The sequence below is a fragment of the Jaculus jaculus genome, chromosome 3 (assembly GCF_020740685.1).
Source record: "Jaculus jaculus isolate mJacJac1 chromosome 3, mJacJac1.mat.Y.cur, whole genome shotgun sequence".
Taxonomy (NCBI): domain Eukaryota; kingdom Metazoa; phylum Chordata; class Mammalia; order Rodentia; family Dipodidae; genus Jaculus; species Jaculus jaculus.
In genome coordinates, this window is record NC_059104.1 from 114,214,982 (window position 1) to 114,274,740 (window position 59,759).

The 59,759-nt window shown below is 39.1% G+C and overlaps 2 protein-coding genes across 2 annotated transcripts; both read left to right on the forward strand.

Moving 5' to 3' along the window:
- The first annotated feature begins 15,058 nt into the window (after positions 1 to 15,058).
- Positions 15,059 to 23,884, forward strand: Mmp1 (matrix metallopeptidase 1). Its single transcript, XM_004661903.2, has 10 exons — positions 15,059 to 15,166; positions 16,247 to 16,503; positions 16,597 to 16,745; positions 16,947 to 17,072; positions 17,788 to 17,946; positions 18,057 to 18,174; positions 20,590 to 20,723; positions 22,875 to 23,037; positions 23,523 to 23,626; positions 23,784 to 23,884. The coding sequence occupies exons 1-10, from the start codon at positions 15,059 to 15,061 to the stop codon at positions 23,882 to 23,884; spliced, it is 1,419 nt and encodes a 472-aa protein (XP_004661960.2).
- An 8,278-nt stretch (positions 23,885 to 32,162) lies between these two features.
- LOC101600650 (stromelysin-2) lies at positions 32,163 to 43,618 on the forward strand. The gene is made up of 10 exons (XM_004661904.2): positions 32,163 to 32,267; positions 32,933 to 33,177; positions 33,271 to 33,419; positions 33,900 to 34,025; positions 35,545 to 35,709; positions 35,898 to 36,018; positions 37,330 to 37,463; positions 40,176 to 40,335; positions 41,456 to 41,559; positions 43,518 to 43,618. Exons 1-10 carry the CDS (start codon positions 32,163 to 32,165, stop codon positions 43,616 to 43,618), a joined length of 1,410 nt encoding a protein of 469 aa, XP_004661961.2.
- The last annotated feature ends 16,141 nt before the right edge of the window (positions 43,619 to 59,759 follow it).

The window sequence follows — 59,759 nt, forward strand, 5'->3', positions numbered from 1 at the left end:
GCTATGTTTAGTATTCATCAGCACACAGCACACACAATTGTCCATTTAAATATGTCAACATGGACACAGTGGACAGTGCCCAACACTATGCATACAATTCAGTCAGTACTTCTTAAGATTACATGCTTTAAAAAGATGCAAGGGCTGGAGAGATGGCTTAGCGGTTAAGCACTTGCCTGTGAAGCCTAAGGATCCCGGTTCAAGGCTAGATTCCCCAGGACCCATGTTAGCACAAGAGGGTACACACATCTGGAATTCATCTGCAGTGGCTGGAGGCCCTGGAGTGCCCATTCTCTCTCTCTCTCTCTCTCTCTCTCTCTCTCTCTCCCTCTTTCTCTGTCTGTCTCTCTCAAATAAAATTAAATAAAAATAAACCAAAAAAAAAATTTTTTAAAGATGCAAAATCAGGTTGAAAGTCCAAAACAGCCACAAAAATTTGAATGCTTCCACACCAGAATGTTTATTCTATTTCTGAATTTCATTTCTTTATATAACTGGTAGTTCTATATTTTCCAGCAAGCTTCACAGAACATCAAACAATGGGAATACAGATTTTACTACTATGTGTGGTGTTTTGGTTAATATTCTAGGAAAAAATTTCTTGTGAGTTCAAGAAAATACTAACTATAGATTTACAAAATTGGTTGCATCTCTAGGAATCCCTATGTTGCAGTCAGCTTCACATTGCTGACAGAAAACACCTGACCAAGAGCAGCTTGTGGTAGAAAATGGTTATTTTGACCAAGAACTTGAGTGGAAGTGTCATGATGGCAGGGAAAAACAGTATCATGAGCAGAGGGTGGACATCACCTCCTGGTCAACATCAGGTAGATAGAAGGAGAGTGTGCCAAACACTGGCAAAGGGAAGCTGGCTATAACACCCATAAGCTTACCCCCAGCAATACACTGCCTCCAGAAGACTCCAATTTTGAAATTTCCAAAATATATAAATTTATGTGGTACACCTGAATCAAACCACCACACCCTGTGTGTTCCTTTAATTAACACATAGTCTATGATCATGATCATAGGAATATTCTTCAGTGTGAGAAAGAAATCATTACAATAGGTAGTGATTCAACTTACAAAGTGCTGGCCTCAATTGCATTGCAAATAACTGGACCAGAGTGTTATTTCCTTTTAACAGGTAACATTTAGTGTTGAAGTTATTCAGCTAGTGACTATATCTACATTTTCCTATGACAATCTAAATGATTTTAGTTTTTGAAGAGTAGAAGAAACAAAAAACAATCTTACTCTGAGAGGGACTAATCAGGTAACTTTGGCTGATAGGCAATTAGACAGGGGAAAGGCTCACAAGAAGGAAATCTTTCCTGTCACACTCTTGCTATGCCTACCTCAGATACAGGAGTCCGGTCATTTCATGCAATCATATATCTCTCTCTAGCAAGCAACCCACCTATGTGTGAGTAGACCCCTTCTCTAAGCCCAGGCCACTGGCTTTCATACCTGTGTCAACACTGGTGTGTCAACCTTTTCTGGAGCCCTGACTCCAAATACCTTACCTGGGCTCATGGAAGGGAATTTGCTTTCTGGATCTTTGGCTGTACACATCTCCATGCCTGGAACCCTGTGCCAGAAGAACTATGCCAGTAAGACTAGCTGTCAGAGTGGAAGGGTTATTTTTTTGTTTCTATTTTTATGGCCTTTTGATTTCCTTGAAAGCACATACCTTTATAAAAAATATGTCATGGGCTGGGCATGGTGGCACATGCTTTTAATACCAGCACTCAGGAGGCAGAGGTAGGAGGATCACCCTGAGACTACATAGTGAATTGCAGATCAGCCAGAGCTAGAGTGAGAAGCTACCTCAAAAAAAAAAATAAATAAATAAAATAAAATAAAATAAAATAAAATAAAATAAAATAAAATAAAAATATGTCATGGAACAAATGGACCTAACAGATCCATTGCTGGCCAGGGAAATTCCTGATCCCTTCAAAATATTAGAGGTTATTGCCAAGGCCCTTGGTTTCCCAAGAGTAACAGATGGTAAAAGCCTATTGCTGAAGACTTCTCATACCTGGGCAGTCAGGTCACTGAGAAATCAAGCTGATTCTGAGCTGAAAACCTTCTCCCTGAAGACCAAACAACTGAAAACTGGAAAAAGCTGCACTGTATGCATCCCTCTGGGAGACAGAAGCCATTATCAGTGAAAACAATGGACACTGGAAGCCTCAATTTTGGACAGACAAGCCAAATGATTGAACTGGTGCAATAGTGGCATGTCTTCTCTGGGGGAAACCAACTGCTCTCTGATTGGACTGAAGGCCCACTCTATGGGAGGGAATACATGCCTGGTACTGAAAACCTAATCAAGAGCCTATGGCAAGGGAGGTCATGAGCCTTAGGGGTATAAAGCCTCTTCTTTTCTCGATAAATGTATATATTATTCTCACCAAACTGCCTTGAAAGCACTACACTTAATGTTCATATTCATATATTAATACTACTCTCACTTCTCATTAGAGAAGCTTCTCTTTTCAGATGGTGATGACTCAGAAGTTAGCATAGTGCTGAGAAGAAGGGACCAAGGAGTGTCCAGCACTGAAACATCTTTATCACACCCTCCAAGACTCAGGGTCCATTGTGGAAGAGGAGGCAGAAAGAATGTAAGAGCCAAAGGAAGGGTACAACTCCTTACAATGCAACTTTCCAGAAAAAAATTGGCCTCTATATTCATGACCTTGCAGTGCCTAGCAATACCTACACAAGATCCTCATAATAGGAGAAAAAGGTGATGACATCAAATCAAAAGAGATACTAATGGAGAAAGGGAGGGAATATGATGGAGAGCAGAAAATACACCAACTCATGGATATTGAACAACTCACTATTAAAAATGCTCCACTGAAGAAATCAAAAAGGAGACAAAAAGTTTCTAGAACTGATTCACAATGAAAACACAACATACCAAAACTTATGGAACACAATGAAGACACTCCTAATAGGAAAGCTTATAATGCCAAATTCCTACATTACAAAAATAGAGAGATTGTAAATAAACTTAACGAGCCATGTGAAGGCTTTGGAAAAACAAGAAAAAAATCACAACACAAATGTACCAGATGGAAAGAAGTAATCAAGATCAAGGCAGAAATCAATGAATTTTATATGAAGAAATCAATCTAAAATATTAATAAGTGAAGAGCCAGCTCTTTGAGATGATAAGCAAGGTTGATAAACCCCTGGACATATTATCAAAAGAAAAAGTGAGATGACTCATATCAAAAGATTAGAGATGAAAGGGGGGATATTATAACAGATAGCAATGAAATTTGGAGAATCATCATGACATATTTTAAAAGCCTATATTCTACAAACCTAGAAAATCTGGAATAAATGTATGAATTCCTTTCTTATATTACCTACCAAAACTAAACACAAAAGAGACAACTTATATCTAATAAAATTGAAGAAGTAATTAAAATCCCCCTCACCAAAGAAAAAGTTCAGGCCCAAATAGATTCACTTCTGAATTCTATCAAGCTTTCATTGAAGAATTAAAACCACTGTTTGTCAAGGTATTTCTTTCAATTAAAAAGAGACAAATGCTCTCTGATTCCTCCTATGAAGCCAGCAGTATACTAATACTAATACCAAAACCAGACAGAAGCACAAGAAAACTATAGACCAATATACAAGATAATTTTTTCTACATGCAAAACTTCTCAATAAAATTCTTGCAAATAGGGGTTGGGGGATGGCTCAATGGTTAAAGGCAATTGCTTACAAAGTCTGATGGTATGCATTTCATTCTGCAGTACCCACAGAAACCTAAATGCACCAAGTGGCACATACATCTAGAGTTCTCTCTCTCTCTCTCTCTCTCTCTCTCTCTCTCTCTCTCTCTCTCTCTGTCTGCTTGCAAATAAATTAATAAAAATATTTTTTATTTATTGCAAATAGAATCCAAGAACACATCAATATTATCATCCACCTAGATCAAGTAGGTTTTCTACTAGGGATGGAAGGATGCCTCAACATACAGCAATCAATAAACTTATATATCACAAAGATAGACCTAAGAACACAAATCACATGATCATTTCAATAGATAAAGAACAGGTCTTCAATGAAATAAAATAGTCCTTCATCACTAGACACTGGAGAGAAAAGGGATGTAGGAATCATATCTCAACATAATAAGGGCTATAGTATACATACAGCCCATATTATACTAAATGACAAAAAACCCAATGCATTCTCATGGTCAGGAGCAAAACAGAGATGCCTACTCTCAGCACTGATTCTCAACATAGTGTTTCAAGTCTCACCTTAATAAATAAGACAAGAGAAAGAAATAAAAGGAATACAAACTGGAAAGAAATAATTTAAACTAGCCCTATTTGCAGATGACATGATTCTATACATAAGTGGCCCAATTATTTCTCCAAAGAACTCCTAGAGGTGATAAGTTCTTTCATCTAAGTGGTAGGATATAAAATCAATAGCCTTCATGCCATAATAATGGCAAAAATATTGAGAAAGAAATCAGGAAAGCAGTCCCATTTACAAAAGCCACAAGAATTAAATATCTTGGGCCATCCCTAAACAAGAAAGTAAAAATCTTATACAATGAAGACAAACAAACAAACAAACAAACAAACAAACAAAAAAACCCTGCTGGGCTAAAGTGAGGCCTACCTTAAAAAAAAAAAAACTGAAGAAACTGAGGAAGGCATATAACATGGAAAGATTTCTCATGAAAATAGATTAGGATAATTAATATTGTAAAACTTGCCATCCTACCAACAGCAATATACCAATCAGATTCAATGCAATTATAATCAAAATTCCAGCAACATTGTTCAGAGTTAGGAAGGTAATCTCAAAGTTCACATGGAAGCACAAAAAGTCTCAGATAGCTAAAAATATCCTCAGCAAAAATACTACTACTGATGGTATCTCTATACCTGACCTCAAGACATAGTTCAAAGATATGATAATAAAAACAGCATGGTACTGGCACAAAAACAGATACATAAATCAATGGAATAGAATAGAAGATTAGGTTTACATTATATTAGTTACAGCTACATGGCCTTTGACAAAGAGACAAAAGTTTCACACTGGAGAAAAGACATCATTTTCAAAACATGGCTCTGGAGAACTTTGACAACCATATCTGGAAGAATGAATCTAGACTTTCTTTTCTTACTCAACACCTCAATATAAAATCTGAAACTCTAAAATTACTAGAACAAATAATAGGGAGAATACTCCAAGATATAGTAATAGGGAATATTTCTGAAAAACATTCCAGTAGCTCAGGGAATTAGACAAACACTCAACCACTGGGATCTCATGAAACTAAAGAGCTATTGTCTTTACAATAAGCAAACTATCAACAGAGTCAATAGACAACCTACAGAATAGGATAAAATCCTCACCAGCTACATATCCAACAAAGGATTCATAACTAGACTATACAAAGAACTCAAAAACTAAGCAATAAAAGTTTAAGCATCCAACTCAAAAATGGGCAAAGAACTGAACAGAACTCTCAAAGAAAGAAATGCAAATAGCCAACAGTCACCTAAAAATATACTCTACACATTTAATCATCAGAGAAATGTAAACTAAAATGATTTTGAGATTCTATCTTACTCCAGTCAGAATGGCAATCATCAAAACAATAAAATGACAACAAATATTGGAGAGCGTTTGGGAAAATAGTAACACCCTCCCCACCAGCCTTCCACAGCTGGAAAGAGTGTAAACTTGTACAGCCGCTGTGGAAATCAATATGGAGTTTCCTCAAACATCTGACAATAGATTTACCATTTGATCCAGGTAGACAACTCCTGACCATATGCTCTCTTTTACTACAGAGATACTTGCTCAGCCCTGTTTGTGCTACTCTATTCACAATAGCTAGGAAATGGAATCAAACTTGATGCCTATCAACTGATGAATGGATTATGAAGATGTGGTACAGATACACAATAAACTTTACTCAGCAGTAAGAAAAAATGAAAATTGCAGGAAAATAGATGGATTTGGAAAAATTATGCTAACTGAGGTTCCTCAGGTTTAGGAAGACAATCACATATTCTCTCTCATATGTGGTTCCTAACATGGAGCAGCTTGATTTGTTTGTGTGCTGTAGCAAGCATCCCTAGTACTGGCAAGAAAACTAGAAGAATGGAGAGAATGGAAACAGGGAGGGATGAGGGGAGGAGACACTTGTCAGGCAAGTGGAGGGATAGCATACAAGGGTCAGAAGGATCATTGAGAAAATGAGAGAGAAGGAATACACATCAGTGTGATCACACAGGTAATAAAACCCATTAATGTGAAAAGGCCTTTAGCTGGAACTCAGGTCTCACTCAACATCAGAGAATCTACACCAGAGAAAAAGCCTACAGGTGTGTGACAAGAGCTTTAGCCAACAGCGCAGCCTTGTCAAGCATCAGAAGATCCATGCACAGGTAAAGATCCAAGAAGCTCATGAATGTGGCTCTTGTGGTAATGCCTTCAGTTGTTGAATCTCCCTAATTCAGCATCAGAAATTTCATACTGCATGAAGGCAGTCAATGTAGAACAGTCTATGCTCAGTCTTGAGACTACCTACCGAAGTGTAGTTTAGTGTGGCTCAGCTTGGGTCAAACTTAATGACAATGGAGATTCTGCTTGGCCTCTCACAAATAGTTTCTAGATAACCTATGAATGGTGGACAGTGCCTTGAGCAACTGACTTCCAATCACTCCTTGCTTTCGTACTCACAGAGGACAACTTAATTTCTCTAGAGCATGTGAGAGGTGGTCTTAGGACAAAGTTAAATTAGTACATGGGGACTGGGAGCAGCTAATGCTAGTAGTTCAGAGTCCTCTGTCCTCTGTTATCATCTTAGAGCTGCACTTTCCAGTACCATCATGTTTGGGTATACATGCCAAGACCCATGATTAGACATGTAAGCTGTGGTGTTTGAGTGGTTTTTAATCATGTACAACATGTCTGGTCATTGTTTCAGAGTGTTTAGCATGATAGTTCATGAAAGGCAGCTCCAGTGCCTCATGGTTCCCATATCAGTAAAATAAGTAAGTCATTAAGTTGACATGTAAAGATCTTGTGGGTAATTAACAGACTAAAATAAGTGTTACAGAGGAATCTTTGAGAGTGCCTTATTCTCTCAGGATGGGCCCAAAATAGTAGAAGATACTGTTTTTGTGCAATCCCATCTGTGAAAGAGATTTATAATACTATATAGATATAAGCTTATTCCTGCATATCCAGGAACACGTGAAAATGTACATGTTTTGGCCACCAAGAATTGGAAATAAAAAAACCTAGAATTTATGCTAGGAAGCTGGGGTATTTTGGTATTGTTTTGGGTTTTTCTGGTAACTACATTTTGCATGCAATTTAAAAATTCATATTTCTGGCTCTAGGGCTTCCTTTACTTAATAGTTGTTATAATCTTATTTATTCATCTATTTTAATTAGTACAACTTTTTTATTTTGTTTTGTTTTGAATTTGCTTTGTTAAAAAAATACCACTGTCAGAGGCTGGAGATATTGCTCAATGGTTAAGGTATTTGCCTACAAAGCCAGATGATCTGGGTTCAATTCCCCAGTATGAACATAAAAACAGATGCACAAAGAGGCACATGTGTCTGGAGTTGGTTTGCAGTGGCTGGAGGCCCTTGCAAGCCTATTCTCTCTCTCTCTCTTTTTCTCTTCCTGTATCTGTCTCTCTCCCCTCTCGCTCTGCCTGAAAATAAACTTAAAAAGAAAACCACAGTCATTTAAATATCACTGAAGTATATATATTCATTGATTTATTCATACATTAATTCACTCAATAAACATTTGCAAACATACAGTAATTTGACTTAATAATTACAAACAGCAGTTGAAGAAATTTTGGTAAGACAATATGAGAGATTAAATCATAGTTTGAGGGGAAGTGGCAGCAATCCTTCAGGCTCAAGGTACAAATGGTGACATGGAGTCATTACTATAGATATGAGGAAGTTAGTGTAATAGTACTAGTGGCTCAGGACACCATCTCTTCAATAGGGAATAAATTTCTGCATGTATGTCAGTCCTGTGGTCACATAGACCCATGTTCAGCAGATAGCTCTATCTACCACATACCTGCTGTCATCTAAGACTTGGTTTATGGGTGATTTTACCTGAAGGGCAACCCTGGGGACTTAGGTAACCATGTGTGACTAGTTTCTGAGACATAGTATTAAGTCACAAAATCGCCACATATCCATATATGGGGAGTACATAGAGTGGTACCAATTATTACTATTTACTCCAAAAACAAAGAGGCATGGTTTCTGGCTAAGACCACCTTAAAACTTACTGGCCAAAAAAAAAGGAGAGAAGAGAAAGCAGAAATTCAAATGACTAATAAGCTTAGTAAGGCTAAAGCATAAAAAACCACAATATTGAAATCCCAAAATTAACTAATGAAAATACAAAGATACCTGAGGCTTTTCACAGAGCTCCTAGCATCAAGCAACCAAGAAATTCATAAAACTATTTGTGTGAAAAAAAAAAAGCCGGAAGTCAGTAGACATAGCCACACTTAGGAAGAGTCCTTTTAAGCCTGGTATTCTCTTAGGAAACAAAGGGCAGGAGGATAAGCTTTACAAAGTTGTATCCTAAAGAGAATTATGGGGGTGGGGAGATGCTCCCAGAGGGAGGGAAAACCATCTAGATAAAGAATTTTAATATGTTTTCATTATAGGCCATTGCTGAAGCCCTTGGTTTCCCACCAGAAATAGATGGTAAGACCCTATTGCTGAAGACTCCACATACTTGGGCTGCAAGGCTGAGAAATCCTGCTGGAACTAAGCTGATAACCTCCTCCATGTAGACCAGCTGACAGAAAGCTGGAAGAAACCATTCTACATGTAATTCAATGAGAGAAAGAGATACCACCAGTGAAGATAGGGACACTTCAAGCCTTATAATTGGTCAACCAGCCCAAATGAGCCAATGGGTGCAATAGTGGCACATCTGTCATGGTGGAAACCAACTGCCCTCCAATTGGAGTTGAGGCCCGTTCCATGGGGGGAACACATCCCTGATACTGAAAACTTAAAACAGGGGTAGTCATGAGCCCTAGGGGTGTAACATCTGTTGATGTTTGGTTAAATGTATATACTATGCTTATCAAACTGCCCAGTAAGCACTTCTCTTAATATTTATACCCTTATATTAACACTACTCTCACTTTGGGTAGAGAATCTTCTCTTTTCAGATGGCAGTGACTTTGGGATGACTCAGAAGATATCATAGAGCTGTAAAGAAGTGACTGGAGTACTGAGTAACATCTCGATCACACCTTCTAAGGCTCAGGGTCTAATGTGGAAGAAGTGGTGGAAAGAATATAAGAGCCAAAGGAACGGTAGGACTCCTTACAATGTTCTCCCTCCAGACATAAAATGGTCTGGATATCCATGACCTCACCGTGCCTGACACTACCTACACAAGACCATCATAAGAGGAGGAAAAGATCATGACATCAAAATAAAAGAGAGACTGATTGAGATGGGGAGGGGATATGATGGAGAATGGAATTTCAAAGGGGAAAGTGGGGGGGGGGGAGGGTATTACCATGGGATACTTTTTATAATCATGGAAAATGTTAATAAAAATTGAGAAAAAATAGATAAATAAAAATTAAGAACAAAAAAAGAATTTTAACATATTTTCAACTTCCTGGAAAATATGCTAAGCCTAGGCACAGCTGAGATTCAGTTGGAATAAATCCTTGGTTTTTCTAGATTTTTCATCTTTCTTTTTTTAATCACTCTCAAATAAACACACTTTACTACTAGCCCAGAATTTAACTGCATATATTAGATATCCTTCCATGAACAGTTATCTGGATACTTCATATTGGGGACCATATAACATAACTCTATGAGGCTGATTACCTAACCAAAACTTAATTGGGGGGACTTTTTTATGAAGGAGAGAGAGAGAGAGAATTAATTGGCCAGGGCCCCAGTCATTGAAATCAAACTCCATATGCTTGTGCCACCTAATGGGCATGTGTGTGACCTTGTGCTTACCTCACCTTTGTGCATCTGGCTTACATGGGATCTGGAGAGTCAAACATGGGTCCCTAGGCTTTGCAGGCTAAGCCATCTCTCCAGCCCCCAAAACTTAGTTTTAAAATATTGTAGGAAAAATTTTTAAAAACCTTCTTTTAGTATGTGCATGTGTGTGTATTTGCCTCTGGGTATACATGCCATTTAAATATGTATCCACTCATTAATTTACTCATACATCAATTCACTCAACAATTATTTGTAATCACATAGTGAGTTGAGTTGTTGAATACAAATTTCAGTTAAAGAGACTTTGGTAAGAAAATAGGAGAAATTGAATCACAGCTTGAGGGGAAGTGGTGAAGATCCTTCAGGCTCAAGGGACAGGTGGTGACATGGAGCCAATATTATAGATTTGAGGGAGTTAATTAATAGTATTAATGTCTCAGAACACCAGTTTATCTGCCCAGAGTGTGAACATGTCAGCACTGTGATCACACCGAACCATATTCAACAGGTAACTATCACTTATCTTTTATCATCTAAGACTTTGGTTTGTGGGTGATTTCACCTGCAGGATAATCCTGGAGACTTAAGTAACCATGTGTGACTAATGTCTGAGACATAGTATTAAGCCACAAAGTCACCATGTATCCATATATGGGGAAGATATAGAGTGGGACCAATTGTTACTACTTATTCCAAAAAAAACATATAACTTTATGAAGCTGATTACTTGACTAAAACTTAATTTTAAAATTCTTTATTTTAGGAATAAACTGAACAAAAAGTTATTTTTTAATATTTTATTTATTTACATGAGAGAAAGAGAGGTGGGCAGACAGAGTATGGGTGTACCAGGGCCTACCACTGCAAATGAACTCCAGACACATGCAGCTGGCTTTATGTAGGTAATGGGGACTCAAACCCAGGCTGTCAATCTTTGAAAACAAGCCCCTTTAGCTGCTAAAGCTATATTTGACATGTGCATTGGTGTGCATTTGCCTCTGGGTATACATGTGTGAGTATGCATGTGAAAACCAGGACCAACTACATAGAGAAAATAACTGTTTTATGAGACAGAGTCTCCATTGCCTTGGAGCTGTCCAGTTAGGCTACACAAGCTGTTCAGTGAGTTTCTCTATTCTCCACCTGCCCAGCACTGGAATTACAGGCCTGTGCCACAATGCCTGGCATATTTATGAAGGTCTTGGGATAGAACTCAGATCATCATGCCTGCAAGCTAAACACTTTACCAACGAGCTATCTCCCAGCCCCACAGAAAGCTATTTTAAACAACCAGTTTCTACCTATTTCTACAACTTAGACTTATAAAACATTTTGAGCATTCATGTTAAGGATTCTGGAGTTGGATCTTCAGGAGAAAATGGTGACTTTTGTTACAGGAGGGGCAATGTATGCACAGGGCAAAGCCACTCTCAGCTTCCATCAGAAAATTTCTGCTTTAAAAATACAATTGTAATCATGCCAGAATATTCTTTCCAGATCTGAATTTTGTTTCTATGTAAAACTGCTAATTCTATATTTTGAAGCAAGCAGCATGAACCATCAAACAATGGGAGTATACAATTTTAATATATGTGTAGTATTTTGGTAACACTTCTTGGAACAAATCTCTTGTAAATGCATACTATTGATTTTAAAAATCAGTTGCATGCATAGCAATCCCTGTGTGTTCCATCATACATATATAGTCCCTGATCATAGGGACTACAAATTGACTTTCAGGATTTTGTTTGAGTAGATGAGACACTAGTTTTTAAAAAAATGTAAGTTTCTAGACTACCTGCTCTGTTGTGGTGCGGCATTATAGAAACTAGCCTTTGGAGTTACCCATGAGTGGGCTTGCTGCCTCTATCAGCAAGCCCAAGGAAAAGGGGAACTAACCCTTGGGGCTATTTAAACCAAGGGTGAGCAGCAATATCTGCCTTTGCTGCGGCTTTGATGTTTCTGCATCTGTAGTGTTTTGCATACAGGTACTCATTGGCATTTTTAGTGAACAGTCAAAAAACAGTAATATGTGAAGAATTACTATTACATGGGCAGAGGGGAAGGAACTTTTGACTTTAGATAACCCTTAAACATTTGTTAAAGGAAGGGATTTAGAGGTGGGTCCTGTTGGACCACGTTAATCTCACACACACCCTATTCATGAGTGTAGTCAAGCTAATCTACTTGTTGTCTTCAACAGCCCTGTGGCAGTTCTGTGTGCAATGTGTGAGTGATCTTGTCTTCAATGCAATGGCCAGCACATCTTGTGCATGCACACTTGTTCTGGGTCAATAGACTAATGAGGCCACTGAGGAAATTGGGCAGAGAGCATAGCTTAAGATCAGTCAGCATCTGTTTTTTTTTTTTTAACATTTTTTTTAACATTCATGATAAATTTTATTTAACTTACACATCTAAAAAATTATGATTTTTTTAAAATGTGAGCATAATTAATTATTTAAGATGAATTACATTACATATTCTCTCCTTTCTTAGATATCCAATGTGTATTTTGTTTGCATGGCCATAGTATTGGGCAGCACAGTTTGACAATTGGCCTAGTCCTTTTTTATTTTGGTGATCTTTACTGAATTATATTTTAGGAGAACTTCAAATAATTTAATCTCGGAAAATATATTTCTCAATACAAATTGAAAAATCTAAACATTCTTTGTCAATATTGGTCATCTATGCTGTTCAGGCCAAAGGTACACCAAGGCAGAGCAAACTTAGTCACATTGCTTTTAGCATGTGAGTTACATGGCTTTAAGAATGACTTTAGGGCAAGTTACAAGTAAGGAATTTAACTGAAAAGCATCTCACAGCAATATTCTCAGAAAAGTTATTTGTAAGGAATATAATAAATATTCCCTTAGTATTTTCCCATAGTTCATTCACATATTTCATTCATGCTGATGATTCTCACAGTTTGTTCTTATAGTTCATTTCCACACATAATATGTAGATTCCTACCAGAATCAGACATTTTATAAGCCTCTTAGAGGGTAGTGTTGTATGCAATTTCTTGTTTCATCCCTGATGGTCACATGCTTCTCTCTTGAGTTAACTGAGTAATCCTTGCTTTCCAGGCTCCAAGGAATAGAACAGGAGGGAGGGAGGGATGGGGTTACCTCTCTAAAATACTAGTCAGCCACCCCTTAACTTTCAAAACACAGCCTATGCCCAGCATCTGATATGAACATTTCATTGTTTTCATGGTCTATGCTGTTATTACTCCACTCAGTGTTCTCTGGCAGCCACCCCACTTTCCAGCCGATGCCTGTGAAGAGAGTGTTTCATCTTCATGACAGTTTGTTCCAATTCCTCTCCATCTCATATATGACTCCTCCTAAATATGGAAGTTGTGGTTAAGTGATTGAGAGGAAACGAGTATTTTCAAATCAGTCTGACCTCTATTGAAGTACATTCATGAATAAGATATGTTATTGGAGTGGTGAATGAATCCATAAGGGGATAAAAGTTCTTAGAAAGACAACCTTATACCAAAGGTATATTGGGAGACACCATGAGGACATGGAATGAACAAGTGGTCCTGATACTTCTCAACATAATGTCTCATTTAACTATTTTCCAGGAAAAAGAGAAGTAGAAGACAGACCAATTGGTCTCACTAAGGGTGGTATGAATACCATGAGTGCAAGTGAAGACAATTCAATGTCAACTATTAATATTTGAGTTCATCTTTCAGTAAAGTCATACATGTATTTTTTACACAAGAGAAGTTAAGCAAGATCTTTTGAAAGGATGAATACATAAATACATGGGTGAATACATATAGAAAGGATTAGCGGGGACAGAGGGGAAGGCTCAGATGTGAACTTGTGCTTTCAGCTTGAACATGAAGACATAAGTTTGACCCTCAACAAAAAGCCAAGTGTACCCTATATGCTATACCCCAGCACTGAGGGAGATGGCAAAAGGAAAATGATAGCTGGTGCTCACTGGTCAGCTAGTCATCCAAAAAAAACAGAACTTCAGGTTGAGTGAGGAACCCCATCTCAACCAAATAAGGTGGAAGAGCAATGGAGGACACATGTACTGTGGGCACAGAGTGGGTGCAGCTGCATAAATGTGTGCACATACCACACCCACACATGTGCATACACCACACAGCTGTACATACCAATTTACAAAACAAACTAGCACACACCCCCTGCTTCCAAAGAGGAAAGATGTGCCTTGGTCATGGGGCCCAAGGATAATTAAAAATAAGACCACAAAATCACATGAGCTTCTTTCTAGCCCCTGCCTCCCTGCCTCACCTGGTCTATCTGGACAGGTTATAAAAAAGTATTCTATGTGTCCCATGCTGCTGCCAATGCTCAGTACAGGGAATTATCTCATCACCCATCTGTGACCAAGGAGTCTTTCTAGACAAGGTTCTCAAATTCTAGGCCTGGGTTAAGATGAAGAAAATCCATGCTGCTATTGCAGCAGCATAGCAGATAGCTTAGCAAAGGCAGAGGGAGACCCCAGAGAAGCCAAGAGAGCCTGTGAGTTCTTAAAGCTTTGGTATTTTGTCAGTACAGATGCTGAATGATCATATGGCAGACACTGTTATTGATTCTAACCTCTGCCCTGGGTGCAAGGTATGGAGACACCAGGAGCATTTTATGATCAGGAGAATCAAGATGTAATACCGGTTTAGGCCATGACATGTTCTATACCTGTGTGTTAACAGGCCTTTCTCATACAGAATCAATATAAGTTGGAAAAACAAAAAATCTATTCATACAAGTCCTGTTTGATATTACCAAACTAACCCAAAAGGATCTTCCGGGAGTCACAGTTTCTGATGATGGCTCAATGCTTTCCTTGGTAATCAAGAGGATGTTATGTAACATGAGTCAAATAGCTTCGGGCATTCTGGAAGTGCTGGAAATCTCTCTATAAAGATGGAGCCTCCTAGATGGGATATTAGAGCAGCAGACAGGTAGGAGGCCTTTGGTGGTCTTGCCCTGAGAAAAAAGACAGAAAGCAGCGGCATGCCCAGTCTTCCTTTGTTGTTGCTGCTGCTGCTCCTCTGGGCTGTGGCTTCTCGTGGATTTCCAGCATTTTCGGAAGCCCACCTGTGCGACGTGGAGATGGTCCAGGTAAGTACTACATTACTCCTGCTATGAATACAAGTCTTTACTGTGCATCTGTCTGCCATAAGACAATAGTGTTTATACATTGATGGATTTCCTTCTAAAAGACATATTATTGGTCAGAAACAGAACCCTCTGAAAAATGTATATCACCAAGCCTAGACTTCCCCTTCTAGTTGAAGGTGACACAATCTCACTCTACAGTATAGTGTGCCAATCTCACTCTAAAAAATCTTTCTCTATTATGAAATTCAGAATTGTTAGCAATTAATAATGTGTGATTTCTGCTCTGAAATGGTGTTTTCTCCACCAAGTATAATGTGGATGGTATACTCTAATCAAGGGCTTTAAAAGTAGTTCTCCATTTTGGCTAAATCTGCAAGCTCTTTTTCTTTAAAAAAAATTCAAACTTTCATTTGGCTATAAGTTCATTATCACTTAATGCATGAAATCAGCATTCAGAATAAATAGCAAATTCATATTCAAGATAAATAGCAAGTTGCCAAATTTGTATATCATGCCTGATACCATACAGGCTCAATTTGTCATTCCACTACATAATTTTTAAACAGTCCTATGTCACAGTTTGAGCCTGAACTAAACTAACAGGAAAGTACTGACGCATGGTCACAGAGAGAGTCCCCAGAGGTGAATGAGGCCAATGCTGCATGCAGGAAGGTTGCAGGGAGCCCTGCTGGAATCCACACCTGGGAAGGATGGGGAGGAAGCGACACAGAATTGGCAGGGCAGGGGCTGGGCTCTAATGCTGGTGGAGGCCTTGCTGGCTCCAGAGGAAGCTCTGGATTTGGAGGGCTCTACTGAGCTATCCTAAGGCCAGGCCCTTGTAGCTCCATGTAGCGCAATGAAAGGGACAGGTGATCTGGGGTGAGGCAGGGCTATGCATGGGGGAGGGGGTCACAAAATGAGTGACTTCCAGCAGTTTGGAGACCATGACCTTCAGGTCTGAGCCCAGTACTCAATCACAAACACACAGCAGGTTTACCTATTGTACAGACTTGAGCCTTCAATTTTTGAAAAAGTGAAAAAAAAAATTCTCAGTGTTTCATTTTTTTTTTCTTTCATCAGAGATACCTGGAAAACTACTACAGTTTGAAGGATGAGAGCATGCTAAGCCAGATGATGCGAGGCAGTGGGTTGGTGGCTGACAAGCTGAAACAAATGCAACAGTTCTTTGGACTGAAGGTGACTGGGAAGTCAGATCCGGAAACGCTGAGGGTGATGGTGAAGCCCAGATGTGGAGTGTCAGATGTGGCTGCTGGGTACACCATCAGCCCTTACTACACTCACTTTGGTACTTGGGGGAAAACGAATCTGACTTACAGGTAACCAGGCTGAACATCAAAATGGTGGAGATATTCTCTATTAAAGCAGAAAGATATATGAACCAATGTGTTTCTATTTTATTCCATTCTAAGGGTTATAAATTACACACCAGATTTGCCAATACCAGTTGTGGACCTTGCTTTTGAGAAAGCCTTTCAAGTCTGGAGTAATGTCGCATCACTGACATTCTCCAGGGTCTCTGAGGGTGAAGCAGATATAATGATCTCCTTTGTTAGCGGAGGTAAGCTCTTCCCATGTTCCCTTAACTTGTATAATAAAAAGTGCTTGTTGAAGAGTGCTGTTGATTTTGTGAGGTTAAGGAGGAAAACTAAATTAAAATGGATAGAAATCTGTTGACCTCTTAACAGAGCTGATATTTTCCCTTCTGAGTCAACTTAGATGAGACCCAAAGAGACCTTCTCTTGAATTCTGTTTCTTACAGATCATTACGACAATAATCCCTTTGATGGACCTGGAGAAAAACTAGCTCATGCTTTTCAACCTGGCCCAAGGCTTGGAGGTGATATTCATTTTGATGAGGATGAAAGGTGGACCAATAATAATGAAGGCAAGTCAACTCATGTTGCTTCTCTCAATTCACCTGCCCTCTCATAGTTCATTATCGTATTGGCCAATTTAATGGACAGAATGCATTCACAGCAGCAGGCATTTTTATATCATGTCTCAGAAAATTAAGAGTATGTTGAGAAACATGTAAAAGAGTTTGTTTCAGTAGTATGTTATCTCACTGGTGGAAAATGGACTACCCTAAAATTTTTCTTGAGAAAATGTTGAAATCTTAAAAGTTTTTCTTATGAACATGGTTGTTCTTCACAAGAAATGTATAAAAAAGAACTAACAGTTAAATTTTATAGAAAACTTTGGTAGAAATCACATGGGGGAAAAGCTCTCTGTGTTTTCCAAATTTTCCAGCATGGAGCAGTTATAAGTTTCATGAATAACAATATTAAATGTTAATAGAAATGTATTTTTTTCTGAGAAGTAACATGCCAGCTAACCACCAGTAAGACAGACTCGTCTGCGTTAGACTTTCAGTCAGTATGTTTTCTTAATCGTATCCATGTCACCCTAGATTTTAGTCTTGAATTCATTATTAATAAATTCCTGCTCCCATCATCAGTGCCAAGTGGTGGGCACATTTACTTTTGAATGTAACTAAGAAAATACAAGCATTTTGTCCTTGCGGAGTATTTCTGCATTAAATAACCCAAAGCTGAATACAATTTTAGTGTAATTGGAAATGGATTTATTGATCCTTTTAGAATTCAACTTGTATTACGTTGCGGCTCATGAGGTGGGTCACTCCCTTGGACTCGCTCATTCTCCTTACATTGGATCTTTAATGTACCCCAGCTACACGAAGTTCACTGGTGAGGTCATGCTATCTCAATTTGACATTGATGTCATCCAAGCTTTATATGGTAAGTAAAACAGCCATTAGCTGTGGAAACTTCCATGACGAACTTTTCATTGTTTGGGTAGGCTTGCAACAATTGATCAACACTAACTCTGGCTCTCTTATTTTCTGTAGGACCTTCCCTGAATCCTGTCCAGCCAACAAGCCCACAAATCCCACAAGCATGTGATCGTAGGCTGACATTTGATGCTGTAACTACAATTCGAGGAGATGTAATGTTTTTTAAAGACAGGTAATATCTCTGTTCTTTGGGCTCTGTATTCACTACCATGGTCCCCTAATATGCTTCAGGTATTAATTTGACATTTGTTTACATTTATAATTATGTGGGGGCAATTGAAAGAGAAAATACCATTGTAGTAGGAAGTCAGTAAATACAATGCCCCTTTATTGATCTGTATTTTAAGGCAGAGAGAAGGAAAGAGAATCCCTTTGGGGATCAGAGCTTATGGGTAACTGAGCAGCTATTCACCTTCTGGGACTCTCTTCATAATGTCAGTCTGTATGTTGATGAGTATGTTGAAACTTAACTGGCAGAAATCAGTCCTTCTTGCAGAACAATCAAATCTGTGATGCCTTAGGGAGTCCTTTAGGTATTTCCTCCTCTATCCTTGCAAGATGAGCCTCTGTTAGTTATGAACATGAAGGATCTCTGTTGCCACCAGGAGGCTCAGAAAAACAAAAAAAGACAGTAATGCTGGGAGAAGCCTGAGTCTTTGAGTTCCCACCTGAAATAGACATGGGCGGCCAGAATATAATGCCTTCCTCTTCAAGAGATGCTTGGCAAGATTGGCTTCCTCTAGCCACTCTTCTCAGAGTGGGTTGGTGCCGTTTGGCTACATGTGGCATTCTATTGTCTTCTTCAACATTTGTGAGTATGAAATATAAGGCTTCATGTAAATCAAGCCATAGGAAGTGTTGAGACAATCTTAAAAGAAAGTTCATGGCTGGGGAGAGGCTCAGTGAATCTAGTTTTTTTCTGGGTAAGCATGAATAACTTAGTTAAGATCCACAGAACCTCTGTCCTATATATATCCAGATGCCATAGCACAAATATATGTAACTGTAGCATGCCCATAGTGAGAGAGCAGAGCCAGGAGAACCCTCCTGAAACTCTTAGGCCAACTAACTTTGCATATGCAGCCATGAACAATGAGAAACTCTCTTTGCCTCAAAACAAGGTGGAAGGCAAGGAATGATACCTAAAGTTTTCCTCTAGCTTCAACACATTTGCTGTAGTTCATGCATGCTCTCTGTCCCATCCCCTCTCTCATACACACACACACACACACACACACACACACATCATTAAGAAAACCTCCATACAATAGGATACACCTATCAATGGATTGTGCTAAGGATCAAAAACAATTCTATAATTTAAAGAACTAAAGGGACACAACTAGGTCAGATAATGTCAAACATCAGGAAGACAGAAAGCTAGAAACAATAACTGCCTTCCTGGAAGTCTCACAGCCAGGCAGAGACAAAGATCAGACTGAGAAGTGAGGTGCTGATCCCCATGGCTGCAGTCTGCCCTGTGTCCTAGAATCTGGAATCTCTCCCATCAGCCAGCCCACAGGGAATTCTACCCTGTGCCATCACCCTGGTCCTTTCTTCAATCGTGTGTACCACTGACAAAAGAAAAACAAAAATAGCTGCTTGAGCTCAGTGTAAAACTAAATTTAACCTCTTGCTAGCTGTATGGACTTCAGAAAATCCTTTACTGATCCTCAGCTTCTCATCTGTGACACAGGGGTCATGCTCTCTTGGACAGTATTTTTATTTTGAATTTTATTGTATGAACCTATTGGGTGCTGGTCAAATTCCCATCAGGTTATACTCATATCCCTTCTCACCCACCCCCAGTCCATTGAGGCTCCCCTCAGTGGGGTTATTGTTGTTCACTGTGGAATAATGGATGTATCAGTCTTGCAGAGTTTTTGAGATAAAGTATGATGTAACTAGCCTGGTATTTTTTAGAAATATATTTTATTTATTTATTTATGAGAGAAAGAATGGGCATGTCAGGGCTTCAAGCCACTGCAAATGAAACCCATACACATATGCCATCTTGTGCATCTGGCTTACATGGTTACTGGGGAATTGAACCTAGGTCCTTAGGCTTCATAGGTAAGCACCTTAACTGCTAAATCACCTCTCCAGCCCCAAGCCTGGTGTTTTATAAGTAGATTTAGTTCTGTATCTGTGTGTTCCCCATCCATAGGCTCAATTCATCACATTCCATGGATCCAACCAATACTTTTTAAAATTTCACCTGTACTGATTTTTCTCTTGTCATTATTCCCTAAGCAATGTAGTATAACAGTTATTTACCTACAGCATTTACACTGTATTATAAGTATTATTATAAGTAGTCTTTATGTACTTGAGTTTTTATGCCTACCATATCCAAATGATAGGGTTATTGGATAATGGTGTACTGTTATGACTCTTGAAGTTAGTCACAGCATGAGACCAAGGAAATAAGCAAGTGTTATAAACCAGAACTTTTCCATGCTCCAACCTCTCCTTTGAAAAGCCAAATATTAAACATTATGAGCACCTCACTAGCATATCCACAAGAAGGTACTAGGTGATCAGTCAGAGATTTCTGGAGGTTTGTTTTGTCTTCTTTTCAAATCAGGTTTTATCTGCGTAAAATTTCCTTCATGCGAGAAATTGAGCTCCACTATATCGCTACTCTCTGGCCACATCTGCCAAGTAGACTTGATGCTGCTTATGAATTTACTACTGAAGATGAGGTCAGGTTTTTCAAAGGTAATGCTTCTGGTTATTTTCCTCTGTTTTTATAAATTAAATTTTCATTCAATTTGTGGGTGAAATAAAAAGGTACTAGCTATAGTCTCTCCATGGACTTATGAAAATCTAGCAGTATAGCCAACAAAATCAATGGGAGCTCATAAGCCTAGTTAAAAAGTAATGTGCATGTTCATGGTAAATACAAAGTAAATGACTGGAGCTAGAACTCTAGGCCATTTTAAGAACCTGAGCTTGTATGTTTTCCATGCAAAACTCCCTACATTTTTCTAGGAGTGCTCAGTAATAGCATTGAGAGCCATGGGCCAACCTTATGTGGAGTGAAACCGAAAGATTTTGTTTATTTCATATCCTAGATGCTGTTTCAATATGATTCAACTTAAGAGAAAGGGAGATGAACTCTAGATAGCAGATAAGAGTCCTGCCAACTTACCTTTAGAACATGGGCCTCAGACCATTTGGCATCACCAGGCAATACAGAATCTCAGCCAGGTGTGGAGGCCCACATCTGTAATATCAACATGTGAACAACAGAGGCAGGAAGACCTTACATGCCTATATTACAAGATCCTGCTTAAAATGAGAGAGAGAAATGGAGGAGAGGGGAAGAGAAAAGGAGGGGGGGGGAGAAAAAGACCATTAAAGTAAGACAAATAGCAAATGCAGTTCTATTTTATAGATAAGTAAAGAAAGACATGTTACACACATTAGAGCTGTGGATAACCCTAAACCAGGGTTCTTTCCATGCATGTCAATCTCTACAATACTATGCTTGAACTTTGTTAGGAGAAACCCATCATCTGCCCAGTACCATCCTGGTAATGACTGTCTCAAAACAAACAAACAAAATAAAAACCAACAACAGAAACAACAGAATCTCAAGTTCCATTCCATAACTTGTTTGACAGAATCTAAATTTTAACAAATATTCTAGGTAATTTATGGATAGGCTGAAGTATAAGAAGTCCTAAAATACTGTGAACTGAATAGGGCAAAACTCTGTGATTCAACTAGTATGAAAGTGTACCGTGCTTCTGGCTTTGATTATTATACCAAACAACAAGTATCTTTGCAAATATGTGTTCAGTATGTGCCGAAAAAATATTGAGACACTTGAGCCAACACTCAAAGCTACGAACTGAATTTTTAGCCTTCATATCACAATATTAAATAAAATCTTATAATACAGCATTTCAAGTTGCCTTTTCATGAGTGCTGAAATGAGTATATCTGTAAATAAAAGCAATCATGGCTTTGGGACATGAGACCAGTTTCATGTGTTATTGGGCTCACTGGCTAAACAAATGGACTGTAGACATGGCACAAATCAACATATTTGGAACTATATACTTAGCAGTGATCTGAATTCAGAGTTGAACTTGAGTTGTTATATGAAGTGAATCATTTTAGTGCTCTGCCTTTGAAGATGCCATTGGTGTGAAAATCCACTTGAATTTGGTATTAAGTAGGTAGCATGAAAACTCTAGCCATGTGAGCATCTGACTTTGGGGGGGAAAGCCTTCAAATAAAAAACAAAAAATATCATTTTTGTAGCTTATTGCAGATTAGAATCACCTAGAATACATCAAAAACTATTCATGGGGGCTGGGGAGATAGCTTATCAGTTAAGTGCTTGCCTGTGAGGCCTAAGGACCCCAGTTCGAGACTCGATTTCCCAGGACTCACATTAGCCAGATGCACAAGGGGGCACACGAGTCTGGCATTTATTTGCAGTGGCAGGAGGCCCTGGTGTGCCCATTCTCTCTCTCTCTCTCTCTCTCTCTCTCTCTCTCTCTCTCTCTCTCTCTCTCTCCCTATCTCCCCCCCCCTCCCGCTTCTCTCTCTGTCTGTCTCTCTCAAATAAATAAATATTCATCGAAGCCAGGCTTAGTGGCTTATGTCTATAATTCCAGCACATGGTAGGCTAAGGCAAGAAGATTGCTACAACTTTGAGGCTAGACTGGTCTACAAAAAGGAGTTCATTTAATTGGTCTAGGATAGGGCCTTAGTATCATTATTTAAAAAACAAAACAGAACAAAAACTCCCTAAATGGTTCCAATCTGTAGCCAGGCTGCATGTCATAGCTGGAAATGTAGCTGTGTGTTAGCACTCTGAACAATTATCTTCATCCTGTGGCTTTTGACTGACAGGAAGTAGATATTGGGCTGTTCAGGGAGAGACTCCACTGGCCGGCTACCCCAGGAGCATCCACCACTCCTTTGGCTTCTCAAGACAAGTGAAGCATATCGATGCTGCAGTTTATCATGAAGATACTGGAAAAACTTACTTCTTCACTGATAACATGTACTGGAGGTAAAGACTTGCACAAACAAAAAAAAAAAAGTTAGAGTACTAGTGGTTTTGGTACAGAAGAATAACCAACCATATGACTTTCCAATGACGTTGGCCAGCTGCCTATTCTGTGCCACTGAGCATCCATTTAGCCCACTGACGGATCATTATGACATAATGCTTAGCTGCGAATCCTATGAGCATGTGGTATTCTGCATTTTGAAAATATGTAAGAGTGGGGCCTTCTCCTTCATGAGCTATTTTGATCTCAAGGGACTTCCATTCACATACCCTCTTAGGGCACAGTGAAAAATTTACTGGATTTAAGACAGAACTTGTAAATCTTTTCATACACCAAACAGTCTACCTTTCCTCATCCAACTCCTCATTTTAAAATGTCTAGGATTAAAAGTTCTTAATTAAATCTATGCTGCATTTCTTGTAAATACTGTAAGACGTCTGTGTGCTTGGCCAAAGGGTCTGATGCTCCTAATCACTTTGACCAGGTATGATGAATATCAACAGTCCATGGATGCAGGCTACCCCAAATTTACAGCACACGACTTTCCTGGAATTGTTCGCAAGGTTGATGCAGTTTTTGAGAAACAAGGTAAGTGAATATAAAAAGTATTTCATTCATTTTGTTGCCATAGTAACAGTATCAATATTGTTGCTTGGAACAACAGGATGCAGGGTACTTAAGCATTTAACCTAATCCTGCAAGCTGCTTGTACAATGTAATAAGTATCTCTTTGTTTCATTTTTAGGATTTTTCTATTTCTTTCATGGAGCAAAACAATATAAATTTAATCTTCAACAAAAGAGAATTGAGTCTTATGCCAAAGCCAACAGGTGGTTCAACTGCTAAAAATATCAACAAACTCTTACAAAGTTAAGGGGAAAATATACTTTGTGAACCCAAGGGAGTTTTTTTGTAGTAGTTTTTTGTATCTTATTCAATGTCTAGAACCATTGACAAAGCATAACTATTAAGTATAAATTAATTTATATCTCATTTTGCATAATTTTATAATGTATAATATAATGTTTTATGTAATGATATAATTTCATGCCACAAATGACAGCTGCAGAGGGTCAAGTTCATCATTTGTGATTCATATCAACCAGTATTGAAGAGATTATTTGCACATTATATCACTCTGTCGCTGACCCTGGAGATCAGACTCAAGGAGAAATAGCTCCTTGAGAGAAAGAGAAAGAGAAGAAGGGGAGTGAGAAGTGAAGGAGAGCCAGGAGACATAAGTCTTCACCAGAGTAAAAGCAAGTCTATGATGCAAGAGCAGATATTCAAAAGACAAATCATTATTTTTGTACTTGTTTTGTTTTGGTTTTTGTCAGGATCTTATTATATAAACCCAAGTTGGAATTTACTATGAAATCCAGACTGGTTTTAGATGCACAATTCTCCTACCTCTGATTCCCTAGTGCTGGGATTATAAGTATGTGCCACCATGTCTTAGCTGAGACAATTTTTCTTGTACAAAATAACCTAATAATGGTACCAAACTGACTGTATTTGCTGACTACAAAACTAATTAATAAGAAATTTAAAAAAATAAAATATTTGATATTTGAAATAAAAATGTCTTGTTTCTAATGTTTTATGAGCTTTTAAAATATTTATTATATTTTTATTGCCTGATTATGAAGCCACACTTGTAGAGATTAATTTTCAACTTGGAAATGAAAGATAATACAAAAAATACTCATATGAGAAATTAGTATATACAAAAATTTCAAATTTCTACATTCTTGTGACATTTATGTTACATCAGCTCCCCTTATCCCGGACAAAAAGTCCACATATGCTTTATAGGAAAATTATTGGAGGCATGTCAAAATAGTCTAAGTGCTTCTGAGCACAGGGTAGGTCACATTTCCCCAAAGTTCTAATCTTTGCTAACGCAAGAGGATGGAGGTTGTGGGCAGGGAGCAGGTGGTATGAAGAAGTGATAAAAACTCACTGCTGATAGAATATCTCAACTTCCCTGTAGCAGCATGTCCGAAAGAGTTTCCACAGATGTAACAAACCAGAATCACTGGCTACTGCTCCAATCAGTCATCCCAAAATTCAGTAGTTTTGCTCACATAAGAAATAAGCTTTTGCTCTGCTAAGCCACAAAGAATTTAGATTTTGTTCATGCTGCATGTATTTTGTCTAAATAAGTATTACTTAGTTTCCTCACAAACAATGTGAGAAGTTAGGAGAAGTTAGGAAGGTAGGAGGCCATCAAGATTTATGACTAGTTCACAAGATACTCGTGGAGATTTTCAAGCTTAAAAACTACATAAAGAAACTACATAAAGACAAACAAATATTTTATGTAATGTTAAATATCCTTAGCCATCTCTTTGAGATACATAATGTAATTTTATTCAGCTGTAGATAAAAATAAATTTTGCAGGAAAATGGATGAAACTGGAAATGATTATACTCTGTGAGATAACCACGGCCCAGAAAGACAAAATTTGCATATTGTCTTGCATTTTTAATGTTTCTATGTATCTAGGAGATGTAACAGTGAGATTAGACAGGAGAACAGGAGAGGGGGAAAAAAGAGATGTCACAGATCAGGAGGCCACAGGGACAATTGTAATATGAAAGCAGACAGAAGACTATGATGCAGGGAAGGCATGAGAGAAGAAGAGCAAAAGGGAAATGAAAAATAAAATTTGTTTGAAAAATACCATAACAAAACATAATTTTCTGTATGCTAATAAAAAAAAAGGGTGGAGAGGTTGCTTAGTGGTTAAGGTGCTTCTTGCGAAGCCTAAGGACCCAGGTTCAATTCCCCAGTACCCACATAAGTCAGAGGCACATGGTGGTACATGCATCTGGAGTTCATTTGCAATGAATAGAGGCATTGCATTCTCTCTCTTTCTTTCACAAATAAATACTTAAAAAATAAAAGAAACAAGAAAGGACCTAAATCATCTTGTAAACACCTACTGTTATGGAAATGACCTAGCTTCTACCTGTGGCCCTGGGTGAAGATGATGTTTCGAGCCCCACTTTCCCAAAGAAGTTCAAAGTTCAATAGACTTAAGTCACCTTGAATCATGTTCCAAGTCCTATATAAACCATGCAAGGTCCTTCTCTCACTGTGCCATTTCTCCCCTATCCTCCCTAAGCACCTGTAAAAATTTCCTCCTCTTACTGTGGGTTGTAAAGCCTCTTTCTCTTTTGCTTCATATCCTGCCAGTCTCTCCTAGCATTCAAATAAAATCTTGGGCCATCAGTCTCATTCCTCTATTTTAAACCCTGAACCTGACAATATTCAACTTACAGTTTGAAGGGGAAGTCTGTCATGGTGTGGAAAGAATCACAGGAGCACGCAGCCTCATCACGTTACCACCTCTGCATGGAGGAAGAAGAGAATAGAATGACTTCAGTGAAGCTGGACCACAAAACCTGTGCTGGTTAGGCCCTGGTTGTCAACTTGACAGGATTTAGAATCACCATGGAAATAAGTCTGTGCCCATGTCAGTGAGGGATTTTCTAGATTAGATTAGCTGAAGTAGGAAGAACCCACTCTTAACTGTGGATGCTACCATCCCCTGGTCTGGGTTCCTGAACTGCGTACAAAGAGAGGGCTGGCTGAACAGCAGCAGTAGTCACTCTGCTCTGCTTCCTCAGTGCTGGGCTGAATGTGATCAGCTCCTACTTCCCAATGCCTTCTCCACCATGGTGGACTGTGACATGGAACCAGAAGCCTAAATGAACTTTCCCTCCCTTAAACTGATTTTCTTAGATATTTTGTTCCAGAAAAGAGAAGTTGACTAATACAAACCTCCAGGCTCACCCTGCGTGACACACTTCCTCAAGCAAAGCTCTGCCTCCTAAAGGTTACACAACCTTCCAGATCAGTGCCATCATCTGGGGATTAAACATTCAAACACTTCATTCAAACCACTACAAGCCATAAATACCAATAAATACCAAAACTCCATTATTTCAGGAAAATTAATAAAACTATTATCATGTTAAGTGAAATAAGCCAGACTCAGTAAAGCAATTATCACATTTTTTCATATGTGGTCTACCTGTCTGTCTATGTATATATGGAAGATGTGAAAGCAGAAGGAGAATACTATGGAAGGAAGGAGTGAGGAATAAGAGAGACTAATAGAGGTAGAAGAAAAATATCACATGTTTTCTCTCATTTGAGGGATCTAGGATATATATACACATGCATATGGGATACACACACACATTTGTGTGTGTGTGTGTGTGTGTGTGTGTGTGTGTGTGTGTGTAAACAAAAAAAAGAATTATTTGTGAATGAGGAAGGGGACTATCCGGGGGGGGGAGGGAGGACAAGAGAGGGTAACAGGAGGTATGCAAGGAAAGGATAATGATATAAGTATATGAAAGTATCATAGTAAAATCCATTATTTTGACCTCTAAGAAATTCAAGTGTGTGTATGTGTGCATGTGTTATACATATATGCAAATAAACTATCCCTCAAAATAGACCCGTGGTCATTTATGAGGTTAACTGCACTAGGGAAGGAGGAAGACTCAGACTTTATAAGGACAGTTGGATATCAAACCAGGCACTAGTATCATAAGTCTCAAAATAGCAACTTAGAAGAGAAACTTACAAAGGTAAATGATAGGGTTTAAGCTCAAAGCCATCTAACACTCCACACAAGTCCTGTGGTTTTCTTCCCCCTTGGCCAAAACTCCCCTACTGGTTCCCTAACTTATAGAGTAGGACCCTCATGACATGAAGAACCCAAGACAGTCCATGTATTATTTGGTCAAGATAGCAGGTATGAAACAGTGGTAGGGAATATCTTGGAAATTTTTTGTATTCTAATGATACACTACCAGAGACTTAAAAGCCAAAAAAGTAGGTGGTCCCAGCATAATTCATCGAATTAATCCTTGAAATTCTTACATAAAGCAAATGGATCATAGTTGGTGAAAACTTTCCTAGTTAATACCTACCATTACACATGACTTTGTCAAGCACAAGTTCATTGCCACACCAAACCAACACAGCCTCAGAAACTTGATACAGAATAACATGGGAGGCATGTGTGAAGATTTCCTTTATTATCAATGGACCACAGAAGATGCACTGAAAACTAGGTTTGCTTGTTTATATTTTTCTTGAATTTTATTCAAAGCTCTTCTTTTAGATTGAACCTCAACCCTCATTATAAGAGAAAGAAGCCCCTCCTCTTTTCTAGACATGGGACATATGCCTCAAAGAGGCAACATAGTGGACAAAGAATTGTCATGCAGAACTCTAAGGTTTGCTCTGCCCCTCAACTTCATGTTCTTAGGAAAATGATCTTGTCCATCTGACTCTTAGTTTCCCTTCTGAGGCAAAGGGAAAATTGCACTAACTCTAGGATCGTCTTGGGGATGGACAAGGTCAACCACTTGGCCTAATGCCTGTCATGTCAAAAATATTCATGTCTAGAGGGTCTTACACTATTTCTAGAGGGTCTTGCATTATTTCAAGGCCAGGATTTATTTAAATTAATTCTCTTCTGCCCAACAAGCTTCTTTCAAAGTAAAACAGTACTACATCAGTGATTAACCCAGCCAGGCACCCTAATCCAAATCGGTCACACATCTGCAACATCATATAGCATTATTTCGCACATTTACCTTCTGTTGCTATTGCTGTTGTCACATCAGGTCACAGTTGACCCAGGATTGTATGTTTATGGGGAGTGTTAAAATTGAAGTCATTGAATGTTGGACTGGATAGCTCCCATGTATCCTCAAAAATTGGATCACCCATATGAAATATGTTGTTGTTAATAATAATAATCATCATCATCATCATCATCATCATCATCATCATCATCAAAGGAAGGTCAAAAAATTTTAATTGGATTGCCTGGTATGGTAGTTTGAACAGAAAATGTCCCCTATAACCTCTTGTGCTTGGAAGGCTTGGGCTGGTGGAAATTTGGGAGTTGGAGACTTGTTGGAAGAGGTATGAACTGCTGGTGGACCTTGAGGACTCAGCCCAGTGGGTGTTTAGAGCAAGCTCACTTGGGCTGCTTCCCTCCCTTGCTACGGTGAAAACAACATACTCAGTGCTGTGCTCTGCCAGGTCTTCCCTGCCATGATGGAAGTTCCCCTCAAGACTAAGCTGAAATAAACCCTTTGGTCATATAAGTCTAGTGCTTTCTTCTAGCAATAAGAAGGCAACTGCTACCTCTGGGACTGGGGAGCTGCTGTGCAGTCTTTAGTTCTAATCATCACAGGTTGTGATGGGCTCATTCTGTGTAAACCGCATCAGTGCAGCAAAAGCCAGCGAGAGCTGCGGGTGCCTTCAGAGCAGGCAAACACAGGTCAAAAGAAGTAGACAGATTCACAAAATCATCAGAGAGAACACAACCTCAGCTAATGACATAAGCTGAAGGCAAGATCAAGTGTCGTGAATAAGAGAAAAAGAAAAGTGTGTCAAAACTAAGATTAAAAAATACTGGGAGAGAGCCAGAGTGTAAGCCAAAAGATTGGCTTAGGAAAGGCGGTTTGTTGGGCACAGTGCAAGAGGGTGGTGGGCTAACGGTAACCAGTGTACTACCTGCTACTAAAAGGTCTGTTGACGAACACATAAGTCATAGTATTTGCACATCAGCTGGCAGTCCTGAGTAGTATCTTTCCACCTGTTAGCTACCTGACCTTGAGTTTATTCCTTGGTTTCTTTGACTTTAAATCTTGATATTGTTGGGTTGTTTTAAGGATTACAAACAATGTGCATTTATAACCTAAGATACACTAAAAGCTCTGTCCTAGGAGCTTCACTCTTCCTTAAAGATGGGGTAGATATTTCTGCTTGTTTAGCTCTATACATATCCAGTAAATTTCACAGGTAACAAATTTCCTAAGACATACTCAATTCATTGCCCAAGTCATTAATTTCTTTCAGATACGATGGCTGAAAACACAGTAAGTTTGCATACCAACATTGCCCCTATGAGGTGTGTCCTTTGATGTTCAGCCAATTATAAGCATAACTCTCATTACTACACAATACAGGATGTGCCAACACCAATAAAGTTATGATTCAAACAAATATGAGGCATTTCAGAACATGTGAAATCAGTGCCTAAAGGCAATATTATGGATATACCCAGCCAACAAGTTTTCTTTGTGAAGGATTTTGTAGTAATCTCACTCTTGGTTGAAGAATCTGCTTCTTTCTTTTCTTTTCTTATAGATGGTAAAGAATACCAGGGGCATCCAAGATCCATACAATACAATAAGAGAAAATAGACAACTGCTTACCTTGAAATGAGTTACATCTGCTAAGGCCCAGGAGACATTGCAGAGGAAGTGGCAATTTTAACACAAGTATTGCTCTCACTGCTAGCCAGACAACCAGCTCCAGAAAAATGGCAGCAGATATTGTGGACACTCCGAACTCATCAAAGCACAACTCCAAAGGCTACAGAGAACTCAACACTAAATCAGACTTCTAACACACCTGCCAAAGCTCTGGAAACACTGCAAAGAGGGGAAGAAAGACTGTGGGTAGGAATATCCTGAGACAGTCCCCCTCCACAGAGACTGACTAAAGCCTTCATGATTCCATAGTGTATACGAATAATCCCATGACAAGGGCCCTTAGAGAAATGGGGCCAGGGAAGAGGGAAGATAAGTATAAACCTTTAAAAGTAAAAATTAAATAAATTGATAAATAAAAGATTTGGGGTTAAAATGAAAAGGGCATTTGGTCCTCGCAAGAAGCATACACAATAACACAGAAGGGAGCTCATCTACATCCTGTTTTCATCAGTGAAAAATAGTGCTATGATGAAATCCTGTACTAGCTCCAGTCCACCTGACTTCATCTGACTCTGGTTGTCTGCTACGTTGCCTGATTGTCATGCCAGAAGCCATTTCACTCTGTTGTGGCTATGCTAAGTTACAAGCTGGCTTGGCTGCCCCGGTTCCTATCCAGGTGTCTCTCCAGTTCTGGCTCAGAGATCTCAAAGTCCCCCAGTTTCTGGATATCTTGTCTGATCTAGTCTACCTGTAGCACACCAGTAGATAGTATTGAAAATGTGATTCCTATACACTAGCTAAGTTGATATCTTATTAATTTGAATTTTATACTTCAGAGAAGGTAGAATCAATTTATCTTTCCTGGGAGTAAAATGCATTTCAAGCATTTCAGGGGCCTGTCTTTTAAGAAGGAAAGCAGTTATTGCAGACATTCTGCATTGCTATGTAAAAGAGCACTGTACTTGACTGAGGCAGGGAAGGGAAACATGATTCATGCGCAAGCCTGAGTGAAGAGAAGAGGAATTTGAAATCGTTCCATTATAAGTCTCACTGTAGCTTCTGAATTTTGAAAAGCAAAGAAGGAAGTAGTAGAACATTTAGTCAACAAGTAGTTGGTTGATCTCAGGTTTATAATTCTTTTTTTTCTTTTTTTTTTTTTTTACCCTTTTTATCAGTTATGTTCATACTCCTCCCTGTCCTGAGAAGTTGCTATGACTTTATCATTCATCCTGAAATGGAGAATGAGTGAACACCAAAGGTTCTTTCATTTACACCTTCCTTCTCCAACTTCTCTATGCCAACCTGTTTTTACAATATAGGGCCAGCAGAAACCTTCAAAGTCTGTGATCCAAGTCATACTCAAAAAACTGGAGTACTTTGCATTATCTTCGTCAATAGCAATTCCAACAGGTAGATTTGGATTTTCTTTCTATTAATCTGCTTAATCCCTATCTGGATATGTTTCAGTTTAAAATGTGTTCCTTTTAAAGAAAAGCACACGGATTGTGAAATATCTAAATATTTAGCATTTTATCAGGCATCTCGATGACTTCCTAGAAAATAAACAAACAAGAATTATCCGCCACTTCTTTTTTCCGCTTTAGTACACAGAAACCTCTTCCTGGAGATTAATCATTCTTTCAAGTTTGGTAGGTTAAGGGTAATTACTGGTACAGGCTCTATCATCTTCACAGTGAATTTCTATGAATATGCTTGCCGTCATTCAGATAAAAAATAACACACCCATGAATCACACAGCTGCTGATCTAAATACTGGCTCCCTATAAAAGAGTGGCCACTAGACGGTAGAGATAGAAGCCAGGAGGTAGACCTGCATTGCTTGTTCCAGGGGACGGCAGTCAGAATGAAGCATCTAGCCATCCTTGGGCTGTTGTACCTGCCAGTATTTTCAGCATATCCTCTGCATGGGACCCTGATGAAGGAAGACACAAGCATGGATCTTGCTCAGGTATTCAGTGGTGGTCTCTCAGCTGCCAGGCAGCCTGAGTAAAGGGATAACTGTGGTCACTTGGTCTTCCAGCATGAAGAAGATATATTGGTTAGGAATTACTGTGTTGGAATGGTATAGCCCAGGACAGTACCAAAGTGCTAACAGTGGAGATTCCATTAGTTTGCATAGAAAAGGAGAGAAAAGCACAGGAAGTAGAAATAATTACTCAAGGTTAGGACAAACAGGGGAAACAGCCTTGGAATAAATGAAAAGAACAAATGGAAAATAAATAAAACTTCTCTTGTATTAGAATTATGTTAGGCAAAATAATGGAGGAAGGGGAATGTGCTAATTTTGATCTCCAAAAACATCAAGAAATGATATTTACATTATCATTTGTCTGTGTGGACAAATTTATCTTACCTCAGTCTATATTAACAATGAAAGATGGAAATGTAAAATATATTTACTCCAACTAGTTACACAATTATGTAAAGTTCTTTACTTGGCTAGCATTCTAAATTACAATGAGTTAATGAAATAAGACATCTTAGCAAAACCTAAATTAAGTACAATACCTACTTTTGCCTAAATAACTAAGGAATAATTAAAATAGATTTGGAGCTTAGAGTGAATGGTTAAAAATGAAAATAATTACTTACAAACTATACTTATGCCATTAGCAATACCTAGAAAAGTACTACAACCTTGCAAAAGATGTGAAACAAGTTTTCAGAAGAAAGGATAGCAGTTCTGTTGTCAAAAAAATCCAAGAAATGCAGAAGTTCCTTGGGTTGAAGATGACAGGAAAGCTCGACTCCAGCACTATGGAGATAATCAGTAAACCCAGGTGTGGTGTCCCCGACGTTGGTCACTTCACTACCTTTCCTGGCAAGCCAAAATGGTGGAAAACCCAGCTAACTTACAGGTAATGAATAAGTTCAAGGGACTCACATACTATTGAAATTGTATGAGCTATGCCCCAGCAACAAAGACTACCTTCTTTAATGCTTTTCCCCAGGATTGTGAATTACACACCGGATCTGTCAAGAGAGGCTGTTGATGCTGCCATTGGGAAAGCTCTGAGAGTCTGGGAGGAGGTGACTCCCCTCACATTCTCCAGGATCTATGAAGAAGAGGCTGACATAATGGTCTCCTTTGAAATTGGAGGTAATGAAATAATATATCCATTTATTTGGTGTTCAGACCAGTTCAGGTCATTACACCGGGTAATTTGTAAACAACAGAAACATGTTGCTCAGAGTCTAAAAACTGGAAAATCCAAAATGAAGGTGCTGGCAGGTTTGGAGTTGGTGAGGGTCTGTTCTGAAGTAACACTCTGTGTTCTCCCATGGCAGAAGCAACCAGGAGAATCTCTCTAGCCTCTTTTATCTCAGATTTCATCTCAATATTATGTGAGCCTCTTGGACTCATTGCCTAAAAATATTCCTGTTCATAAAGCTTCATAACCTAGTTACCTTCTAAAGTCCCCACCTTTTAATTCTGTCACACTGGAGATTCAGTTTCAACATCTAGATTCTGAGAAGATGCCAATATTCAGACCCTAGCTTCTAGTATTGTCTAACTGGGAAAGGGCAGAAGAAATTCTGAGTAGCTAACCTATAGCTCAATGAATTTGTTTCCTCTCAGAGCATGAAGACTTTTACCCTTTTGATGGACCAGGTCAGAGTCTGGCTCATGCCTACCCACCTGGACCTGGCTTTTATGGAGACATTCACTTTGATGATGATGAAAAATGGACAGAGGATACATCAGGTATGGCATGAGCCTCTCAAGAGAGTTTCAGAAATAATGTCTACTATCTCAGAATAACTTAACTATCCAGAATTATTCATGAATGTAATAACCTAAGAGCTGAAGTTTCTGGTTTACTATGATAGCCACAAGATCTCTTCATTTAATCATCACTGAAGAATTATATAAAAAGTCTGCACTGCCTTCTTTATGACCCCTCCCCAAGTATAATATTGTAAATATCATTGATTTATAGTTCCTCAATTCATGGTCTTATTGAGGATTAAAGTCTATCATGAGGAATCATCTTTTACTTCTTAATTATAAATGATTAGCATATAATGAATTCCATTGAATTGGTTGAGACCCTAACATTTGCCCTTGGAGTTTATTCCCTTCCTCTCATTTCTCTGATTTTCTCCTAAACAAAAAGACAAGGAGAAAAATGTTAGTTTCACATAGCAAATAAAACATGTCATTATTTCTTGCTTGAGAGCTTTTAGCCCCTTGAATTTTTCCTGAAAGACTTTGAATCTCAACACAATGATTGAAATTAACTGTGTGCTATTTGACACTTTCCAAGCCATTAGGCTTCTAAGGCTTGGATACAGACTCACTGTGTCTGAGATTGGTTTAGGGTCTTTCACACAGAATGGCTTTACCAAGTGCACAGAGCTGGTTCATGCTGTATGAAGTGATTACTTTTACTTGAACAACTGTTCTTTTCTTGCAATTGCTTGATGCCTTTGTTAGGCAGCGAGTAGTAGTAATAGAAAACTCTAGTATAAGGAAAAGCTGAATCCATCTGAATTGAGTTGCAAAATGATTGACATTGGGCATATTTTATACTGAAGATTGAACATATCTAAGTAACCACAGTTTTGTTTGGTTAGAGTTAGAAGGACAAATAAATCCTTTGTGACTAATTTAAATAAGTTGAAACTACTTTGTTACTAAGTTGTAACAGTGATATCTGATTTTAGACAATGAGGATTTATATTTATCGATTGCTATTAATCTTAGTCTCTTCAAAGCAACATCATTTTGGAAATAATGTTTAACACTTGATATAAGAAAAGTGATCTAGTTTTTCTGACCAAGGAGAAACCTCCAGAGGCAAAAAATAAAAATGGGCTTGGGATGGAGAGATGACTTAATGGTTAAGGCACTTGCTTGTGAAGCCTAAGAACCCAGGTTTGACTCCCCTGTACCCACATAAGCCAGATGCCCAAGGTGGCACATGCATCTGAGGTTTGTTTGCAGTGGTTAGAGGCCCTGATGCACCCATATTCCCTCTCACTCTCTCTCTCTCTCATTCTCTCTCTGTGCCTATTTCTCTCTCTCTCTCTCAAATAAATAAAATATTCAAAGGAAATAAAAATAATCATCTTTTATAATGTCTGAATTCAAGTCAATCTTGACTCTCTTTAAAGCATGGATTTTAAAAAAAAGACAATGTATAACTCCAAGCATGACCTATATGGTTTGCATGTGATCTGTGAGCATATTTATGGACTCTGGATATTTTTTTTTCAAACAGGAATCAATTTATTCCTGGTTGCGGCTCATGAACTTGGCCATTCCCTGGGTCTCTTTCACTCAACCAACACTGAAGCTTTGATGTACCCAGTCTACAATTTGTCTCAGGACATGTCTGTGTTCCACCTTTCTCAAGACGATATTGATGGCATTCAGTCCCTCTATGGTGAGCAATGATGAACACAAGACCTGTGCATGTCCAGTCTTTGTGAGGAACATAGTAGAGTAATGTTCTTTCAGGAAAGCATTACAGTGCTGTGTAATGTTTCATATGGAAACACAAGACAGTTTGGAAAGGGTGTAGAGTCATCCCTTCTCTCTTAATATTTGCTTCCCATTACCTGTTCCCTTTAGGACCTCCCCCACCCATGGAATATGCCCCTCCAGGACCCATGATGCCAACTAAGTGCAATCCTGCTCTGTCCTTTGATGCCATCTGCAGCCTGCGAGGCGAGCTCCTGTTCTTTAAAGACAGGTCGGATAAGAAAATTCCATTGTCCTATGGACCCTTGTAATAGATAATGCTTGGAAAGGAGATAGCTTGTCACTGAAGTGTTTACCTTGCAAAAGTGAGAACCTGAACTTTATCCCAAGAACCCCTGTAAGAATGGCAGGCTGGGTAGCACAGTCCTCTAATCCCAGTGCTGGGAAGCAGGAGACAGGAGGATCCCTGAGCTTGCTGGCCAGCCAGTCTGTTCTAATTGGCAAGTTTCAAGCCAATGAAAGAACTTGTCTACAAAAAAAGGGATGGACAGACTGAGAAAGGACAACTCAAGCTGTCCTCTGGCCTCTGGCCTCCACAGGCATATACACAAACACACACACACACACACACACACACACACACACACAAAATGAAGGAAAAATAAACATAAACTCGAGATTTAAAATAATGAATTTCTGGTACATTTTGAAGTAATTCAGATCTGATTTTTATTGCATTTTAACACCTGCTTAGAGTTGCCCACTTTATTTATTTATTTATTTATTTATTTATTTATTTATTTATTTATTTACATATATGTGGGTTATATGCATGCCAGGGTCTCATGCCACTGCAAATGAATGTCCATCTGGCATTATGTGGGTGCCTGGAGAATTGAACCTGGGCCAACAGGCTTTGCAAGTATGCACATATAACCACTGAGCAATCTCCCCAACCCCAAGATCATCTCTTTAGAGAAGATGATTTGTGGTCAGTAGAATGTAAGAGTCATAAATGCAGGGAGAAGTTTATTTACTTTTTCACTTTTTAAATATCACAAGTGATAAATTTCTATGAAAGCTGGTAAAATTTTATAAAAAGATCTTTGGAACTCTTGACTTGACATTACTATTGTTTTAAGTAATGTTAGGATAAGTGATATATGTTTATGCACAATACTTGAAAATACCAAAAGATAGTTATAAGAAAATCCTTCCTATTTCTGGCCTGCCATCCCCTAATTCCTGCCCTCCATGCATCCTCTGATGTCAATCCCCTTTACCAAAGAGTTCTAGTCACAGGTATAAAGAGCTACGTGACATTTTAAGAAAGTATTAATGGGCATAATATATGCAAGGTTTAACAAATATTTGAATGTCATCAATCTCAATAATCATGCTGGAATTGGTTAACATTCCTTCCACCAATCTCATGACTCTGGAATCACATGCAAAGCAATACAGATATCTGCAAATGGGGAGATTAACATCTCCTGAGAGACTTTGTTCCTTTGCTCAAATCTATGTCCCTGAGTTTATTATTTAAAGGAAAAAGATAATTTCATATTTTTATATATTACAGATATTTTTGGCGCAGATCCCGCTGGAATACCCAACCTGAACTTAATTTAATTTCAGCATTTTGGCCCTCTCTTCCATCAGACTTAGATGCTGCTTATGAAGTTAATAGCAAGGATACTGTTTTCCTTTTTAAAGGTAAGTACTACACAACAATTTTAATTTATTAAAATAAAGCCAGGCTGGAGAGATGGTTTAGCCATTAAGGCAACTTGCCTGTGAAGCCTAAGGACCCAGGTTTGATTTCCCCAGTACCCGCATAAGACAGATGCACATTGTGGCTCATGCATCTGGAGCTGGCTTGCAGTAGCCAGGGGCTCTGGTGCACCCATTCGCTCTCTCTTTCTCCCTCTTTCTCTCTCTATTTCCCTCTTTCTCTACAAATATGACATTTTTTAATCAAAAGATTTGTCATGGAATGTAACATAATAAATTTATGTGGAAGAATAAAGGCCAATTATATCCAGAATACTTCTGAGGAATAACTGGACAGGGCCACCTATCCAATTATGTGGGTAAAGACTGAGAAAGTAACCCTGCAGTCGCACTGTAGAAGAAGCTCATTTACCAATGGTGCTTTCATGCCTGGTGGAGCCTCCAACTTCTAACTGCTCTTTCAGGTTGTTCTAGTGGAAAATGATACTCGAGTTTCTTCTACTTCTTGGGTTAATTTTGTTAATGCATTTTTGTAGGAGTTAGCCAATTTTACCTATTTTTAAATCACTTGGTACCAAGCTACAAAGCATCAGTTTGTTGTGATTGTTATATGTTTTCTTCTCCCTTTATTCTTCATATTGAATATTTTTGCCTCTGTTTCTCTAACAGTCTCATAAAATATGGGATAACTTTACAATTATTATTCAAGAACCTAACTTTTGGCTTTGTTGATCATTGTGTGTCTGGGAGGATGCTTGGGATCTAACTTGTGGCTCTTATACATGCTAGACAAATACTCCATCACTGAGAAACATTCAGTACCCTCTATTTCATTTTATTACCTATTTGATTGATTTTTAACTATATAATTATTGCCTTAATTTATTTGTTTCCATTGGATTTATTTATTCTAACTTAACATTTTTGCCTTATGAACTTACAACCTTTTTTCTAGTATAAAAAGTTATATTTAGTGCCCTTTTGTCCCTTCTCATGCAACTTTGATATGTAATATGTCTTATTCACTTTTAAGGTTTCATTCTCATTTTGCTCCTTGCCTTACTGTTTTTGAGAATATTTCACTGTCTAATTGAATAGGAACTTTAAAAACATTTATTCCTACCAATCTCATTTTGTGAATTTTGAGATAATGTGAAATTACCTTAGAAACTATAAAGGATTGTGTAATTAAAATGTGGCTCTTATACATGAACATTTCTAAAATTTGCTTATCACATGTTAGTCATTGGGGTCAATGGTATAGAAATAAGGGGTTCATATTCCAGAGAGCAGCAGAGATGGATCTGTCAGTATACCATATGCTGAACTGAGAGAGGAAGGGTGTCATGAGAAACCCACACCCATATCCAGGGCTTGCAAAGATCCTGAGATAAGGCAACATTAGGATGAGACTTGAAGGAGAACTTTGCTGTGCATAGATGGGCTGAGTATGTAGAGGAACAGAAATTCACTAACACAGAAGGAAGTGTATATACAAAGCTAAGAGTATATCTGGAGCTACTAAAATAGATATAAGTCATTCAGCTCAGAGGAAGCAAGAGAGATACAATAGCACAGCATTTTGTTAGTTAAACTGGTAATGGAATGGAGGTTTGGGATGGAGATGCTGCAACAGAGTAAGGACAGAAAGACTGATATTGTCAATTGTGCCAATTCACTTGCCTTTGAGTGGATTCTCCTAGTGTTTGGAAGCACAGGCTGGATTTGGAAATTGTGAGACTCAAATAGGAAGTGCCCCCCCCCCCAAAAAAAAAGCCAAACAAAACCTAAACTGCCAATGTGCATCTTAGGAAGGAAGTCTGTGTTAGAAATATAGATTAAGTGGAGAATAAGGATATTGCTCAATGATTAGAGGCATTTCCTTACAAAGCCTGCCAGCCCAGGTTCAGATGAAAAGTAATCACATAAAATGACACAAAGTGGTAATATATCTGTGATCCCAGCAAGCTTGACAATGGGAAACAGAGCCAGAGAGTACAAAGCTTAGAGGACATACATTATTTGCAGTGGCAAGAGACCATCTCAGAGAAGGTATAACATAGACAAATCTTCTGACCTCTACATATGCTCTATGACATTCATGCTCCCATACACACACACACACACACATGTTAAAAAATATAGATTAAGAGTCACCAGTAATTATAAGGAATAGCTAGAATTGGTTACTGTATTTTAAAGACAATAAATACAAAATATAAAGGACCGTGAACCAGTTCTCTACTCATTTACTTTTTTCATTTGCTTAATTATTCAATCATTCAGGAAACATTTATTGAATTCTATTTGGTAACTAGGCATTAAGTTATTGATATAATTAAAAAACAAGACTTAGCCATATGTATTGGTGCACACCTGTATTACCAGCACTGGGAAGCTGAAGCAATTACAGGCCTACCTGGGCTATGCTCTTCCTTAAAAGAAGAAGGAGAAGGAGAAAGAAAAAAGGATATAGGATGAGAGAGAGAAAGGAGAAAGAGACAGGGAAGGAATGAGAGAAGGAAGAAAGGAAGGAAAGGAAAAGAAAGAAAGGAAAGAGGGAAGGAAAGAAGTAAATTAAGTAAGAGACAACATCTTATCCTTAACCAGTTTTTCATCTTTAACATGAGTTGTTCTTATCATTTTTAATACCAAAGGCTTCACTCAAAACTTTTTGGGTTTATTTTTCAACAGGGAATAAGTTGTGGGCAGTCCGAGGAAATGAGATACAAGCAGGCTATCCAAGAAGTATTTACACTCTTGGGTTTCCTCCAACCATAAAGAAAATTGATGCAGCCTTTTCTGATAAGGAAAAGAAGAAGACATACTTCTTTGTACAGAATAAATACTGGAGGTAAGATACAGTAAGAACATTGTTTGGAGCCTAATTAGGGAAATGATTTTTTCTTTAACAATATCTGCCTGCTGTAATTTTCTATAGCTTAAAACTTTCTAATTATGAGAAAAATTGCTTATAGTTATTCAACTTCCCAGATACAAAGGGCTTTCACAATAAAAAGGGCATCACTAGACTATATGTATTGACACCAGAAAGCCTCAAGGGAGGCTAGCTGAAGTTCACAGGCACAGTTATTTTGGGTCCCATTGCCAGTCACCATGTGAAGCCAGGTGTAGCTTACTACAGAGACAAGAACCACAGGGTCTTAATGCGGTAAAGGACCAGATGTTTATTTTTAGCCAAATGATTTAACCTACTTTCATCCCATGTGTCCATAGTGCCCATGAATTTGTGACAGGTAGGCACTGGGTTCTATGTATCCAGACTTTAAAAACTGGCCGTAGGGCCTGGAATGAAACTCCCCAAACTCTAAGAAACTATGGCTTCCAACCCAAACTACTCTACCCAGCAAAAGTCTCCCTTATAATAGATGGTGAAAGGAAAACTTTCCATGACAAAACTCAGATTTACAATTATATGAACACAAAAACTGGCCTTAGGCATACAGCATGATAGCTGTATTTTAGGAAAAATGTTGTATATGATAAGCTTATTAACCCAAGAAAGTCTCATAGTATCATGGTGTTCCCTCCAAAAAAGAAGTATGGGCTGGAGAAATTGTTTAGTGGTTAAGGTGCTTTCTTGCAAGGCCTAAGGACCCTGATTTGATTCTCCAGTACCCACATAAAGCCAGATCCACATACATCTGAAAAAAAAAGTGGCACATACATCTGAAGTTCATTCACAGTAACAAGAAGAATGCCCATTCTCTCTCTCTCTCTCTCTCTCTCTCTCTCTCTCTCTCTCTCTCTCTCTCTCTCTCTCTCTGTGTGTGTGTGTGTGTGTGTGTGTGTGTGTGTGCTTGCAAAGAAATAAATTAAAAATATTTTAAAGTCTAACATTTTGCACAAGTTGAAAAGGTTGGCTAGGATTCCATGTTGGATACTGACATCATATCAAACTGTTGGGTATCACGGGACTTCAATATGGTGTTGGACTCTTTGACTCGGTGCAGGTTTGATGAGAAGAGACAATCCATGGATCATGGTTTCCCCAGACTAATAACAGATGACTTTCCAGGAGTTGTGCCAAAAGTTGACGCTGTGTTACAAGAGTTTGGTAAGAGGACCCTCATTTCACTTCCAGTTGAGGATACTTTGGGCATTTTATGACAACAAAATGAAATACATTTGGGGCTGTTTCAACTCTCTGAGTAATATTGAAAATGCTACAATAAATACTTGCATACAAAGTTTTATATAATATTCGCTAAAACTCATCAAATCACATTTAAAATTGGTTAGATTTTATACTTTGTAAATTATATCCTCATCAAGTAGCTAAAGTGTCAAAAGATGAAGCAAAGAATCCAAAAGCTTGCAAATTGTTCTGCCTTATGTATCTTTTGTTCCAAAATCTTTCTCTTTGTTTTGTTTTGTTTTTTCAAGGTAGGGTCTCACTCTAGCTCAGGCTGATCTGGAATTCACTATGTAGTCTCAGGGTGACCCTGAACTCACGGTGATCCTCCTACCTCTGCCTCTGGAGTGCTGGGATTAAAGGCGTGCGCCACCAACCCCGGCTTGTTCCAAAATCCTAAAAAAAAAAAAAAAAAAAAAAAAATTAATTAATTCATGAAAATTAGGTTTAAATTTTCTTTCTTGAATAGCTTCCAAATCTCTGTTTCATACTTGAACATCCTCTCACTGTAGTGACTATCTTTCAAATCACTACATTGGAATGAAAATTCCATCATATGTGAGCTGGGTTTAATTCTCTTCCACCCTATCCTGCTGTTATGCAGTCCAAGGGTCTTGTCTGGGCTTCTGTTGCAGTCTTTAATCATCCACATTAGTCATTTGTAAATAAGTAGTATACCCTCCCATATGCTTAAAATAGACAAAAGTTGATTTCTGGTCATGGGTATTTTAAAAAACAAAACTTGTGCTTGTTTACTCTGAAAGGATTTCCAATGGAGTTGACAGGACTTTGTAAGCATGATGCTCAGGGGTCTGATGACCTCGTTACCAAAACAACTTGACCACAGTATATACAAAGCAGGAAATGAGCCTCTGGTGCATTTTATGATTCTTTTGGGTCTGGGCCCCCCAAGTTGTGATTTAAGACCTAGTTGGAAGAAGAGAAGTAGAAAAAAAAAAAGAGGGGAAAAACCCCAAGCTATTTCAGTACCACAGAATTCCATCTATTTAGAACTAATATATTCTAATGTTTTAGCATAATAGCTTTGGAATCTTACAAATAAATTATAATTCTTACCTCATCTTTCACTAGAGCTATTGCCTTATGAAAAATTCAAAATGTACAGTCTTATATACATCTGAATTATACAACATACAAAACTACTGTTGAAGGGCTGGAGAGATGGCTTAGTGGTTAAGTGCTTGCCTGTGAAGCCTAAGGACCCTGGTTCAAGGCTCGATTCCGCAGGACCCACATTGGCCAGATGCACAAGGGGGCGCACGCGTCTGGAGTTGTTTGCAGTGGCTGGAAACCCTGGCACACCCATTCTCTCTCTCTCTCTCTCTCTCTCTCTCTCTCTCTCTGTGTGTGTGTGTGTGTGTGTGTGTGTGTGTGTCTCCCCTTCACTCTCAAATAAATAAATAATAAACCAAAAAAAAATTTTTTTAATTACTGTTGTAGTCCAGTGGTGAAAAAAAATAGCATGTTCAAAAAGCTGAAAGGAAACAAGTCCTTGTTAGAGTACTGGAGGACAGATGTGGACTAAGATGACATGAGACAAACAGACAGCAGCTCGTCATGCATGTGTCTATGTACATGCATACCTGACTATATAAGTTATGTATTTCAGTATATTGTATAACTCAGGTGTATATAAGACTTTCTAATTTTAAGTTGAGTCCTGATTTGGTTTTGCCACACATTTTTATTTTGAAAGATTGATGAGGTAAATCATATAATGCATTTGTCTCAGTGCCTGGCACAGACAGCCACTTTATAAACATCACCCACTGTTAGCTCACTCTTCTCCTAAGTCATACATGTCACAAAGTTGATGGATTTGGAGAATGTCTCATCACTTTCTTCATTGATGTTTACAGGGTTTCTTTATTTCTTCAGTGGATCATCACAGTTTGAGTTTGATCCTCATGCCAAGGCAGTGACAAACATTGTGAAGAGTAACAGCTGGTTACTGTGCTGACTGATAAGAGACGACAGATATGAGCATTGCAAATGAGGCAACTACTCTTTTACCTAATTTATTGTGTGTCAGAATCACTAAGTATCATAGCATATGCTGTGGCTCAAGAAGATGAGCCTTTGTGAGCCATGGAGTATTGTCTGAACTACTTCACTCGTTCTTAAGTCACATTGTACAGATTGAGAAATGTTCCCATGCAGTGGTAGAAGGATGTATCTTTGTGTGCGTTTTACTGTTTAATAAAGATCTTATTTTTGACACATTTCTTGCCTCCTAGAGTAATTAATATTCATAAACTGATCACACTGTGTGCTGACATTTGATAGATGATCTACACTGTAATGGAATCATACACTTTATGGATGGGTCATGTGGCTGTCAGCTTCCTTCTCCTATTCTCTACATCAAGATCTTGATTTTCTCCTGAGAGACATTTCAAAAATCTAAGTAAAGCCAGTGGTTGTCCTAGAGGACTGGCTCTGAGCAGATGGAGGACTGTGAAGTCTGCAAACCTAGCCTATCCTCCATGCAACTTCATAATTTCACATGTGAGGAAACAAAACTAGTTTGGAGTTCAGTCATCACTTAATTTATCACAAATATTTTGTCAGTGGCATTCAATTCCTGCCTGTAAGAGTAAATTTCTCATAATAAGTTTCCCTTTCATTAAGACTTTCTCTTGTCAACATATTCCAGTTATGAAAGCTTTGTCACCATTAGGTTATAGACCCCATATTAAATTGAGCACATTCATTTATTGATTCATTTATATACCACAAATTACCAACAAAGCACAAAACAATGCAAAAAAAATACATTAACCAAACCTTACTGATTCTTGTCCAGTGGGAAAAATAAACTAAGCAAATAAATACAAATTAATATATAATTTCAAGTGATAATTGTATTACTAGAGAAACAATGAAACATAAAGGAAGAATAATGCTGTAAGAGGGTCTACCTGTTAGTTTGGGTAGTTTGAGAATTCTCTGGGACAATAATGTTAAAACCAAAAGCATCTAAATCTCTGCAGCTAGATGGATAAACAAGAATAGAAATTCTAAGAAGATACAAAATTACTCCTGTATTCAAATGCAAAATAAAAATTCTTGGCCTGAAATAAGACAAGTGCCTCATTATAACATTGGAAGGGAGATGTGGACTAAGATGTTAGAGAGATGGAACCAAGCCATCTAAGGTCTTTCTGATGTATATAAGATGGTATTTTCCTTCTTGTGCATTCTGGATGTGTTGAAGGAGTCTTAGAGAGAATTGGCATGTTCTCTTGTACACTGTGTATGAACCGCTAGCAGCAGGAAGTGAGGATGAGAGCTGGAGCTGGGACAGAGAATCTCTAGGAAGGCTGAGAGTGATAACTGGATTTGAGCTATATTTTATATCATTCTTGTTTTGTGATAAACTACAAACATTGCTGAGGGAAAGGAAGATATTAAATAGACCGCTGGTTTGAATAACTTCTTGGATGGCAATGGTTTCAATAGTTGGGTGAAGATTGGAAAAGAAACATTTTTGTGGGAGTACGCTTGAATCAGGAGGACTGATGTACTTTTTAGACTTAGAAATCCCTGGAAGATAACAAAATAAAGCATTAATTCAAATAGAAGACATGGAGCTCAAAATATAGTAGATAAAACTGGGAGTGTAGTCCAGTCCAGGAAATAAATGAAGTTGTAGAGGGAAATTGTAGATATTACAAAATACAGTTCCGGACTAAACCTTATGACATGAGTGACATGAGGCAAGGATATGCTACGGTAATGAACAAACCTCCATTTTCAGTGAATTACACCTAAAAGTGCATCATGGAATCCCACTGGGGTCTCTACTCCAAATGCTATAACTTTAAGACTAGTGCTGATGGAAAAGCCACCATTCTGAATCCTGTCCCTCACTGTGGCAGAAGGAAAAAGCTGCTGGTAAAGTTCACATTGCCTCTTAAAGCTCTCTGTGAATATGACATTCTACTCACATTTTACAGTCAAAGTTATATTGCCTCATCTAAAGATGAGATCTATCAATGGCAGGAAGGAGACATTTAGTAGACTATTTAGTAGACATCATTGGTCACAATCATAAAGGGCTTTTTATTACAATATATATATATATATATATATATATATATAAACATATACATATATATATAAACATATACATATATATATATATATAAACATATATATATATATATATATATATATATATATATGGCATTTCTCTACAAATAACCACTAGGTTTTTTTTGTTTGTTTATTTATTCGTTTGTTTGTTTTGTTTTTCTGAGTCTCATTCAAGCCCAGGCTGACCTGGAATTCACTACGTTGCCTCAGGGTGGCCTCGAACTCCTACCTCCTCCTACCTCTGCCTCCTGAGTGCTGGGATTAAAGGCGTGTGCCACCACACCCAGCTCAAATAACCAATAGAAAATGTACATTAAGACTGCTTTGGGATTTAATTTCACTCCAATCAAAACAACTACTGTCATCAAGAAAACAAATGACAACAAATGTTGGTGAAGTTGTGGGGAAAAGGAACCCTCATTCACTGTGGGTGGAAGTGTAAACATGTGCAGCCACTGTGAAAGTCAGTATGGAGGTTTCTCTTTATAGCTGAACTATTCACAATGGCCAGGAACTGAAACCAGCCTACCTGTCTATCAACAGACAGATAGATAAAGAAAATATAGTACATAAACACAGTGACATGTTCACAGCCTTAAAGAAAAATTATGGGGTCCAGTTGCTATGGGTTACTTTTCTTCATTCATTGCACTACTACTTGTGAGCCAAATAATTTCCTTCAGTAGACTTTTCTTTGGCCATGGGGCCACAGTGAGTCATCCACTGTACAAATAAGACTGGCTTAGACTTCTAGATGTAGAGGTGTGCTTAATCTCACCCAGTCAGACTGTCACTGGATGGTGGTAAGGAAAGAGTCCATAGAAGCAATAACATCAGTGCTTTTCACCAAGAACAAGTGAGATGAAAACGTGGTAGTGATGACAAGGGAAATGTTGGCAAGAGAAGTGTCGACAAAGAACGCAGCTAGAAGATGTCCCCTCATTCTCCAGCCTGTATCGGTGGTTCTAATGACTTATACTTGCCTGGAGGTGAAGCAAAGAATTAAAGAGGGCTGGAGAGATGGCTTAGTGGTTAAACGCTTGCCTGTGAAGCCTAAGGACCCCGGTTCGAGGCTCGGTTCCCCAGGTCCCACGTTAGCCAGATGCTCAAGGGGGCGCACACGTCTGGAGTTCGTTTGCAGAGGCTGGAAGCCCTGGCGCGCCCATTTTCTCTCTCTCACCCTCTATCTGTCTTTCTCTCTGTGTCTGTTGCTCTCAAATAAATAAATTAAAAAAAATTTTTTTTAAAGAATTAAAGAGAAGGCTCTGTTCTATGTGCCCTACATACGCAATTCATTTAGTCCTGCCCCTGTTCAGAGCATTTGGTAAGAGCTTTTTACTGGAGATCCTCAGCCTCAGAAGGAAGACATTTTCCTCTATCAGTAATCAGTGAACCAAGATTTGAATATTTGCCTCCAGAACTCTCTGGCTTCTACAGTCTTGTCTGTGACACTAGGTTAACAGAATGCAAATCACACTGATTTAGTTTAACTTTGTCTTCACTACTCTTTGTTTTTAAAAGCAAAGAAGTTTGATGACATTGTGGTTCTCTGGTAGGGCTGAAATTATCACAACCATGGTGCTTCTGATGCTGCAGCCTTTAATGGGTAAGAAGGTCTGAGGACTGTGGGCTGGTTAGGTGACTGTGGGTAAAATACTTCCTGCAAAAGTATGAGGACCTGAGTTCAGATCCCCACTACCCACTCTAAAAATGAAAAGCCAGGCATAGTGGTGTGTACCTGTAATCCCATCCTGAGTCAAGCAGGTGACGTTTGAAGCCCAGTCAGTGAAGATCCCAGGATGTGGGAGAAGCACTGAGAACAAGCTGAGGTAAGCAAAGTTGGGACACCCAGATGAGGAGACAACCATTATGGAGGTTGGATGCCACTGGTTAACAAGGGTTCGAACTGCTTGAGAAGGGAGAGATAGAGCACGAATTTTAGGATTTATGTAATAGAATTATTGACCTGGTATCAAAACAAGAACCTCTGAACAGGAACTAAGGCAGAAGATAAGTAACCTAACTTGCCCTCCCGATACTCAGGATTCAGCCATGGACTTTTGAACAGAATTATAGTCTGTGTAAGAAACCCAGACTGCATTCCCTACTGTATTCATCACACTTCTGACACCAGATGTGTGGGGTGAGGCATTCTTTAAAAGCAATCACCTTCAGCTGTACAAACACCAATGAGGTATCCTGCATTTCAAGTAGGATAGTAACTAACTAGAATTCGTGCAGACCCCACAGGTCAAGGGCTCACTTAGGGAAGATGGCTCCTCTCACTTCAGTTGCACAGCAGAGCCTTCTAGGCTTCTGAGAGGACATCTGTCAACAAGGAGTTCCTACCCCCTCGCTTTGTGTTTGGTAATTTGCTATGACATGACAGTTCACAAAGCTCAGGGAAACAGTTATTAATGTTTGCTAGTTGGTCGTAAAGCACATTCCACAAACTAAAGTGGCACATTGAACAAGGTATATTTGGAAGCACATTGTTTCCCTACTTCTCCAAGCATGCCACCCTCTCAGGACTTCCACATGAGCAATTTTTATGGTGGCTTCCAATAACAAGTTGTTAGCAGGATTTCTAGCTTTTATGCCTTCTCCAGAAGATGGAGCTGAAAGCTTTCAATCATGATTGGATCTGTGTAGTAGCCAACCCCACTAAGGATCACAGCAAAGATCACCTTATTAAAACCAAAGATGCTCCTGTTACACAGGAAACTCCAATGGATTGGGATCAATGTGTCAGGAACCACAATCAAAACCAAGTATGAGAATAATACATTCATTTACCACTTGTTTCTACAGGGGTATTAGGAGCTCTGTCTTGAGAAATAAGACAGAGGCCAAATATTAAAACAAAAGATTCTCCTAGCATCTCTGCTCAGGAAATGCCAAGGGATTAGGAGCTCTACACCAGGAACTGTGGGTAGAGGAGAGAGGTGTACATGAGGAAACAAGAGGATCAGATGTGCAGACCTTGTGTCCATCACAAACCATCAGCAGTGTAGGGCTAAATCCTTTCAATCTTCAATATGCCACAAGCTAACGCTTTTGTAAAGTAACAATAAAGAGGAATTAGTAAGAAAATAAAAAGATATAGATACTACAAATGTCTTATTGTTAAACTGTTATGTTCAGTAAACATAAGTGGCCCTTCAAGGGTGCTATAAGAGTTTCTTACATATACTTATTCTAGCCTTGGCTCAATGTATATAAGTCAAGATGTGCCTTCCAGAGGGAACTCTACTGCCAGAAACCCCTTCTGCGTGCACTGATTGCTGAAAGCCAGGTCTAGAAGTCAGCTGTGCACCTGACTGAAATGTAGGAGAATCCTTACCAAGCCTGAATGCTGCTGCCACATTGAATGTGGTTCTGATGGAAACAGAATCCTCACAAAAGGAACTGGGAGAGGAGGGAAAGTGGGGTGAAGAGTTGTATAAAAGCAGACTGGCCTTCACAGCACCATGGTCATTGCCTATCTTCATTTCCAGTTGACCCCTCCCCCCCATAAGTGCCATCTGATCAAAACATTAAACAGAAAAACAAACCATGGAACGAGTTTGTCAGCCCCTTTTTTCTTTGCATGCAAGCCCCTTCCTGGGCTTCGGAACACGGTTCAGGACCTGCCTTCTCTAAGATGCCCTCCCTATGACCCTGGCTCTGGGAATCTCCCACTCAATTGCTCCCAAAATACTTATCACGCTCAATTGTGACTACTGCCTTCAATTTATCCCCCATCAGTCTGCAGCTTCTTGGAATCACTTGCTACTGTCAGAGAAGGGCTTGGTGAAGTGAGTGCTCAGTTGTTGATTGGATGTATATATTATTGCTCAGCCTAAGGAGGAAGTGACATCTATGCTAGTGTGAAGGTGGAATGGGAGCCACCCAGCCACAGCCCAGAGGAAAAAAACATTCCAAGAAACTGCATGAGCCATTGATGATAGGCAGGTTTGGGAAATTCCAAGGAGATTCTTAGGAATATCTAGAAAAGGGGCGGCTTCTGATAGATGTTTCTAAGAGAAAAATATGAAGCATTCAAATTGTTAATTGCTAATCAAGAGCAAGAAATTTTACTCAATACACAAAACAGTGGATCTGAAGGTCTCTACTTGAAGTGGTTAATGATTCATTTACCACATTTATTCATTTATCACTTGATCACAACATCAAATCTGTTCTTGAAGCATGTGAGATACAAATTAAAATAAATAGCCGGGGGCTAGGGTGTAAGCTTAGTTGGTAGAGTGCTTGCCTGTCAAGCAAGAAACTAGGTATCATCTCTAACTCTGAATAAACTGGGTGTGCCAATGTATGTCTGTATTCCTAGCTCTCAAGAGGTGGAAGCAGGAGGATCAGGAGTTCAAGGTCAGCCTTGGCTACAAAGAGCCTGTCTCAAAAAGCTATTAGCCAGTTAGTTAGATGATGATTGATAGATAGAAATAGATGATAGATAGATAGATAGATAGATAGATAGATAGATAGATAGATAGATAGAGATAGATAGATAAGATGGTAGATGATTGATAGGTAGTTGGCCAGGTGCAATGGCATATACCTGCAATCACATGTCTTGACCATATGAGGCCAGAGAATTTAAGAGTCCCAGGCAGCCTAATCTATATAAGGAATTCCAAGCTAGACTGAGCCACACAAGATCTTGACTCAAAAGACCACAAAAATAAACAAATAAAAACAAAAGCTTTATTTATCAGTCAACAAGCATACTACAGTAACCCCTACTATGTGCATACACTTCCTTGGACATCAAGAGACAAACACTATTGCACTAATAAGAAGAGGAAGAAGTGACCAGGTCTCTGCAGACTGAAGGGAAATTTTCTGTGTGTTGCTACATAACAGCAACAAAATTCCACTCCAAGATTTAGTGGCTTAAAATTGCACTCACTCGTGGTTATGTGGTGACCATTCCAGCGGTGGGGCACTTGCTCAGGCACTCTCACAAGGTCTCAGTCAGAAGATTAGTAGAGATGGTGTCATCGTAGGCCTCTGCGCTCACATGTCTGGCACTGGCTGGAACAGCTGCAACAGCCTGGCTCCCTGGTTACAGCCTATGCATTTGCTTTCATGGGCTTCGTTGGAGCACACAGTCTAAGGAAAGACAGCCTTCAGGGAGGAGACTCTGTGCTCCAAAGGAAGGAAAAGCTCCAAGGTTTTTAAAGCACGTCCTCATTTTGTTTGTTGTCATCAAAGTACCTAAGAATCCATCTAAACTTAGAAGGAAAGGATCTAAACCTAATCTCTCAAACAAAAGGAGATAGGATGCCAGAGAGTTGAAGTCATTTTAAATCTGTCACAGGTATTTAAGGGTTCTTACAAACTTGATCCCCGTGACGTCAGTAAAAAACAAGCTCTCTGGGGCTTTGTCTCTTCAACATGGGCATATCAAGTGATGGACCAGTGGGCATGTAGAAGAGGATTTGTAAATGATTATATTGGCATAGCTTTTACAACAAGATTAATAGGGTGGTAAAACACTATCGTAAGTGGAACCAGAAGTTTGGTTGTGTGCATTGCGACTTTAGGATAGTCTTTGTCTTGGAAACAGGCTGTTTTGACAATTATTCATAGCTTGTGGCAATGACAATGATGTGGGAATACCTTATCACATGGTCATTCCTGGATAAGACTCCAGATTTATACTGGAGATGATGCAACCTGTGGTTGATGATATATATTCAGTGAAAATATTTCTCTTTGAATTTATATCATCACACAGAAACAGTTTCCTTAGGAAATTTACTTGAAGAAGTGGAAATCTATTTCAAGTAATTTTGCCCAGTTCCTATGCCACAGCTTCTAGTTTTGACATGGGGCCTGGGTTTCAGACACTCAGGCTTGGTGGCAAGCACTTTGTCCACTGAGCCATCTCCCAGCCCCAATCCAATTGTCTTCTTTTGTCCTCCAAAAAATAAGATAAGTTAAAAATTTTGGACTTCAAATTTACTATCTCTCATGTTTTTGACAATTTTTGTACATGTACATAATGTATTTTGATCATCATCCAATCCTATTACCTTCACTTGTTCCCCCTCCCCTACCCCACTTCCACTCAACCCCTTCTTTCAAACCAGCCCCCTTGTACTTTGACATCTTTTATTTTTGCTTTTCCTTCCTCTACCACCCAGGTCGAATTACTGATAGACCCAATATTGCGCAGGGACAATCAGTAGGAATTCTTGAATGCAATAACCACCTCATGCCTGGAAGACAGCATTTTGGAGCATTCCTCCCCATCCCCTGGCTCATAAATTCTCCTATTCCTTCTTCCCCAATGTTCCCTGAGCCTTGGTGAGTGTGACACAGATGTCCCATTTAGTGCTGAGCACTCAACAGTCACTTATTCTCAGCACTTTGACAAGTTCTTAGTTTCTCTAGTAGTCATCACCGACTGCAAAAGGAAGCCTCTCTGACCAAAGGTGAAAGCATAGCTAAGCGGCAGGCACAAACTAAATATTTGGAGGACAATTTGATTGGCACAACATATCCATGAACACAAACAACTGCAGTAGCACTCTTCCTAGGACCTAGCACCTCCCCAGACATAGGCTTTGGGCTAATTTTCCAGTACCGGGCATGAATTACCTCCCATGAAACCACCCTCAAATCCAATCAGAAAGCAGTAGACCCCTGTAATAGTCATGCCACTATTGTATCAGTGGACATATCTTGCCTGGCTGGTCAGTTGTGTAGCTCACAGGACCCACTACTGCATGGGACCATTAATGATTCTTTTCCCTCAGAAGCCTGCAGAGCACTTTCAGCACCGACAATCAACACACAGGTGGCTTCCAGCTCAGTTCTGTCTTCATTTCTTAGTGTCCCACAACTGAAATACTGAAATGTGTTTTCAGCAATAGGGTCTGTTGCAGTCAGGTTCTTACTGTTGGCAGAAATCACCTGACCAAGAGCAGCTTGTGGGGGAAAAAGGGCGGTTTATTTTGGCTTACAGACTAGAGTGGAAGCTTCATGATGGCAGGGGAAAATGATGGCATGAGCAAAGGGAGAACATCGCCTCCTCACCAACATCAGATGGACAACAGTGACAGGAGAATGTGCCAAACACTGGTAAGGGGAAACTGACTATAATACCTATAAGCCTGCCCCAGCAATACACTGCCTCCAGGAGGCACTAATTCCCAAATCTCCATCTGCAGGGAACATAGCATTCAGAACACATAAGTTTATGGGGGACACCTGAATCAAACCACAACAGGGTCTTAGAATCTAGCTCTGGAGGCAACCTAAAGCATTGGCAATAGCCACTATCATTTTGGGCACTTCAAGGGCCTCTCTGAATGACAATTAATTGGCAGGTATCCCATCCCTAGCACTATAATAATGAAATATAATTTATGTTCAGAAAAATAGAGATCTGTCACCTCAAAGAATTAGCACTCATTGAATAATGTACTTCAATGTGGAAACTTGTACACCTATCTAATGCTCCCCAAGCCATTTATAGAAGATGTCGTTGTTACTTATTTCTGTTTTCCACACAAGGGAAACAAATCATAAGGTTATGAGTTGAATTCTACATGCCACACAGAAAGGACTCAGGCCATCTGCCTCTCAATGAGTTTTCATTCCTGCAAAGTCCTGCTTTTTACTCATGGTCCACATACCCATGACTATGAAATCACCCAGTGTTTGCAGGAAAGTCACGTACGATGTCAACCAATGGAGGGTTATATCCCACTTGCCCTGTATTTTTACTACATTTGTTTATATCCTCTTTTTTTATTCCAGGAAAACACAGTGTCAGCTAAGCTTCCTCTTTATATGCCTAATCATATAAAAATTCTTTAATGCCAAGGAGATAATAATTAATATAATTTTATTAATAGAATTCACAAATGACTCATTTGTGTAATTATTCTTTTATTTTTTTTTTCTTTTTAATTGTTTTTATTAGTTTTGTATTCAGCAAATACAAGCAGTTTGGTACCATTATTAGGCTCATCCATGACCTACCCTGTCCCCATTGGCCCCTCCTTGTTGAGGTATATGGGTCGTGCGTTGTGGAGTTAGCCCACAGTTATTGGTATGATAAATGTCTCTACATGTCATGACCCAACATGTGGCTCTGACATTCTTTCTGCCCCCTCTTCTGCAAAATTTCCCTGAGCCATGTTGGGTTCATTTTTGGTCTGCTTCAGTGATGAGGTGTTGGGGGCCTCTGAGGCTCTGGCTCTCTGATTTGGTAGGAGTTGATTTTTCTCTGTGTTGGTCTCCTTCCCCCTTGTGCTGGTACCCGCTTCATCAAGGAAACAGCACCCTTGCTTGTTTCACCAATTTTCCTTAGTTTCAACGAGGACCCTTTTGAAGTATGATGGGGTGGCTCTCTCCTTAGGATCTGCATCTATCTGGAAAAGAGAAGCAGATTCTCCACCAGAGAGTATGTTAGCACCAGGACAAATGAGATAACCCTTACTTTTTTATAGAGAGTTTAATAGGTATAGGCCCTCTTGTAGCCCATGATTGATGGTAGCTTGATTTTGGAGAGTGGGCCTATGTTTGGATATGGTTCTGACTCGTTTCCCAGCTCCAGCTATGGGTCCCATACCAATGAGGGGATCAGTTAGCCAAATCAAGAGCAGTTGGTTCCCCATCATGGCTCATTATGCTTTTAATAACATGGTGGGGCTGAGGTTGTGACTCAGCAGCTAAGAATTCTTACTAGGAAAGCATGAGAGCCTAAGGGGACCTGATGTTTGGTTTTCTGGGCCTGGGTTACCTCACTAAGTATAATCCTTTCCAGACCATCCATTTTGGACCTGATGTACCCTGACGTTGAAAGCTGGGTATGGCCACACGTCTGTAACTCCAGTGCTATGGGGAGCAGAGGCTGGAGAATTACTGGGACTCATCAGTTAGCCTCTATGACCAAACCAGCATCTCAGACTCAATCTCAAGGGAATGAAGTGAAACAGAGATGGAGAAGGACATCTGATGTACTCCTCTGGCATCCACATTAGGATGGGACATGCACATCTGTATGCACACATGCATTTAGCACATATTCATGCAAAAAGTAACCTGATAAATCAAGCATTATTATTTCCTTTTTACAAGTGAGCATCACACAACTTAAAAAATTGTGCATTTTTCAGGGTTTGTGAATGGTGAAGTAGGTTATTTATTTAAGTATTTATGAGAGACTTATCGTGGTCATCAGCTGTGGGAGTGTTCTGGCTTTTGGGTAAAATGGGATATATAACTAGCAACCACACAAGAAGGAGAGTTATAACTAAGCCAAAAATCAAAGGAGTAAGGCTTAGTTTCAATCAATGTCAAACCTAAAAGTGGATGTAAAGCAGAAACCACGCTTTTGGTGGTTTGAATGTAAAGGGCCTCTCATAGCCTATGTGCTTGTGATTAAGCCTCACACTTGATTCCCAGATGGTGGCAATTTGGAAGATGGAGGCTGGCTGGAGGAAATGTGTTACTGGAGGTGAACCTTGAAGTTTATTAGCCCAGTACTGAGACTACTTCTACCCAGATATGTGACAGCTTCCTCTCGTGCCATACTTTCTCTGCCACGGTGACCCTCCCCATCAAAACTGCATGCCCGAAACAAACCCTTTCCTGCTATAAGCTGCTTCTGGCCAAATGTCTCTCTCTCTCCCTCTCTCTTTCTTTGTCTTTCACACACCCAGATAAATAAGTAAATAAATATATTTTTTTTAAGTTTTAAAAACTTATTTGCATTCCAATGAGACACTCACCCATGATTGCTTTAAGCACATATTAAGTTTTGGCAAAAGGGGGGTAAAGGAGCTTCTACTCACAGATATGCTGTGACGATTAAAGGCATCAGTACACAAAAAGCACTTAGAAAGTCATGTGTGACTATTAAGTGTTATTATATCAATGACAGCAGTTCATGGATGCAGGGTATTTTCCAAAGGCATAATTCATAACTTCCTTGGAATTTACAAAAATGATGCTGTTTTCCACAATGAAAGTAAAGACGCCCAACTTCATTTTGCTGATTTGCCCCACCCGATCTGCTAACAGTCCTGCCTATGCAAGGAAGTCCTGTAAAAACCCAAAAGGACAAAGTAGGGGACCAGAGTGGGCATTAGGGATTCCATGTCCCTTCCTCCACCAGCCACCCTGTGTATTTTTTTCTTCTTTATCCTTCCTAATATCCTTCGTAGTCAACTGTTAAATGGGAGGGGGAGGGCAAGACAGCAGGCGATGGCATCCCTTTGTGACCAGCAGGGGGCAGACAATAACCAAAAAACAAATAGGCTGGCGCCTTTGTGGCCCAGAAGGGAAACTGCTCCTATGCAGGCCTTCGCAGAGCTCGCTCAGAATCCTAGCTCAGAATCAAAACCTAGCATTCACTGTTCTCTCCCTACCCTGAAGTGATATTCTTGACTCCATAGAGAAAGAAAGCCTCATGCCTAATTCTGGGACTCTTCATATGTAGGGGAGTGAGGCAAAATAATGCAGACTACCACTGGGGATGGACTAAAAGACAGTAGAAGAAACATAAAAGGGAGAAACTCCCCTTTGAGCTCACACTAAATTAAGAGACCTGAAACACAAAGCCCTGCCTCCAGTCCATTTTCTTTTGCTGTGTTTAATTACATAATAAAAATGTTCCTAACCTCTTACATTTCAAAATTTTTGCAAAATATATTTTAAAATATTGCTGTAGGGCTGGAGAAACCACAAAGCCTAAGGACCCAGGTTTATTCCCCAGTACCCACATAAGCCAGATTCATATGGTAGCATATGCACCTAGAACTTGTTTGCAGTGGCTAGTGGCCCTGGAATACCCATTCTTTCTTCCTCTCTCCCTCTCTCTCTCTCTTCCTTTTTCTCTCTCTCAAATAAGTAACTAAAGATAAAATATTTTTTAAAAATATTTCTGTAACTTCAGTTCACTAGAGTTTCACAGTAATATTTTTTTCCCAGTGAATTGAAGGAAAATGATTTGAGCAGTAAAGTATCATGTTAAGGGAAATAAGCCAGCCTCGTGACAAGTATCATATGTTTGCATCCTTTTGCATGTGAAATCTCACATGGTTTCACATGAAAGTAAAAGTGGGGCCACTAGGGGTGTGAAGGGAAATGGGGCAGAGAGGAAGAGTGCAAAGAAAAAGTAATACATACTCTCAGGTTAGGTTAGAGAAGCTTCTCTTTTCAGATGGCAGTGACTTTGGGATGACTCAGAAGGTACCTTGGTGCTGAGATGTGACAGACGAGTGCACAGCACTGAAATATCTCTATCACACCTTCCAAGGCTCAGGGTCCATTTCAGAAGAGGTGGCAGAAGGAAAGAGCCAAAAGAATGTAGGACTCCTTACAACGTGCTCCTCCAGACATAGAATGGCCTGGATACTCATGACCTCACAGTGCCTGACACTACCTACACCAGACCATCATAATAGGAGGAAAACATGATGACATCAAAGAAAAAAAAGAGAGAGAGAGTGAGACTGATTGGGGGAGGAGGGTATGATAGAGAGTGGAGTTTCGAAGGGGAAAGTGGGGGGAAGGGAATTATTGTTTATAATTATGAACGTTGTCAATAAAAAAGTAACTAAAAAAGTAATAATGGGGTGAATATGATCAAGTATGCTACATGCATGTATGGCAATATTATAATGAAATGCCTTACTTTGTACAATTAACATATTCTAATAAAAGGGAAACCTTGCACCTCCATAACTTTTGGGGTTTATAATTCTAAATAATTCTCTAAAAGAACCCTCAAGAGCACAGATTAGTAATCAAGTGAGCAGCTAACATTGCTGACAGGACAAGTCCTCACTGAACATACATGACTCTGAAAACCCTCAAAAGGGATCTGTGATGTTGACTCCGCTTTACAGAGGAAGAAGTGAGCCTCGCTGAAAGCAAAAGAATCACATTTGTCCATGTGCTTCCTAACACGCCGCGCCCGCAGCAGAGGGCAGGCAGCTGCTCAGAGGTTTAGCACCTAGGTTCCCAAGAAATTATGTCCCTTAATGTCTGTGTTCTGACAAACATTCAAATTGTTCTGCTTTCTCCTGTGCTTTCCCTTTGCTTCCCAAAGATGATATTGTTTTATCATGTCCTTACAATCTGATAAACGTTCATGACTCTTGATGGAAGACCTTAGTGACAGAACATAACAAGCCAAGTTAGGGCTGGGTGATGGCTCAGCAGTCAGACACTTGCTTACAGAGTCTGCCAGCCCATGCAAAGTTGGACAGGCACTAGCTTGCAGTACACATAAGCAAATAAGTAAATAAATAAAATCTAAAGGCAAAGTTTTTGTAAGCAGTAGGTTCAATGGAAAATAACTGCAGGACTCAGCCTCCAAAACATTGTTGATTTTTCTTACAGCATCATATGCCAATGATGATTCACAAATTTTATCACATTTCAAGATCAGAATTCTTTTTTTTTTTTAATTTATTTATTTGAGAGCAACAGACACAGAGAGAAAGACAGATAGAGGGAGAGAGAGAGAATGGGCGTGCCAGGGCTTCCAGCCTCTGCAAACGAACTCCAGACGCGTGCGCCCCCTTGTGCATCTGGCTAACGTGGGACCTGGGGAACCGAGCCTCGAACCGGGGTCCTTAGGCTTCACAGGCAAGCGCTTAACCGCTAAGCCATCTCTCCAGCCCCAGAATTCTTAATATATATGATGGAAAGAAAGAGAGAAATCGCTGGAATCTCTTTTATAAGAATACTAATTCCCACACATGAGGGCTCTACTCTCATGACCCAATTACCTCCCTAGAGGACTCCTAATTTCATCATATTAAGGATCAGGATTTCAGTATATGGATTTGGAGTAAGAAGACTCAACATTCAGCCAGTAAAAGGAATCTATGTACTCATACCTATTTTTTATGCAGATTCTGATGCTGAACCAAGGCCTAGAAACTTATTTTTCTCTGAGAGAATAAAGGTGATTATTGGAAATGATAAATGAAAAGACAAGTTTGAATCTTACTTATAAACCTCAGTTTCCTCATTTTTTAAGTTTATTTGCAAGGAGGGAAAAGGAGAGACAGAGAGAATTGGTGCACTAGGGTCTCTAGCCACTGAAAACGAACTCCAGATGCATGCACTACTTTGTGCATTTGGCTTTACATGGGTAATGGGAAATTGAACCCTGGTCATTAGGCATTGCAGGCAAGCACCTTAACTACTGTTCCATCTCGCCAGCCTTCTTTTTTTTTCTTTTTTTTTTTTCTTTTTTTTTGTCTTTTTTAAATTAGTTTTCTATTCTGCAAGTACAGGCAGTTTGGTACCATTATTAGGCTCATCCATGACCTACCCCCTCCCCATTGGCCCCTCCTTGTTGAGGTATATGGGTCGTGCATTGTGGAGTTAGCCCACAATTATTGGTATGGTAAATGTCTCTGCATATCCTGACCCAACATGTGGCTCCGACATTCTTTCTGCCCCCTCTTCCGCAAAATTTCCCTGAGCCATGTTGGGTTCATTTTTGGTCTGCTTCAGTGATGAGGTGTTGGGGGCCTCTGAGGCTCTGGCTCTCTGATTTGGTAATGGAGATAATATGTTTACTTCTTTGGTAGTTGTGTAGCTTATGGGAAATAATAGATATTGAACATCTAAGGTAGATTTCTATAGAGTACAAATACTTCATACATGATTCCCTTGTGTAGTAATAAGTCAGCTTAGCACAGTATTTCATAAAAATGATTTGTGAGGTTCATATTCTGTACAAAGCCTATAAGTCATGCAACTTGATCCCCAGTTACAATAAATACTGAAGGCTAAAGGAAGCCCATGGAAGTTATTTCAGCATGGATGCATAAGAACAGAGAATTAGCAGTTAGGCAACTAGGCCCAAGATGATGTCAATTAGCTAAAAATACAAAAATACTCCTCTGCATAAACAATACAGGGTTGGCATTTTACATAAACAAAAAATGCAGGCCTTTAACCTCTACATTAGTGTCTTGCTCTTACATCTTGACCATCCAATATATAAGAGGAAACAT

Coding starts and splice junctions, on each gene's coding strand:
- Mmp1 (XM_004661903.2), top strand. CDS start 15,059: ATGCCCAGTCTTCCTTTGTTGTTGCTGCTGCTGCTCCTCTGGGCTGTG. Junction 16,746..16,946: donor GATCTCCTTTGTTAGCGGAG/GTAAGCTCTTCC, acceptor TGTTTCTTACAG/ATCATTACGACAATAATCCC. Junction 17,073..17,787: donor GTGGACCAATAATAATGAAG/GCAAGTCAACTC, acceptor TGATCCTTTTAG/AATTCAACTTGTATTACGTT.
- LOC101600650 (XM_004661904.2), top strand. CDS start 32,163: ATGAAGCATCTAGCCATCCTTGGGCTGTTGTACCTGCCAGTATTTTCA. Junction 32,268..32,932: donor CAAGCATGGATCTTGCTCAG/GTATTCAGTGGT, acceptor TTATGCCATTAG/CAATACCTAGAAAAGTACTA. Junction 37,464..40,175: donor TACTGTTTTCCTTTTTAAAG/GTAAGTACTACA, acceptor ATTTTTCAACAG/GGAATAAGTTGTGGGCAGTC.